At 35.9% G+C, this 59,094-nt stretch overlaps 2 protein-coding genes across 2 annotated transcripts; one reads left to right on the forward strand and one right to left on the reverse strand.

Moving 5' to 3' along the window:
- The first annotated feature begins 2,862 nt into the window (after nucleotides 1-2,862).
- On the forward strand, nucleotides 2,863-5,728 carry LOC123546117 (uncharacterized). The gene is made up of 2 exons (XM_053534362.1): nucleotides 2,863-3,133; nucleotides 4,773-5,728. Exons 1-2 carry the CDS (start codon nucleotides 2,863-2,865, stop codon nucleotides 5,726-5,728), a joined length of 1,227 nt encoding a protein of 408 aa, XP_053390337.1.
- Nucleotides 5,729-9,329: 3,601 nt separating this feature from the next.
- On the reverse strand, nucleotides 9,330-28,195 carry LOC128553236 (uncharacterized). Its single transcript, XM_053534361.1, has 7 exons — nucleotides 27,651-28,195; nucleotides 23,726-23,775; nucleotides 21,722-21,874; nucleotides 13,649-13,857; nucleotides 12,123-12,391; nucleotides 11,061-11,317; nucleotides 9,330-10,338 (listed from the first exon to the last, which is right to left on the reverse strand). The coding sequence occupies exons 1-7, from the start codon at nucleotides 28,053-28,055 to the stop codon at nucleotides 10,101-10,103; spliced, it is 1,581 nt and encodes a 526-aa protein (XP_053390336.1). The 5' UTR covers nucleotides 28,056-28,195; the 3' UTR covers nucleotides 9,330-10,100.
- Nucleotides 28,196-59,094: the final 30,899 nt, after the last annotated feature.

Raw genomic sequence — 59,094 nt, forward strand, 5'->3', positions numbered from 1 at the left:
AATCAAAAAAAAATTGAATATTATTTGAAGAAGGTCACACAAGGACCATTTGTGTGAAATTGTTTTAAAATTGTACTAAGTTACTGTCAGTTTAATACAAGAAGATTTTCTAAATTTCTACTTTATACATATAGGGAAAAGTGACCACGCCTCCTGGCTGCCATGTTTTTTGACAATTCGGAAGAATCTGAACAATCTTGGTAAAGCACACACAAGGACCATTTGTGTAAAATTATTTTAAAATCAGGCCAGCAGTTTCACACAAGAAGATTTTTAATGTTTCCACTATATACAATTATAGGAAAAAGTAACCACACCCACTGACGGACATGTTTTTTGACGAATCAAAATATTTTGAACAATCTTGGTAGAGCGTCACACAAGGACCATTGTGTAAATTTTTTTTACAAGAGGGTCATGATGACCCTAGATCGCTCACCTGAGTAATATAAGCTACATGTTTCAAATGTCAAACTGATAATAAAATATCAAGAAAGTCAGTAGGTCACATTCATAGTCAATGAAATTCAGTTTTATGATTTGTGTGCAAAACTGTGTTTGTCATCAAAATTTCAAGGCTGTATCTTAAAAAACAAGAAAGTAGGTCTGTAGGTCAAGGTCACAGTCTAGTGACCCCAGGGTGGGGCCTCTTTTAACCCCAGGGGCATAATTTGAACAATTTTGGTAGAGGACTACTAGACATGGCATCATACCAAATATCAAAAGCCTAGGTCGTATGGTTTCAGACAAGAAGATTTTTAAAGCTTTTTTCTATATAAGTCTATATAAAACTTGGGACCCCCAGGGCAGGGCATCTTTTCACCCATGGGGTACAATTTGAACAATTTTGGTTGAGGACCATAAGACAATGCTACAAACCAAATATCAAAATTGTAAGTGTTGTGGTTTCAGACAAGAAGATTTTTAAACTTTTTTTCCTATATAAGTCTATGTCTATATCAAAGCCCTAGGCCATGTGGTTTTGTACATGAAGATTTTCAAAGTTTTCCCTATATAAGTCTTTATAAACCATGTGACCCCCGGGGCATGGCAATATTTGACCCTAGGGGGATAATTTGAATAATTTTGGTAGAGGACCACTAGATGATGCTACACACCAGATATCAAAGCCCTAGGCCCTGTGGTTTTGGACAAGATTTTTAAAGTTTTTCCTTTCGGTTGCCATGGCAACCAGAGTTCTGCATGGAATTCAATTCTTTGAACAATTTTGAAAGGAGGCCACCTAAGGATCATTCCTGTAAAGTTTGGTGTAATTCTGCCCAGTGGTTTTCAAGAAGAAGATTTTTTTAGAAATTGTTGACGCACTACGCATGACGGACGACGCACTACGCATGACGGACATCAATAGCTCACCTTGTCACTTCGTGACAGGTGAGCTAAAAATTGGGCCAGCAGTTTCACACGAGAAGATTTTTTAAAATTTCCACAATATACATATAGGGAAAAGTGACCACGTCCCCTGGCAGCCATGTTTTTTGATGAATCAAAAAATTTTGAACACTCTTGGTAGAGGGTCACACAAGGACCATTTGTATTAAATTATTTTAAAATCGGGCCACCAGTTTCACACAAGAAGATTTTTAAAATTTCCACTATATATATATATATATATATATATATAGGGCGAAGTGTCCATGCCCTTTTGTGGCCATGTTTCTTGACCAATCAAAATAATCTGAACAGCCTTGGTAGAGGGTCACACAAGGACCATATGTGAAAAATTATTTTAAAATTGGGCAAGCAGTAACTGTTTTACACAAGAAGATTTTTTTAATTTCCACTATATACATATAGGGAAAAGTGACCACGCCCTCTGGCAGCCATGTTTTTCTGACAAATCAAAATAATTTTAACAATCTTGGTAGAGGGTCATACAAAGACCATTTGTGTTAAATTATTTTTAAGTCGGGCTAGCAGTTTCACACAGGAAGATTTTTAAAGTTTCCACTATATACATAAAAGAAAAGTGTCCAAGCCCCTGGTGGCCATGTCTTTCCACGAATCAGTATAATTTGAACAATCTTGGTAGAGGGTGACATAAGGACCATTTGTGTGAAATTATTTCACAATCGGACCATCGGTTAAGGAGAAGATTTCATTTGAAGTTTTTTTCTATTTTTAGCTCTGGCAGCCCGTATGTGCAACCAAACAGAACCATTTGAACAACTTTGATAAGAGGACCACCCAAGGAACATCATGGCCAAGTTTCATCAAAATCCATTCAGCGGTTTTGGAGGAGATGTTGTTTAAACACAACTGTTGACGACGGACGGACAACTTGACAGACGGAAAAAACAGACGCACGATGGACACAGCGTGATCACAATAGCTCACCATGAGCACTTTGTGCTCAGGTGAGCTAAAAAAAGTGTTTGACGAGTTAGCCAGACTGCAACTATACGCACCACCAGCCCCTTGCCTCCCACCACCCCTACTCCCAACCCCCAATATTTTGGGGGGGCATGAAATAAATTTACAGCACAACTTGTGTTAAATTTTAAAATTAGGAAACAAATTGATATTAACTAGTGGAAATTATTTTAGAATTAAAATAATTTGATTTATTTTTTCTCAAGCTCTCATTTGTTAAATTGTCGTCTGCTATTATATCATGTCAAATTGTCGTCTGCAATCTATAGATAAAGTACCGTCGATATTGTTACACTTGGTTGCTCATGACTGGTTCCTATTCATGCTAAATTGGTACCCAGCTCAACATACTATATAAACAAAAATCTCGTGCAGTTCTCTCACATTTGACTAGCTACACCGTCGTACTAACGTCAGAATTATTTAGAATTATTTGGCAAAACATTCCTACACGTCTGCAATTTACTTGCAATGCCACGTGGTCGAAGGCGGGAACCGATGCGTCGGAGGGCTCTTCGTAACAGAGATGCCCAACGTAATGAAGGGCAAGACAATGGCAACCAGCAGGAACAGGCAGGAGAGAGGGTGTTACGACCGAGACAGGCTCAGAGAGGCGTAGCTGAGCAGATTGATGACCGGCATGACGGCGACCCCGCAGCAGACCGAGGGGGAGGTCAGAAACGTGGTGCAGACGCCCTGGAAGAGAACGTGGTAGACGATAGAGTCCAACAATCTTGTGCCGGTAGGTCAAATAACAGTACTATTGATTTTGAGCAGATAATTAGGGATTCAAATATAGTTCCTCAAAATGGGGACTGTAATAGTTTTTTAGGGTATACCGACAATTTTCGAATGGGGTGTGGCGACGCGAATACACTAGCTACGCACGCGCCAGCAAGTATTCTTTTTCATGATACTATTTCAGCGCACAATTCAGTAAATTCGCTAGGTGACATTTCTATACAAGCTTTGCGCTTGGCAGATGACGATTTGGCAGCCCACGTGCCAGCTTCTCTCAAACAAAAGATTTGCAAGGGCGAGTATGTAAATTTAGCATTGTTATTGAAAGGCGCAGTTGAATTGTCCGAATTTTGTAAGGGCTCCGTATTTAAATTGAACAGCGACGGACACATTGAGTCAGTACAAAAAGAGTGTAAAGATCAGATTAACTGTATTGAGAAATGGACTAACGCATTTATCATTTATGCTTCAATATATCTCGCAAACAATGCCAACAAAATCTATGAGATGTTACATTATATGTATAACATTAGAGATTGTGCAGCACGCCAAGGTGGGATGGCATGGAAAACGTATGACGAGCAATTTCGTTTACGTCAAGCTATCACCCCAGCCCCTTGGTCAAAAATAAATAATGATCTATGGTGGCGTTGCATGCAGGTAAAGCCAGTCTCCAATAATCAAACTAACCCTGTTAGATTCACGTGCAATGATTTCAATTCTGGTAATTGTAGGTGGCCCAACTGCAGATTTGCCCACATATGTGCAAGGTGTTATGCTCCTCATCCAGAGGTTGCTTGCACCAATATCAATACGTCAGTCAAGACTTTAGGTAGTCAAACGCCCTCATTTCGAGCTCCCTTCCGTGGTAGAGGGTCACAGTCACTCTTCAAGTCACGTGGTCGAGCCAAGGGCCAGTATAGGAAATGAATCGATAGCTTCATGTCAGCTTCAGAATAAAAATCTTTTCACTTTAGCAAAATCACCTGTGAAAATTTCAGCATTGAAACGCTACTTACATTTATACGATAAAAAAGAGGCAGATTTTCTATTAGACGGGTTTACTTATGGATTTCCCATTCAATATACGGGGCCATGAGAACCGCGCGACTCAAAAAATTTACGTTCCACAGAGTTCAACCCAGAATTAATTAGTACACAAATTAAAAAAGAAATTGATGCTGGCCGGGTTGCCGGTCCTTTCAAAGAACGACCACTACAAAATTTAATGGTTTCACCAATAGGTTTAGTACCCAAAAAGACTCCAGGTGAATATAGAATGATTCATCATTTATCTTACCCCTCTGGTAATTCGGTGAATGATTTTATTGATCCAGCCATTTGTACGGTTAAGTACACAAGTTTCGATGAAGCAGTTAAACTGATTCAACAATTAGGGCGCAATTGTAAGTTATTTAAAACAGATATCAAAAGTGCTTATCGTTTAATTCCGATCAGACCTTCAGATTTCGAATTACTGGGTTTTTGCTTTAAGGAAAAATTTTATTTTGACAAGGCGCTGCCATTTGGTGCTTCAATCAGTTGCATAACGTTTGAAAGATTTGCCAGGTTCTTGGAGTTTTGCATAAAATCAAAATTGAACACTTCTAAATTAATACACTACCTTTATGATTATTTAGGAGGAGACAAAACGACCGAGTCTTGTACCCATGCTTTAAAGATAGTTCAAGATACCATGTCTGAGTTGGGTGTTCCCTTGGCAATTGAAAAGACTGAAGGTCCAACGGAAGTTTTGGTGTTTTTAGGCCTAGAGTTAGATTCGAACCAGATGGTTGTAAGAATTCCTATTACGAAAATACTGGAGGTAGTTCAGAAAATTAAGGACATTTTAGCGCAGCCTAAATCAACTTTAAAGAAAGTACAGTCTTTGATTGGTTCTTTGAATTTCTGCTGTCGAGCCATTATAGCTGGTCGACCATTTATTCGCCGCCTGATAAACTCAATTTGTGGTCTGACAAAACCATATCATCATGTAAGAATTAAGGCAGAGATTCGTCTCGACTTAGCAATGTGGTTACTATTTTTACAGAATCATAATGGCATTTCAGTTTTTCACGACAGATTTTGGGTTTCAAATGAAGATGTACAGTTATTTTCTGATAGCGCCGGGGGCACAAATTTAGGTTTTGGTATTTATTTCCAACGTCATTGGTGCCAAGCGAAATGGCCCGATTCATGGCATAAGCGTGGTTTTACGGCAGACATTACACTGCTGGAATTGTTTCCAATTTTAGTAGCAGTATTCATTTGGGGATCAGAGTTAGTTAACAAAAAAATAAGGTTCAACTGCGACAATATGGCAGTTGTAAGTATTTTGAATAAGTTGTCATCGAAATCTGAATCAGTCATGCGTCTCGTTAGGCTCTTAACTCTTCACTGTATGAAGCTGAATATCCTTATTAAGGCTGAACATGTTCCAGGTCGCCACAATGACATTTGTGACGCATTATCTCGATTTCAGTCAGCCAGATTCAGAGAACTAGCTCCAGATGCAGATCCACAATCTCAACAGGTCCCGGAATTTCTGTGGAGCGTCTTCGATCTAGAGCTCGAAGTCTGTTACAGTCCGGAATAGCGCCTAATACGTCAGCTACGTATAATACTGCTATTAAAGTATTTGAAAAATTCCGATTCACTTACCATTTACCTTTACAATGGCCGATACCAATCCAACACATCATTTTGTTTATTGCATGTTGTTTTGAGAAGGGTCAATCTTCTAAGACGATTTCAACTTATATTGCAGGCTTAAATTATTTTCACAAATTGCACGGGTTTTTTGACTTACACAAGGTTTTCATCATAAATAAACTGTTAGAAGGTTGTCGAAGAAAGTGTGTTACACGAGACAATCGGACCAAATCATTGTTAAAGATTATATGCGGTTGCTTACCTCGTACATGCTACAATGATTATGAGGCAAAACTATTTTGTAGTTTGTTTACTGTAGCATACTTCGGTTTGTTTCGGGTAAGCGAATTAGTAGCCCCTTCGACTTCACAAATTCAGAGAGTTGTTCAAGTCTCAGACATGTCCATTATAGATAACAAATACGTACTTATCGAACTTCATTATTTCAAAACTAATCAGGCGGGAAATCAGGTTACATTAAAAATTCCTAGGGACGAGGATATGATTTGTCCAGTCCGTGCATTATCTCAATATATAGCGAAAAGACCAAAAGTTCAGGGCCCTTTATTTATTCATCATAATGGGACACCAGTGACAAGATCTCAGTTTTCTGCGGTTTTAGTCGAATGTTTGAATAACGCTCGAATACTCAATAACACCAGTTATAAAACCCATAGCTTTCGAATTGGTAGAGCCACAGATTTAGCAATGCAAGGCCTATCGTCAGAAGCAATAATGAAACTGGGTAGATGGTCGTCTGGTTGTTTCAAATTATATATCCGTAACTAATACTGTTGTGACTTTAGGCTTATATGCTTGGTGAGACCCAAGTCATATGTCAGTATTCAACAGACAAATTAAGATGTAATCACTTATACATTCTCGTATAATTTTTATTTAGACATATGGGTCCTTGGAGACTCGATCCCATATTGGGCTGGAGTGCGGGCGGAAGAAACGAACAAAGCGAATCTACGCTTGCCGGATTTGTCCATTGACTGGCTGGGGGTGCGAGGCTTGCACTGGCGGAATTTCAGACAGCAATTTGAGGCTAAGGTGCTTTTTTCTTCCCATCCATCAATTATATTTTTACACCTAGGTGGGAACAATTTAACAGACTCCACAGTTGTTCAAATTAAAAGAACAATGGAAACTGAAATAGAATATTTGCGTGACGCCTTTCCCGATTCTATTCTTGTCTGGATAGACATTCTTCAGAGGCAAGTCTGGAGAGGGGCCTTAAAGGGGTATGAAGTAATTGAACAAAAGCGCATTCGTATAAACAGGGCAGGCCGCAAATTGGTTCGATCTAGTGGTAGATATGATATTATTCAGCCCGATATTGATGCCGAAACTCCATTTTTTCGGCCAGATGGTGTTCATCTGAATGAAGTAGGACTAGAGTTTTACTTGGACTATATTAGGGATTCAATTTTAAAGAATATCTCTGAAAATCGCTAGAATTTTGGCGGATAAATTATAAATTTATTGTGGCGGTAAAATTCTGTCGGCCGTGGGGTGAACGGATGCGGTGTCTGTGTGTTTGCGTTCAAGTTATGTATCTTGGGTGTCACATGTTTACCAGTTTGTGTTAACTGGTTAGTAAAAGGTTTTGCCCTAGTACTTGGCGATTCCTACCTAGTATTGCGTGTGTTGCGTTGTTTGGCCTGGCTTTCAGGGGTGTCAATTTGCCTTGCCTTGCCTTGCCTTACATTGACTCGTGTTGCGATTTCGCTCATTATACGGTGATACCCCAAATGAGTGGAATATGTGGCTCGAGGTTCAATGGACATTGTTGCATATTTGCGTTTGAGTGACACCCGTTGCAAAAGTACAAAGTGTCTTGAGTTGTCTTACCATGCGTGCTGTTATATTGCATTGCCTCGCTCTACATTGGCTCGGGTTGTGCATTTGACCCACATTCCGGTGAGACCCGGGCTGGGTTGGATTCACAATTCGAGATTCGATGGATTGTGTGGTTGCGTGGTTACAGTTAGTGATGTTTGCAAGCCTTGGGTTGGTGCGTCTGTTCTCCTCTCGGTCGATGGAAATTTTATCGCACTTAGACTCTACACGGTGAGACCCTTGTTGAGTCACGAGCGGCCGATCAACTTCCATTATTATTAACAGACTTTAATCCAAGTTGATTACATGATTATATATGAATGTTAAACTTTTATTATAAGTATCAGTATATATTGATGTTAATAAAAAGAGTACTGTACGAGATAGTTGGTTTTATTTTGAGTAATAAAATAATGGAAATTATTTTAGAATTAAAATAATTTGATTTATTTTTTCTCAAGCTCTCATTTGTTAAATTGTCGTCTGCTATTATATCATGTCAAATTGTTGTCTGCAATCTATAGATAAAGTACCGTCGATATTGTTACACTTGGTTGCTCATGACTGGTTCCTATTCATGCTAAATTGGTACCCAGCTCAACATACTATATAAACAAAAATCTCGTGCAGTTCTCTCACATTTGACTAGCTACACCGTCGTACTAACGTCAGAATTATTTACCCGCCCGCCACACCCCATATTAATAACTGAGTTGTGAAATTTTATAGTTGTTTACATGTACAATGTCGTCCTAGTATTAAAGTTAATGATCTACTAGTATATACTATTTATTATTTTAACAATCATAACGGTAAATTAGCAATCAGCCTGTTGGTGTTGACTGTGTATCATTTGTCCAATGTTTTTTATGAAATATAGGTTCAATATTATATAAGAAAGTTAGCCTTAAAGTCTATTTTCAAGTCATGTTCTTTTAACCAGCGACTCAGTTGTTTAGAGATACTGCCGTCCTATTACTTACAATTACAGGTGTGAATCGTGCCTTAATGATTAGATAATGATTACACCAGAGAGCGATTATGATACTGGAGTTAAAATGCTGAGCCATCATCTATATACACGACGAACAATATCTACTGTTGGGAGATGCTACGCTACTTATTGGATCAAAGACGTTTCCAACGTAAGACGATTCACATGTGATAAGGAAGTAAGAATTGTGATTGACTGTTAAAAGTGTATATTATTAGTGCTAGTATTCAAGGAAGTGGTTCAGTATGGACGTATTTATGTATTCGTATAGGACTCTCCAGTTTTAAGTTAATATAGCTCTCTGATAGAAATACATGACAAACTGTTATAGTGATTTATATCTTTCTAAGTGAAATACATCATTTAAATGTACATGAAGACAAAGTGAATTAAGTATCGTTTTAGTAGCACACTATCGGAACAGTGTTACAATCTTAGTTTAATATATTATAACGAAAATCTATAATGGCATAAAAATGTTATATGAATTAGTGACTGTTACATTTATCATATTGCGTGACTTTTAAAACCTTAAAAGGACACTGCTAGTTTTATTTATTCATTCATCATTATTTGTTACAGTAGTTAGGTGTCAAATCATCGTCTTAACTTAGTCATTTAACATGCTTCTAATGTCAACTGGGTCTATAAGTATAAAAATGTGTTTAATTACAAATTGACACTGTCGCTCGCTTTAGCGGTAAAATTCTGTCGGCCGTGGGGTGAACGGATGCGGTGTCTGTGTGTTTGCGTTCAAGTTATGTATCTTGGGTGTCACATGTTTACCAGTTTGTGTTAACTGGTTAGTAAAAGGTTTTGCCCTAGTACTTGGCGATTCCTACCTAGTATTGCGTGTGCTGCGTTGTTTGGCCTGGCTTTCAGGGGTGGCAATTTGCCTTGCCTTGCCTTGCCTTACATTGACTCGTGTTGCGATTTCGCTCATTATACGGTGATACCCCAAATGAGTGGAATATGTGGCTCGAGGTTCAATGGACATTGTTGCATATTTGCGTTTGAGTGACACCCGTTGCAAAAGTACAAAGTGTACAAAGTGTCTTGCGTTGTCTTACCATGCGTGCTGTTGTATTGCATTGCCTCGCTCTACATTGGCTCGGGTTGTGCATTTGACCCACATTCCGGTGAGACCCGGGCTGGGTTGGATTCACAATTCGAGATTCGATGGATTGTGTGGTTGCGTGGTTACAGTTAGTGATGTTTGCAAGCCTTGGGTTGGTGCGTCTGTTCTCCTCTCGGTCGATGGAAATTTTATCGCACTTAGACTCTACACGGTGAGACCCTTGTTGAGTCACGAGCGGCCGATCAACTTCCATTATTATTAACAGACTTTAATCCAAGTTGATTACATGATTATATATGAATGTTAAACTTTTATTATAAGTATCAGTATATATTGATGTTAATAAAAAGAGTACTGTACGAGATAGTTGGTTTTATTTTGAGTAATAAAATAATTATCTTACATTGACCATTTCTCTGATTTCCCTTTGAAATAATCTAAATCCCTCTCTATTTCTGCCACACCCCACCACACTGGTTTGTACTCGTCATGTTTTACATCTACAGGAGGAATTTCAAATGGCACACACTGTCCAGACAAGAAATGAACCCATGGCATCACAGACAGCCAGCACGGATCTTTTGACGCCCCAGCAATTTTCCTCACAAATGATGTCATTGCTTCCAATAATGCCTCTCTAAAATTTAAGATAATTGTTACTAAACATGACTGCCAAAACAGCCTTAAGTCACTCACTTGACACTGATCACTTAAAATCAATTTTAACCAAATTTATTGAATATACATCAAATGGTTCATGAGAAGAAGTTGGTGACGATAGCTCTGGTGACCCCTTAGTGAAGTCATTTGATCAATTTCAGAAAGATTAATATAAGGATACTTCTGACCAAGTCTGGGAAACAGGCAGCTGAAAGGGATGACTTTTTACATCTATGGGTCTCTTTGTACAAATTTAATGTATATATCAAAATAAAGTACAACTCCTGCCCCTGACTCCATACTGGTCCAGCTATTGTATGAGGCAGTAAAAACTAAAGTTATCACAGGTTTTTATTGTAAGTCTAAGTCTTAAAGCAAGGGTCTCATTAGAAGAAGTCATTAAAAGAAATTTCTATTAATAGCGGTTTCATTGGAACAAACCTGAGAAAGATCCCTTTGAGAATGTTATAAAGTTTTGTGAACATCCATTGGTTTTAAGTGTTTTCCATTTTCAGCTTTGTGTTTTTGTGTTTTTAGTTTTTAAATGCAATCAACAAATTTGGAAGAGGTCCATACCAATTACATGCATACCAGCTGTGGTGCAATTGTGACAAAAAGCTTTAAAGGAAAACAAATTGTTAAAGTAAATTTGTTGATGTGCTGAATCAAATCAAATGAAATAAAAGAACTTTGCAATACCTTTTGCCAGTGAAATGTCTATCAACTAACTGAAGATCTGGGCATTCTTTTTTCTCTGTATCCACTGAAACTAACAGTGCCTTTGAAAGAGTACGCACACCTTTTTTGTCAGGCATACCCAGGTCCAAAGTTTTTATAACATACAAGAAATACAAGGCAGACACTGTGGCTCGCTCCCTTTTCTCTCTTATATCTGAGGTTTGTAGCTCTTCGAGGTTACATTGTTTCATAAAAGCTGCTGTAATATAGCTTCCCATCTATAAAATAACAAATTGAGCCGTGCCATGAGAAAACCAACATAGTGGCTTTGCGACCAGCATGGATCCAGACCAGCCTGCGCATCCGCGCAGTCTGGTCAGGATCCATGTTGTTTGCTAACAGTTTCTCTAATTACAATAGGCTTTGAAATCGAACAGCATGGATCCTGACCAGACTGCGCAGATGCGCAGGCTGGTCTGGATCCATGCTGGTTACAAAGCCACTATGTTGGTTTTCTCATGGCACGGCTCAATTATTTTTTTCATTATTGTAAATTTCATCACTATAACTTTATTCACTACTAGGATACTCCAAAGTTTCTTAACAGTACTTTTATATAAATTTTGTTCTCTGCTTATTAATGATTTCCAAAATTGAAACATACGTAAAGTGTAAATGGATTTACTCTAGTGAGCTAAACATGGGCATAGTTTTGACACAATGTTAGCTAGAATTATGTTACCTACATGTATTCTGTTAGGTCATCTCATAATGCAGAAGACTTTATTCACAACTCAAAAGGTAATTTCAATATCGAATGAATGTGTAATTTATATTTGGAATCATCCAAAAAGAAACTGAGATTTAGAATGTGTCCTTAAGCAAAAGTATATACATGTATCTTCATTGACTTGATCATGACAGTAATCTGACTTAAAATTTCATCACAATGGAAACACTTTTCAATCAGTTAGAATAAAACAAATAATGCAAGTATCTAAACAGCATAATGTGCAACAAAATATTTATAGTGGTTGTCCAGTCTCAAACCAGTTAACTCTTACAGTTTTAACAGGTACTTACATTTTTTAGAAATTCTTTCATGTCACTCCAGCACTTTCCATCTAAATAATATATTTTCTTCATGCTCTCTGATAGCATCTTAAGTTGAAGAACAATATCGTCAATTGAAAGTTGGCTTTTTTCATTTTCTGTCAGGTCAGGACAGAATGCATGTGCTGCTTTCTCTGCGTGCTTGATAAGGTCTTTCTTCCAAAGAAAGTAATCAAAGAATTTGTCCTTGAGTGACCGTGGTTCATGCTCCATAAAACAGTCAAACTGGTGCCAGACATCTAAAGTCGTAAAATCAATAATAAAATTAAGTATAATAATAAGAGCATGTAATATGCCTGCCAGCCATGTAAAATAAAATCTGAACTAGACGTCCCTATCTAATGTCACTGTGCATTCTTATGTTCCTTATCGACAAGGGATAACTACATAAACTTTATACTACATTGGTTTAGGATTACCAGTTACGATAGGGGTGATGGATTATACAAAATGTCACTACTCTCCAGAGTCAGGAACACTTGTGTGAGACCAAAGATTTACAGGTATTGCTTTGTTTCCTGTCTTTGTTTCTGAAACAGATACACACATTGTGTTTTTCACAAATACACTTTATATACAGTGTATGACAAATCACAGGCCATAACTCCACTGAAAATCAATGAACTGAAACATGGCAATGATGTGCACAATGAGGCATTGCACTGAACAATCTTTGGTTTGGTGGAAATCTGCCTTACACTATAAGAGAAAAACATCTTTAAATTTGATGCATCAAGGGCCATAACTCCACTGACAATCACTGAACTAGAACAAGCCAAAGATAGCACAACTAGACTTGTCAATGATCACTTTTATGAAGTTTGGTGTAACTCCTCCAAGTGGTGTCAGAGCAACTGCGCAGACAAAGTAAACTACAACAAATCTAGGACCATTACACCACTGAAAATATGCACACCTACACTTGACACTTATCATTCCTGAAAAGTTTGGAGGAAATCAGCTCATTAACATACAGGAAAAGAACAAAACATCAAAAATGAAGAATCAAGGGTCATAACTCCACTGATATTCACCATACCAAAACAATATGCACAACTAGGCTTGGCAATGATCAGTTTTGAAAAGTTTGGTGTAAATCTGCCCTATGGTGTCAGAGGAGTTGGGTGGACAAACTCAGTAACAGACTGACTGACTCAATAGTGTCTCGCCTACTACAAGTGGCAGAAATAAATATGTAGTGAATAATGGTAACAACAGTACCACATATGGGTGGCATCACTTGTCTGCAAGTGCTGGACAATATGTAAGAAAAGAATTATATTTCAGATTTATAACTCAAATTTTCTAAGTACAAAAAAAGCCATAATGCTAACAAAATGCAGGGTCTTGAAATACATTGTCCCCTAATGATGATAAACAAGTGAGCAAAGTTTTGAAGCTGTAGCTCTTACAGTGTTTGAGATAAAAACAATCAAGTGACGACAATAAAGCGTAGATTTTTTTTTTGAAAATCAGACAAGCTAAAAATAGCTTACCTATGCTTTTCAACTTCAAAGACACTGTAAGATCCCTGTCATAGCCTTCTCCTGTTTTGTAATTTTTCATATAATGATCCCAGTATTCCTTCTCTGGTTTATCTTGTTTGATTATTACGTATTTGTACGGTATTGAAGAGCCTCCTGCTACAAGGCGTGTTGGAATCATTTCTTCATAGACCATCTCATAGATAAATCCCTCAATTTTCCTGCAAAAGTATTATAAGATTTTATTATAATATATATAATAAATTATATATACTGCACAGATAAAACTTGGTACATTGACACTCAGGGGACCCAGATTGTTACTTTTAAATAACCAAAATTTCACTAAAAATTACACTACACATGTTTTTGGAATGAGTCTTCAAATTTTATTCAAGACAGCAGGAATTTTAAGATTAGAAAAGAGAGTCATGATGGCCCTATATCACTCACCTGCATGAGTATCATTGCTTTAACCAAAAACAAAAACAAAAAATTCTTACAAGGTACAGATATGTCAAAATACACCTAAAAATTGGAGGTACCATCCATGTTGTACCACAAACAAGTGGTCTTGGTTTTTCCCTACAGCCAATAATAAAGAAGATATTAAATATGTTATTTATAGTAACATAAAATGGAAGTAATTAAAAAAAATTATTGTAAGCAAACAAAAGAAGGATCTGCCAAAAAAAACAAGAGCACTGCAATGCAACGCAAATGCAAAGCAATACACACGAAACAAAGTCATAAGAACTTTGACCCCAAAGTGTGACCTTGACCTTGAAGTGAGCTATCCGAAACATGCTCTCTGAACATTGTTTTGATGAGGTGAACATTTGTGTCAGAAATTGAAATCCTTCAAGGGGTTCAAGAGTTACAGAGCAGAAGGGAAATTGCTAACCAACAAACAGACAGACGGAAACCGGGGCAAGAAATAATAAGTTGGGCGTATAGAAAGGAATAGAGATCTTATGGTGATACAAGTTGTGTGCAAGTTTGGTAAAAACTAAATCATAAATGAAGCTGCTATTGCGCAGACAAGGTCAAAATAACTCTGGAACCCAATATGGAATCTGGCCAGTTCAAGAAAGGAACCGAGATCTTATGTTGATACAAATTGTGTGCAAGTTTGGTTAAAATAAAATTACAAATGAAACCACTATCGTGCAGACAAGAAATTGTTGACGGACACATGCATGCACTGACGTGAGCATGAACTGACAACAGACAAAGGGTGATTACAAAAGCTCACCTTGTCATTTTGTGACAAGTGAGCTAAAAATATGAGATACCGAGTTTCAACCTTTTTTCATCAACACAAATTCTTGATAATTTATATGAAATTCAACCACTATATTTATTGTCAATAATAAAGATTAATTTTTCATATTAATCTCATTTAATATTATGGATTAATTGATCTGGTCAGGTATTTATTATTAAGGTTGTCCTAATTTGTTGTCTGCTGTCCATAAACCTTGGTGATGCATGCAAGTCATGTGACATATAGGTAAAAATGTAAGCAACACCGTCTTCGAAGCCCACCCACCGCACCCAATTGTTAATGGAAATGGAAATTCAATTTTTCTGCCATTGAGATTTTGTATATTTCAGTTTGTTTCTTCAAAATGTATGGCAATGTATGGCAAACCCGGCATCTCTTGGCACTATCATTGGTATACAAGAAGGATGAGTTTATTTTGCTGGATCTCACTAAAAACAATCTGCATACCGAAGCCGACCATAGTTGAGCAGTAAGACTGGTGGAATAAATACAGAAGTGTTCAAGTAAAATAAAAAACTTTAATATATTTATTACTTAACAGTTGTTTAGTTCAGAGTTTGGAGGAATGGAGGCAACGAGACATTGGTATCTCATTGTTATTCTAGGAAAGTAGGTCTAACATTAAATTTTGCTGAACTGAAGCAGAAAGATTTTATAAGTTGTTTCCACGTGTTTATGACAGCGGAGTGACTTTAATATTCATAAGGTTCCATTTACGAGATGATGACTAAAACCGAAGCTTAAAACTAGTTTATGCTGGAGAGTGACCTTTATATTCAAAAGGTTTCATTTACGACGAGATGATGACTAAAACCGAAGCTTAAAACTAGTTTATGCTGGAGAGTGACCTTTATATTCAAAAGGTTTCATTTACGACGAGATGATGACTAAAACCGAAGCTTAAAACTAGTTTATGCTGGAGAGTGACCTTTATATTCAAAAGGTTTCATTTACGAGGAGATGATGACTAAAAACAAAGCTTAAAAGAAGTTTATGCTGGAGAGTGACTTTTATATTCATAAGGTTTCATTTACGAGATGATGACTAAAACCGAAGCTTGAAAGCGTTTATGCTGGAGAGTGACTTTTATATTCAAAAGGTTTCATTTACGAGGAGATGATGACTAAAAACAAAGCTTAAAAGAAGTTTATGCTGGAGAGTGACTTTTATATTCATAAGGTTTCATTTACGAGATGATGACTAAAAACAAAGCTTAAAAGAAGTTTATGCTGGAGAGTGACTTTTATATTTATAAGGTTTCATTTACGAGATGATGACTAAAACCGAAGCTTGAAAGCGTTTATGCTGGAGAGTGACTTTTATATTCAAAAGGTTTCATTTACGAGGAGATGATGACTAAAAACAAAGCTTAAAAGAAGTTTATGCTGGAGAGTGACTTTTATATTCAAAAGGTTTCATTTACGAGGAGATGATGACTAAAAACAAAGCTTAAAAGAAGTTTATGCTGGAGAGTGACTTTTATATTCAAAAGGTTTCATTTACGAGGAGATGATGACTAAAAACAAAGCTTAAAAGAAGTTTATGCTGGAGAGTGACTTTTATATTCATAAGGTTTCATTTACGAGATGATGACTAAAACCGAAGCTTGAAAGCGTTTATGCTGGAGAGTGACTTTTATATTCAAAAGGTTTCATTTACGAGGAGATGATGACTAAAAACAAAGCTTAAAAGAAGTTTATGCTGGAGAGTGACTTTTATATTCATAAGGTTTCATTTACGAGATGATGACTAAAACCGAAGCTTGAAAGCGTTTATGCTGGAGAGTGACTTTTATATTCAAAAGGTTTCATTTACGAGGAGATGATGACTAAAAACAAAGCTTAAAAGAAGTTTATGCTGGAGAGTGACTTTTATATTCATAAGGTTCCATTTACGAGATGATGACTAAAACCGAAGCTTGAAAGCGTTTATGCCGGAGAGTGACTTTTATATTCAAAAGGTTTCATTTACCAGGAGATGATGACTAAAAACAAAGCTTAAAAGAAGTTTATGCTGGAGAGTGACTTTTATATTCATAAGGTTTCATTTACGAGATGATGACTAAAACCGAAGCTTGAAAGCGTTTATGCTGGAGAGTGACTTTTATATTCAAAAGGTTTCATTTACGAGGAGATGATGACTAAAAACGAAGCTTGAAAGCAGTTTATGCTGGAGAGTGACTTTTATATTCAAAAGGTTTCATTTACGAGGAGATGATGACTAAAAACAAAGCTTGAAAGCAGTTTATGCTGGAGAGTGACTTTCATAAGGTTTCATTTACAAGGAGATGGTGATTAGAAACGAAGCTTGAAAGCAGTTTATGCTGGAGAGTGACTTTTATATTAATAAGGTATCATTTACGAAGAGATGATGACTAAAAACGAAGCTTGAAAGCAGTGAATGCTGGGACATTTACAAATAAACGTTAATTTGTATTCTAACGCATACTATATACAATATCGTTATTTTTAAGCTGTAAGAGTATATTGCTAATGATTCATGTTTCATTCAGATGTCTATATATTTTATAAACACGCAATTATCATAGATATACATTATATAAAATATATAAAAATAAGTTCTAAACCAAATTTATAGACACATCTGACAGTTTCCATTATGTACATGTATATAGGAAAACATTTTTTCCAACTGACAGAATTTCTTTTAAACTTTGTGTACTGATTAAGAATCAAGTTTAAAACCCTAAAGCACTCACCTGTGTACAAGGCTTCATTTATAATAGTGTGTTTGTAGAGAGTTAGGTTTCTTCTATAATAGCCTTTATTATATACATGTCAAAAATCCTTTTCAACCTAGAGCAATACTTGGAACAATTATGGTAGACATTACAAATGTTATATCACATGCCAAATATCAAGGCTCTAGCTATTATTGATTCAGAGAAGAAAAGTGACCCCACTCCCTGGCAGCCATGTTTTTTGACAAATAAGAAAAATTTTAACAATCTTGGTAGAGGGTCACACAAGGACCATTTGTGCAAAATTATTTTAAAAGCCGACCAGCAGTTTCACACACAAAAAAAAAGATTTTTAAAATTTCCACAATATACATATAGGGAAAAGTGACCACACCCTCTGGCAGCCATGTATTTTGATGAATAAAACTAATTTGAACAATCTTGGTAGAGGGTCACACAAGGACCATTTGTGTAAAATTATACTAAAATCGGACAGGCAGTTTCATACAAGAAGATTGTTTAAGTTTCCTCTATATACATATACGGAACAGTGACCATGCCTTCTGGTGACCATGTTTTTTTTGATGAATCAATATAATTTGCAAAATCTTGGTAGAGAATAGCATAAGGACCATTTGTGTGAAATTATTTCAAAATCGGACCATCGGTTAAGGAGATGTTGTTTCAAGTTTTTCCTATTTTTAGCTCAGGCAGCCTGTATGTCCAACAAGCGGAACCGTTTGAACAACTTTGACAGAAGACCATCCAAGGAACATCAGGGCCAAGTTTCATCAAAATCCATTCAGTGGTTTTGGAAATGTCGTTTAAACACAAATGTTGACCACCGATGACTTGACGCACGCATGCATGCACGGACAGACGGACAACAGACACAACATGATCACAATACCGCACCATGAGCACTTCCTGCTCAGGTGAGCTAAAAATCATATGTATCTGTGCTTGATCTAAAATTATTTGACCTTGAAAATAGATTTTTCAGTATTTTCCGACCTACAAAACAAACAACTGTTGAGTGCAAACAATTCATGATCAAAGCTGGGTACCTATAATCTGCTTTATTTCATGCTGGCCTAAAAGAAATTTTGTTTCCGTTTACATGCTAAATAAAAATTGGGTAGGTAAGATTTATTTTTTATTAAGGGAGACTTTTCGGAAATTATTTTATGTCAAACAAGAGCTGTCAGTTGACAGCGCGCTTGACTATTCTCAATGCTTGATAGTATAATATAAGCTATAAGTAAAACTTTAACATTACAATAAGCATATTCTAAGTCGGAAAGGGGCCAAAATTCAGTCATAATGCTTGATAGAGTTGTCTGCTCCTGTTTACAGACTGGGGTCATGATGGTAAACAAGTTAAGTATGCAAAATATGAAAGCAATATCTCAATGGACTTTGAAAATATTTGGGGTGGTACGCAAACTTTAACATTTGTGTGACGCTCAAGCTAACGCTAACGCCAGCACCGGGGCGAGTAGGTAGCTCCCCTGTTCTTTGAATAGTTGAGCTAAAATGAATACAAATCAGGGGATTAAGCATTTAGAGCATCACAAAGTTGATTTCTAACATCACTGACCATATTTAAAGAATAACAAGAGGACCATGATGGTCCTGAATCGCTCACCTGTTCCCACATGACCCAGTTTTTAGTATGACATCGTTTTTTCTATTATTTGACATAGTGACCTAGTTTTTGAGCTCATTTGACCCAGTTTTACAAGTGACCTAGATATCATCAAAATAAAAATTCTGACCAATTTTCATGAAGATCTATTGAAAAATATGGCCTCTAGAGAAGTCACAAGGTTTTTCTATTATTTGACCTATTGACCTAGTTTTCAAAGGTACGTGACCCTGTTTTGAACTTGACCTAGATATTATCAAGGTGAACATTCTCACTAATTTTCATTAAGATCTCATGAAAAATATGGCCTCTAGAGGGTCACAAAGTTTTTCTATTCTTATACCTACTAACCTAGTTTTTGACCGCACGTGCCCCAGTTTCAGAACTGACCTAGATATCATCAAGGTGACATTCAGACCAATTTTCATGAAGATCCATTGAAAAATATGGCCTCTAGAGAGGTCAAAAGATTTTTATAATTTTAGACCTACTGACCTAGTTTTTGACCGCAGTTGACCCAGTTTCGAACTTGACCTAGATATCATCAAGATGAACATTCAGACCATCTTTCATACAGATCCCATGAAAAGTATGGCCTCTAGAGAGGTCACAAGAGTTTTTTATTATTTGACCTACTGACCTAGTTTTTGATGGCATGTGACCCAGTTTCAAATCAGACCTAGATATCATCAAGGTGAACATTCTGACTAATTTTCATGAAGATTCATTCAATGGTATGGCCTCTAGAGAGGTCACAAGGTTTTTCTATTTTAAGACCTACTGACCTAGTTTTTGATCGCAGTTGACCCAGTTTCAAAGCTGACCTATATATCATCAAGATAAACATTCAAACCAACTTTCATACAGATCCCGTGATAAATATGGCCTCTAGAGAGGTCACAAGGTTTTTCTATTATTTGACCTACTGACCTAGTTTTTGATGGCACGTGACCCACTTTTGAACTTGACCTAGATATCATCAAGATGAACATTTTGACCAATTTTTATGAAGATCCATTCACAAGTATGGCCTCTAGAAAGGTCAAAAGGTTTTTCTATTTTTAGACCTACTGACCTAGTTTTTGACTGCACATGACCCAGTTTCGAATTTGATCTAGATATCATCAAGATGAACATTCAGACCAACTTTCATACAGATCCCATCAAAAATATGGCCTTTAGAGAGGTCACAAGGTTCTTCTATTATTTGACCAGCTGACCTAGTTTTTGATGGCACGTGACCCACTTTGGAATCTGACCTAGATATCACCAAGGTAAACATTCTGACCAATTTTCATACAGATCCCAAGAAAAATATGGCCTCTAGAGATGTCAGAAGGTTTTTCTATTTTTAGACCTACTGACCTAGTTTTTGATTGCACATGACCCAGTTTCGAACTTGACCTAGATATCATCAAGATGAACATTCAGACCAAAATTCATACAGATCCCATGAAAAATATGGCCTTTAGAGAGGTCACAAGGTTTTTCTATTTTTTGACCTACTGACCTAGTTTTTGAAGGCACGTGACCCACATTCAAACTTGACCTAGATATCATCAAGGTGAACATTCTGACCAATTTTCATGAAGATCTTTTGAAATATATGGCCTCTAGACAGGTCACAAGGTTTTTCTATTTTTAGACCTACTGACCTAGTTTTTGACCGCACGTGACCCAGTTTCAAACTTGACCTAGATATCATCAAGGTGAAAATTCTGACCAATTTTCAGAAATACCCCATGAAAAATGTGACCTCTAGAGTGGTCACAAGCAAAAGTTTACGCACGGACGACGGACGCTGCGCGATCACAAAAGCTCACCTTGTCACTTTGTGACAGGTGAGCTAAAAATTGCAGTTTTGCAATTTTTTGTTAAAAAATTTAAAAAAATATTCTCCAAGGCCATAAAAACATTTAGGGTCGAGCCAGAAATTTAGGATAGGTTTTGATAATGGAATCAAACAATTTGTTGTTTTTTTTACGCCTTTCTGTTTTTTATTGGATTCTCAGTCAGTAAACACAGTTTAAAGAAGAAATTCTATCACTAAGAAAATTTTGCCCCATTTCAATATTTACACTGTTGAACTATTGTCCTTGACTATGAACATGACAAAATGATATCTCAAAGTCCTGTCTTTCCCATGGATCGAATTCCTTTAAACTTTGTACCGGTATACTCAATACAAGTGCTGAGTAAAACAGAAATATAAATTAAAATACAGTTTCTTTGCCTTAATCTTGAATTATCTGCCATTGAAAATTGGATTTTTTTGTATTTTCAGACTTTCAAGGGCATGTAATTCAAGATCAAGAAATATTTCTGTTTCAAGCTCGATTATCAGTCAGGACACATACTCTATTTGGCCATAGAATTCTTTGCTCATAGACATATAGGAAACTGTCCGATGTGTCTTTAAATGAAAACAAACAGCTCTTTATGCTTTACCTTTTTTCTTTCATTAAGCGATCCTTTTTTTTCCAGCCTCCCATTTCCTTGTTGCCCATTACCAATATACATTTGTCTTTTGAAGGTTCAAACCTGAACTCTTCACTTGTCAAAACATGAAACTGAATTTTTATACACTTCTCATTAAATTTCCTGAAAACAAGTAAAACAAACTATATAGGGCAATATACCCTAAAAACAATAGAAATCAAACGGAAGCTTTAATAAGAGAATCATATGCTAAGGAATATGGGGCCTATAAATATAAAATCCTCTTCTTTCTGTTTCAACTCTTTTAAAGCTTTATGACACTAAACTTAAGCATGCTGAATAAAATTGTTCCATATTGTTATTTGTTGCAAGAAAACAGAAACTGTACAGTTCACTTGCAGCCTACTTTGTCAATTATAGGCAAGCAAAAATAACAAGGCAGTCTGAAAGACAGCTAAATCCCTGCCACTGTTATGGATAGTGAAAGGATTGATGGTATTTTGTGGAAGCATTGACATTGTAAAGTATATTTTATAGTCAATGTATGTCAACATCAATGAATTTGAATATCCTTCAAGGGGTTTAGATGATACAAAGCGGACACAAAATCGAAGGCTCAAACCTTTGACCTGACCTTGAGTCGACATGACTGACTCATGAGTTCTGCACATAGCCTTGATGAGGTGATAATCTGATCCAAGTTTCATGAAAATCCTTCAAGGGTTTTAGGAGATACAGAGCAGACATAAAATGGAAGGCTCAAACCTTTGACCAGAGTTGTGACCTTGACCTCGAGTCAACATGGCTGACTCATGAGTTTTGCACATTATCTTGATGAGGTGATCATGTGACCCAAGTTTCAAGAAACTCCCTCAAGGGGTTTAGAAGACCAGAGCGGAAACACAAAATGTTATGGATGAACAGGACAGAAGGATGAAAGGAGACCATTCCTATAATCCCCCAACCACTTACGGCGGGGTATTAATAAACTTTATATAACAGGTCTAAATTGCTCACCTTAAAAGGACTGCAACCTTTAGAGATAGCTTCTGAGCAACTTTGGTGATTATTAACTCAGAGCAATTCATCAAGTCTAATTATGAATTTACAGGATTTTCTTTCTTACATCATGGCAGCCCCTAAATAGAACCAAGTACCACCATTTGAAAAAAAAATAGGGAGGGGACTTTATTATGATGCTACAGATAAAATTTGATGAAGATCCATCACATGACTCATTGGAAGTTTTTTAAAGAATAATTCCGTTCTAAGATCTAGTGGCCCCTAAATGGGACCAGTATCCACTTTAGAAAATTTTTTTGAGAAGAATGCTACAGACAAAGTTTGATGAAGATCCATCAATCGGTTCCTGAGAATAAGTTGTTTAAAATTATTCCTATTTTAGCTATCATAAAGGAATCCAACAAGGGACCAAGTGCCTCCACTAAGAGAGGCTACAGACAAACTTTGATGAAGATCCATCAAGCTGTTCATGAAAAGAATTTTTACTGGTTTTTCTACTTACACCTCTAATGGTCCCTAAAAGCAGTCAAGTGTCCCTATTTGAACAAATTTTAAGGAAATCTTACAATGATGCTACAGACCAAGTTTTATGAAGAGTTGTTGAAAGGTATTACTATTTTCAACTCTAGTGACCTCATAAAGGGTTTAACATCTCCCAGTTGAAAGAATTTGGAATCAGACCTAAAAGTGATGCTACAGACCAAGTTTGATGAAGATCTGTTGAGTGATTCATGTAGTTTCAAGGAATTTCTCTTTCTAGCTCTGGCACAGCCCCTAAAAGGGGCTAAGCTCAACTGTTTGTAAAACCTTTACAGTGGTCTATGCACGGATGTGATGTAATTCTGACCAGCAGTTTCAGAAGATGTTTAAGTAAAAATGTTGACGCAGGACGATGGATGCTTGAACATTTACCTATACAAAGTGCAGATGAGCTAAAAAAAAAAAAACAATACCTTAACGCAACACAATTTTCTGATACTGTGTACTTACCGTTCAGCAGCTTTAAGTTGTTTATCCTCTGTTTTTGATGGCTTCTTGGACTAGAAAACAAAACATCAAACTAGAGCTATCACTGAAGGTGATGAATGTACCCCCACCCCACCCCCACAAGCACTGACACAGTGCATTGCATTTTGGTGCACACAGGACTGCATAACTATGTGGACTGTATGTATAAAGACTCTATGTATATACATGTAGTATATTAACAAAAAACAAGGTCCAAAAACTCTGCAGAATATTTATCTAAAAGAACATAACATGCACCATGCACAAGTAGTGTTGGTACTAATCACTTCTGTAAAATTTCATTAAATTGTGTGCAAGGGTTCAGGAGGCTATAAAGCACACACAAGATTGCATTTACAGACTGTATGAATACAGTACATTTAATTTAACAAAAAGCAAAGCCCCATAACTGTGCAGAATATTTTTCTGAAAGAACCTAACATGCACCATGCACAACTAGGGTTACTATTGATCACTTGTGTTAAGTTTTCATTAAGTTGTGTGCATGGGTTCTGTAGATGAGGCACACACAAGATTACATATGCAGACTGTGTGTACATGTATATAGTATAGTAACAAAAATTAAAGTCCTGTAACTCTGCATTTTTTCCCCAAAAGAAACTTACATGCATCATGCACAACTACAGTTGTTACTGAACACTTGTGTGAAGTTTCATTACACTGTGTCAAGGGGATGAGGAGAGTTGGTGCACACAAGATTGTGTCTACCAACAGACACACAGACAGACGGACAGACAGACAACCTGAAACCAGTATACCCCCCTTACAACTTTGTTGTCAGTGGGGTGGGGGGGGGTTACAATGTACAATAAACAAGTGTTGATAACACAGACACTCAATGTTTCATGAAGATCAGGTAGGTAGAGAGTGCAATCTACAGAGAGTTAATAAACTATCACTGTGACCTTAGATGACCCAGTTTCAATTTCTACCTAGATTTCATAAAGACAAATCTTCTAACCATACTTCAAGAAGAACAAATACAAAATGTGGCCTATAAGTGTAAATTAGGCTTTTCTATTATTAAACCTAGTGACCAACATTAATACTCAAGATGACCAAGTGAGAAAATTAACTTGAAAGGAAGACAGTCTGATCAGGTTTTATGAAGATGTTAAAAATATAGCCTCTATGTTAATAAGATTTTCCTGTGATTTGACATAGTGATCTAGTTATTGACCCTAGATTACCCAGCTTCAACTGTTATCTAGATGTAATGAATCATGTAAATCAGGTACAAAATAATGACATCGGTGTTAAGATTTTTCTAACACATTACTTTGTTTCTTTACCTCAGATCACCCAGCATCAATGTATTAAGGCAAACATTCTGACAAAGTTTCATAAAAATTTAGACAAAATTGTGACCTCTACTAAGACAATTAACTGTAAAACTATTGAAGAAAAGATGACAAAAGACAAGCACACAGTGGTATAACTATAGCTTGCCTTGAGCATGAAGTGTTATTGTAAGCTAAAGATCAAGCAAAGAATCAAGACTATATTTTATTGGCTGAATTTTAGTTTTATGATGTTTTAAAGAATAACAATTAAATTAAATTCCACTTTCATTTTAATATGCATTATACTATCTATATAGGGGAAAGTGACTAAGCCACCTGGTGGCCATGATTTCGACAAATTAGAATGATTTGAACAGTCTTGGTAGAGGGTCACATAAGGGCTTTCAAATTTTGTGTGAAATCAATTTAAATCTGGTCAGTTGTTTCATACAAGAATTTTTTTTTAAGTTTTCAATATAAACATATTGGGAAGTGACCACGCGCCCTGGCAGCCATTTTTTTTTTTTTTTCATGAATCAGAATAATTTAAAGAATCTTGGTAGAGGATCATTTGTGCGAAATTATTTTAAAATCGGGCCAGCAGTTTCATACAAGAAGACTTTTGAGTTTTCACTATGCACATTTAGGGAAAAGTGACCAAGCCCTCTGGCAGCCATGTTTTTTTAGAAATTGGAATAAACTGATCAAACTTGGTAGAAGGTCACACAAGGATTATCAGTGCAAAATTATCTTAAAATTGGGCTTCAGTTTCATACAAGAAAATATTTAAAGTTCCCACTTTATACTTATAGGAAAGGTGACCATGCTCTCTGGCAGCCATACTCTTTGACAAATAATGTGATCACAAGCTCATCATGACAACTTTGTGCTCAGGTGAGCTAAAATATGTTTCTTTCTGTAACAACTGATACAGGTTGTTTCCTGAAGAAATACTGCTCAATATTCATTTGACTGTAGAGCAGGTGACACAGTTATCGACAGTCTATAGTTATCGACAGTTCTGTTGATCTTAATCGATTTTTAAGTAAAAATAATGTCATGGAAACCCAATAATATCAAAATGTACCAGAAAAATATTTTATGTGTTCGTTTCATCGTTTTTGAAAGCTGTGCGCCATATTTTTGACTGACCAGAGACAATTTCGTCAGGCACTGTTTGGTGTCATTTCTAAAAATAGAAGTGCTTACGTCATGCGGTAAGAGTACCGGTGTCCTAAATCTTGCTTCTGGAAATTTTCGCTGTAGTTTTGGCGGGTTATTAATGTTAATTTGACCTAATGACGTATATTTGTAGGTTGCATACCACAAAATATTACATGCATCTATTGCGGGTGTCAAATTGGGGGTGTCGATAACTATCTCCGAATTTCAGTGATGTCTACAGTTATCAACATGGTCCCTAATAATATTTAAAAATGTTACAATATGAATATTTGAGTCGTCAAACCTCTTTTCTTATTTAAACTGAGTATAGCAAAATGGTTCATATATAGCATTTAGATGCTTACAAACCATCTTTTCCCTGAATTTAAATGTTTTCTCAACATAACAGAAGGTTTAAATATTCTCCCTCATAAATGAGCACTGCAACCAACATATTGAGGGATGGCTTCGCTGCCTTTGCTTTGGCGAAGTTGTATGCTGTGCCCTGCACAACTTTACAAATAAAATGGCAGGCCGGGTACCAGAAGAGCCGAAACGACATGGACAACCATCATTCTTGACACCCGCGGAGGAAAATCTGCTGTTCCGATACGCAGACTTAATGGTGAAAATTGGTACATAGACAAATTCATCTACATGAATAAAAGCTATGTTTCCTTTTACGAGTTTTTAAGGAAATGATTACGTCATAATTGGTAATTTTCCATTCCAAGACGCGCAACCTAATTCACTTATGGAAAAACACCATATAGACCTTACACTGATATTATTTCTGTGTAATACTCTCGGCAATCCGATATCATTTATTTCTTTAGTGTCATTAATTGAATCAATTAAACAATTAGTGGCCAATTAATTTGCGTATGTTGATGTCGTAACCATGTGATTTGAAGGAGAGGCTAGCTAGCGTGTCGTCTGCACATTTTTTTTATTAAGTAAACAGTTTTACGTGAATAAGTTGAACTTTACTATATTTATTTATAAAATGCTGCATAAAATTTCCAGAAAATTAAATGTCAAATATAGCTGTCGATAACTGTATTCAGATGTCGATAACTATGTCAACAAGGGAAATCGATTTTTTGATCGTCATAACATGGACATATCACAGTAACCGGGAAATACCTTTCCAAAGGGCCAATCAAAAACTGTTTTACATAATAGGATAGATATTGCAACAAGTAAATAAGGAACGTAATTTGTGTATTTATATTTAGATTAAACTGTCGATAACTGTGTCACCTGCTCTACCCTTCATTTTAATTTTGGGTAGTTCAATTCATTTTTTTTAAATATACATATTACTTTCTTATTTATAAATATCAAAGTATCATTATTACTCTCTCTTTTATAAAATTGTAAAAACTTTTATAAAGCTATGAATTTCATAGTATACTTTTCAATTATAATAAGTATACCTGCTGCTTATTTGCTTTATTCTCTTCAGCAACTTTTGCCTTTGCTTTACTTCTTGTTTCCATCCCTGCAGGTTTATCAACGTCAGTTCCTTCCTTATCTGTTTGTCCATTACTCTCTGTAAAGTCATTTGAGTAAATTAACATATCTTCAGCAGCCATGTCATTATCTGGAGGTGACAATGCCTCATTATTGTTTACATTATCATCTTCTCTGACTTGTTTGTCATCCAAACCGTCACCTGTGCTTGGTTTGTTGCTTAATGTAAACAGGTTAATTCTATATGGTGTTTTCACTTCATAGTTTCCTCCCATCTCATTCATGCCAAATGATCTTCCAGAACCAAATACCATTCCTGATTGCTCAGGAATGGTAATTTCAGTTCCACTACTGTTTTTGCTGTCCATCTTTTCTCTTGCATTTGTATCTTTATTTTTATTCTCACATTCTCATTCTTGTCTGTTGCTTTAGACTTATCATTTGAATCTTCTGCAACAGATTCATTGCTTGCAGTTAGTTCTGGTCCTTCGCTTATTTCTTCGGCATTTACTTCCTGATCTTTGTCAAGTCTGGTTTCTTCAGTCTCTTGTTTTCTTTTCTTCTCATTCTCTTTCTGGCTCTTACTTCGTTTTACCTGGCCATTTCCATAACTCTGTACTTCCATAGTGTCATCTTCATCTTCTCCAACTTTGGCCTCAGCACTAGTTGTTCTCATGTCTTTCTTCTTATTCTCGTCATTGCTGTCAGTTTTTGTACTATCTACAATGTTTAGATTTCCTGGCTTATCTTTGCCAATATGGACTTCTTCCAGTTGTTCAGACAAGTCAGTCTTTGAGTTTTCATGAATTATGCTAATGTTTCCAGTATCATTCTTTGAAATTTCAGCTTGTTCTTTTCCATTTTCAGTAGAAATATCACTCTCATTGACTGCCATTCCAGCATCATCCTCCAGTTTTGAATATGACTTATTTTCTGTTGCCTGAGCTGCTTCAGTGTTCACTGAAGCAGCATTGGAGATGTGAGTCATTTCTGAATGTGATTTATCAGAGTTCTCTGATCCACTACTGTCAGGTTTAATATTATTATCCTCATTTTCTTCTCTCTTTTCAGAATGGCCACCACTTTCATCTGTCAAACTTCTATTTTCTTCCCTTTCTGCATCTATATTTTTTTCTCCCTTCATGATATTATCACCATCTCCATCTTTGGAACCTGCTGAAAGGACTGCATCATTTTTCACTACTAAATTGTTTTCTTTTCTCTCCGCCAGTGATTCCATGCCAGTTTTATCAACTCTTCCAGAAGATTCCACTTCTTTCATAACAGATGAATGTTGACCTGGAAGAAAAATCTTTAAATATGAGCTGTCAAACAGAAAACACTCTTCAAGCTACTTTCCACAGAACACAGAAGAAAATAAATTATTCTTCCATTTTGTGGTCAAATAATTTTGTTTTCAATATTAAAGCAGTGAATATTATTAAAATCATCTTATCACATGTTTGACGTCGCGGGAGTGTAATAAAGCCATTACATAACAAGAGCTGTCTGTAAAACAGCCAATGCTCGAGTATTCCAAATATTGTCCCAGAAGCAGGAAAATATTACCCAAAATTTTGAAATATCAAAAGAGTTTTCAGTTCAAAAGGGGACATAATTTGACCAAAATGCATGTCAGAGTTATTGGACTTGATGCTATCAACTAGTTTTATAACCCAAAAGGTACATGTGAAGTTTCAACTTTATATCTGCATTTGTTCTGCAGATAGTAACTTGCATGCAAAACTTTAACCAGAATTTTCTAAGTCCAAAAGGGGGCATAATTTGCCCAAAACACATGTCAGAGTTATGGGACTTGATCCAGTGAGGTTGGTAATTGATCTCATATACAGAGACTCTAGCATGTACCTTATTTTAAATTAGATTTATCTGTCACAGTTTTGATACCAGCAGTTGTCAATGTAAATCAATGACAAGGAATCAGTAAAACCTTATGATTGCTCCCCGTTGCATGTGTTGTCCCAATATATGGAGAATAACGTATTGGAAACAAAATAAATGGAGATAATAAAAAGAAGAAAATTGAATAAAGGGAGAAATTTAAGCATGGGGCATATCATTAAGAGTAATTTTTGCCTAATAGTATATCATTTTGTGAAGTTTCAATAAAATGCCAGACAAAAGTGTGACTGACAGATGGATGGACCGACGGACGTTACTACGGATGAACCTTTATTGGGTATTTTTTTTGTTATAAATTGCCCAACAAGCGACAATAAGAGGGTCATAAAGACCCTGGATCACTCACCACCTGAGTAATACGAGCTACATTTTTCAAATGTCAAACTGATGCTAAATACTGGAAAGTCAGTAGGTCACATTCATGGTCAATGAAATTCAGTTTTACGGTCTGTGTGCAAAACTGTGTATGTCATCCAAATTTCAAGGCTGTATCTTAAAGAACAAGAAAGTAGGTCAGTAGGTCAAGGTCACAGTCAAGTAACATCATATTACTTGGGGTCATCAGCTAATAATAATTAAACAGTCTTGGAAATAGGATCAGATAATTTTTAAGTATTTTTTCCTATATTAATATATAATTTCCTATTTGACCCTAACGGGATAATTTGAACGATCTTGGTAGACATCACCACTAGATGATGCTACATACCAGATAGCAAAGCCCTAGGCCCTGTGGTTTTGGACAAGAAGATTTTAAAAGTTTTTTTTCCTTTCGGTTGCCATGGCAACCAGAGTTCTGCATGAAATTCAATTCTATGAAAAGTTTTGAAAGGGGGCCACCCAAGGATCATTCCTGTGAAGTTTGGTGTAATTCTGCCGAGCGGTTTTCAAGAAGAAGATTTTTTTAGAAAATGTTGACGGACACACGACACGAGACGGACATTGAGCAGTCACAAAAGCTCACCATGAGCCTTTGTGGCGCAGGTGAGCTAAAAGGTATCCAATATGCACTATGGAATGAACAGAATTTACTGTTACCTATTGTTCTCAGTACCTAACGAATGTTCAGAGAAAGCTGCAACTGTATGGTTGCTCTTCAAGGATCATAAAAATACAGTAAATAGTAAATAAAGGCAATTAACTAAATTAAAATACAGTATAATCAATTGTAACTGAAGACTTCCTATAATTTCAAGGAAGGTCTACTGTTCTCCTGCACAAAGTCAATTTGTGAACTTAATTTTCCGAAAATATCTAATCTATTGAAACCATGAGAGAAAATACTTAAGTCATGCTGTATATTAAGAAAATACCTATTTTCCAAAAATTAGATTCGATTAACTAAAAAAAAAGGGGAAACTAAAGTTCCATTAGGCTTTAAAGACAGATGAAATAACTGTCCAATTAGATGTTGTGCAGAATTACATGGTTAGAAAAGCTGCATGAACATTTACAGTTCAAGCCTTAAATGGAGTTAATCAAGAACAGTACATTCAAAAAAACATTCTAGTGTGTTCATCAATATTCAAACCTTTGATAAATATTAGGGAAAACAATTATCAGAGAGAGGAGTTAACAAGAAATTAGTATATTTTGTTCATCATGGAAAAATAAATGTGGAAGCCACATTTTAAATAAAGGCATTTTGTGTTATTAATAATTATGTCACTCCACTTTCTACTTGAAATCAGACAGAACAGGGGCTCAGTGTTGATAAATTGCATGTTGAGGTACACTTATTAAGGGTTTAGCATGTTTAGTGGCATGCTCCCCTTTCAAATTTTAGTTTTTACAAGGTAGACAACACAATTACACTTAAAAGTGTTGTATATTTATATCTGCTTATCTGTCACAATTTTATCATACCATTTTTTCCAATGAGATTATTATTATTGATATGGACAGAGAGGGAGAGATCACACTACACTCCACCCAGTTCTACTCTACCCAATTAACCTTCAATCAAACTACTTTACCCAATTAATTTTCAATTACACCACTCTACCCAATTAACAATCAATCACACTACATTCTACCCAATTAACTTTCAATTACACTACTCTACCCAATTAACCTTCAATCACACTACACTCTCCCCGATTAATTTTCAATTACACTACTCTACCCAATTAACCTTCAATCACACTACACTCTACTAAATTAATTTTCAATTACACTACCCAACCCAATTAACCTTCAATCATACTACACTCTACCCAATTAATCTTCAATCACACTACTTTAACTAAGTAAAACTCTAATCACACTACTCTACCCAGCTGACCTCCAATCACATTACACTCTACCTAGCTGACCTCAAATCACACTAACAGCCAACCAAGCTGACCTCCAATATTCATCACACCACACTCTACCCATATGACTTCTAATAACACTGCACTCTACCCAGCTGACCTCCAATTACAAATCACACTTCACTCTTCCAAACTGACCTCCACTCACACTACACTCTACCCAGCTGACCTCTAATCACACTACACTCTACACAACTGACCTTCAATCACACTGCTGTCTACCAAGCTGACCTCCAATCACACTACAGTCTACCAAGCTGACCTCCAATCACACTACAGTCTACCAAGCTGACCTCCAATCACACTACAGTCTACCAAGCTGACCTCCAATCACACTACAGTCTACCAAGCTGACCTCCAATCACACTACAGTCTACCAAGCTGACCTCCAATCACACTACAGTCTACCAAGCTGACCTCCAATCACATTACAGTCTACCAAGCTGACCTCCAATCACACTACAGTCTACCAAGCTGACCTCCAATCACATTACACTTTAGACAATGGCCTCCAATAATACTACACTCTACCAAGCTCATCTCCGATCACACTACACTCTACCAATCTGACCTCCAATCACACTACACTCTGTCCATCTGACCTCTTATCACACTACACTTTACACAACCAACCTCCAATCACACAACACTCTACAAAGCTGACCCCCAATCACATTACACTCTGTCCATCTGACCTCCAATCACAAGCAACAATATCTGACATGCCCCTTGACCCCTCAGTGTGACCTTGACCACTGAGATAGGGTTTTTATCCTGTGGCAATAATCTGTTTCACTGGCCCAGGGGTAATTATCTCTTCCAAATAATAACAAATTGCTCAATTTAGGTATGGCCTAAACAACATTTTTCGACCCCTCAGTGTGACCTTGGCCTTAGAGATAGGGGCCAGGAGTTTGCACCAACACTCCTTCTCTTTGTGGCAAACATTTTAATATGAAAAACTAGAAATGTGTCCATGGGACAAAGATGCCCCCATTACATGACAAAGGACACAGATCAACTTTGGGAAAACAATATGTTGCTATTAAAAACAAGAGGACTATGATGGTCCTGAATCGCTCACCTGTCCCCACATGACCCAGTTTTGAACAGAGTATGACAGCGTTTTTTCTATTATTTGACATAGTGACCTAGTTTTTGAGCTCATATGAACCAGTTTTGAACTTGACCTAGATATCATCAAGATAAAAATTCTGACCAATTTTCATGAAGATCCATTGAAAAATATGGCCTCTAGAGAAGTCACAAGGTTTTTCTATGATTTGACCTAATGACCTAGTTTTTTGAAGGCACATTACCCAGTTTTGAATCTGACCTAGATATCATCAAGATGAACATTGTCACCAATTTTCATGAAGATCTCATGAAAAATATGGCCTCTAGAGAGGTGACAAGGTTTTTCTATTTTTATACCTACTGACCTAGTTTTTGACCGCACGTGACCCAATTTCAAATTTTACCTAGATATCATCAAGATGAACATTCAGACCAATTTTCATGAAGATCCATTGAAAAATATGGCCTCTAGAGAGGTCAAAAGGTTTTTCCATTTTCAGACCTACTAACCTAGTTTTTGACCGCAGTTGACACAGTTTCGAACTTGACCTAGATATCATCAAGATGAAAATTCAGACCAACTTTCATACAGATCCCATGAAAAACATGGTCTCTAGAGAGGTCACAAGGTTTTTTATTATTTGACCTACTGACCTAGTTATTGACGGCACGTAACCCAGTTTCAAATTTTACCTAGATATCATCAAGGTAAACATTCTAACTAACTTTCATGAAGATCCATTGAAAAGTATGGCCTCTAGAGAGGTCACAAGGTTTTTCTATTTTTAGACCTACTGACCTAGTTTTGGACCGCACGTGACCCAGTTTCGAACTTGACCTAGATATTATCAAGATGAACATTCTGACCAATTTTCATAAAGATCCCATGAAAAATGTGACCTCTAGAGTGATCACAAGCGAAAGTTTACGGACGCACGCACGCACGGACGACGGACGCTGTGCGATCACAAAAGCTCACCTTGTCACTTTGTGACATGTGAGCTAAAAAAAATTGTTCACCGCATTTTAATGTTGCTTGAACTCGACAATGACTATGCTGTGGTCTGAGAAGACCAACATTCCTGTAAACTTTGGTGACTCTAGGTCAAATACTTTTGGAGCTACGTTCGACACAACATTAAAATGACCAATTTTTAACTAAGTCAGGGGCCATAACTCCTACACGACTGAATGAATCCGTACACGAAACACCAGGTGCACAACTGCATATGCTGACCAACATTCCTGTAAACTTTGGTGACTCTAGATCAAATACTTTTGGAGCTATGCATGACACAATATTAAAACAAGAGGGCCATGATGGCCCTATATCGCTCACCTGAGTAGAGTTGCTTGCTTGAACAAATTTCTTAGCTAAAGCTTTAAGATCTAGGCCTTTGACCAATTTGACCATGGGGTATCAAGATTTGAACAAATTTTGTAGAGGTCCACTAGGCAATGCTACATGTCAAATATCTAAGCTCTAGGCCTTCTGGGCTTTTTTTTTAGAAAATTTTGAAGATTTTTCTATGTACAATCAAGTAACCCCATGGGGCGGAGCCAATTTGACCCCGGGGGTCATGATTTGAACAAATTTTGTAGAAGTCTACTAGGCAATGCTACAAGTCAAATATCTAAGATCTAGGCCTTCTGGTTTATTTTTCGAAAAAATTTGAAGATTTTCATATGTAAAATCAAGTGACCCCTGGGGCGGGGTCAATTTTGACCCCGGGGTCATGATTTGAACAATTTTAGTAGAGGTCCACTAGGCAATGCTACATGTCAAATATCTAAGCTCCAGGGCTTATGCTTTTTGAGAAGAAGATTTTTTTAAGATTTTCATATGTAAAATCAAGTGACCCCGGCAGCGGGGCCAATTTTGATCCCGAGGGTCATGATTTAAACAAATTTTGTAGAGGTCCACTAGGCAATGCTACATGTGAAAACATGTGAAGCTCTAGCCCTTCTGGTTTATTTTTAGAAATTTTTTGAAGATTTTCATATGCAAAATCAAGTGACCCCTAGGGCGGGGTCAATTTTGATCCTGGGGTCATGATTTGAACAAATTTGGTAGAGGTCCACTAGGCAATGCTTTACACCATATATCTAAGCTCTAGGGCTTCTGGTTTTTGAGAAGAAGATTTTTTAAGATTTTCCTATGTAAAATCAAGTGACCCCTGGGGCGAGTCAATTTTGACCCCGGGGGTCATGATTTAAACACATTTTGTAGAGGTCCACTAGGCAATGCTACAGGTCAAACATCTAAGCTCTAGGCCTTCTGGTTTATTTTTAGAAGATTTTCATATGTAAAATCAAGTGACCCCTGGGGCGGGGTCAATTTTGACCTGGAGGTCATGATTTGAACAACTTTAGTAGAGGTCAACTAGGCAATGCTACATGTCAAATATCTAAGCTCTAGGGCTTCTGCTTTTTGAGAAGAAGATTTTTTAAGATTTTCCTATGTAAAATCAAGTGACCCCTGGGGCGGGGTCAATTTTGACCCCGGGGTCATGATTTGAACAATGCTTCACACCAAATATCTAAGCTCTAGGGCTTCTGGTTTTTGAGAAGAAGATTTTTGAAGTTTTTCCTTTCGGTTGCCATGGCAACCAGAGTTCTCCATGGAATTCATTTCTTTGAACAATTTTGAAAGGGGGCCACCCAAGGATCATTCCTGTGAAGTTTGGTGTAATTCTGCACAGTGGTTTTCAAGAAGAAGATTTTTTTACAAAGTGTTGACGCACGACGGACGACAGACGACGCATGACGAACGACGCACGACAGACATCAAGCGGTCACAATAGCTCACCTTGTCAGTTCGTGACAGGTGAGCTAATGACCAATCTTTTACTAAGTCAGGGGCCGTAACTCCTACACAACTGAATGAATCCAGACGCAAAACCCCAGGTGCATAACTACACATGCTGACCAACATTCCTGTAAAGTTTTGTGACTCTAAGTCAAATACTTTTGGAGTTAGGCACGACACAACACTAAAATGACCAATTTTTACAAAGTCAGGGGCCATAACTCCTACAAGACTGAATGAATCCGGACGCGAAACCCCAGGTGCACAACTACACATGCTGACCAACATTCCTGTAAAGTTTTGTGACTCTATGTCAAATACTTTTAGAGCTAGGCGCAACACAACATTCTCGGAAGGACAGACTGACGGAGGGACGGACGGACAGAGGTAAATCTAGTATATGCCCCCGCAAAGTGGGGGCATAAAAAAGTAAGACTGCTTCATGCATGTATATGAGATCAGGTAGTTTTCCAAGCCTGCCTTATCTCAAAACTGTAGTTCTACACTAATTATTAACCTGTTTATTATCATCTAACCTGATGATACCTTGCATTCTTACTGGAACTGCGGCGGCTACATCAAGTTGCTAATCTTGTCGTGGTTAAAAAAATAAATTATAAAGGAAAGTGATAATTATTCAATTTTTACATTTTTTATAATGAAGTTATTAATATCATTTACCTTAACTATGAAAACATGTTTATAATTCAAAGTTTTGTTGATCAACTATAGATATATGCATACGCCTCAGTCACAATCAAATGCATTTTTTTGTTTCACTTGGGGTCAAAAATAAAAGTTTGTAAAACTCTTTTATTTTGAAATGTTAATTTACCATATACCTTGGTTCTACAAAAACAATGGTAGTTGTCACTGTCTGATAGTTCGGCAATATTTTTTTTTCGATATAAAGATGAATCTTCAGGGAAAAAATAAAACAGACATGACCATTTTTAAAGGACTGTTTTATTCAAATAACTCTTTGCGACCCAACAAAATTGTTACCACATGATAAGGTACATAAAAGTAATGTAGAAAACCCAAAAAACTAATAAATTACACAAAGATTTGTAGTTATTATCTTCTTTTGAAGTTCAAAATTCTAGAACTTTTTGTTTTCTACTTGCTTTCAGTTTTTGCATACCTTTTGAAATGCATTTATTCAACTCAAATATGTTATTTTCTAAAAATTCAGTCATTTCTCTTTAAATAATGGTCTCATTTTTGTGATTACGACTATGTTTGGCAGAGATATCGCAATTTTAAAATGAAAGCCGAAATTTACCCAAAAAGTCTACGGACAAGACATCATCGCCAAGTGCTTTCTACATAGGTTTTAGAAGACAGTCTTTTAGTTCTGTTGAACTTTTTACGTTTAAAATTATCAAGAACAAGTAAATAACAAACAAATTTAAGAAAAGAAGTATGATTGACGGTCTTTGGAATGTGTCTTCGAATAATTGAAGGATTTGAACAACTGTGACTAAATCAAAATGTCATTATGTGACAAGTTCTGTACTATTGCTTACATAAATTAGGACTAATTGTTTTCATATTTCACTATTATACTAAAAATAATGATACTTGGAAGGATCCTCACTGAACTAGGCTGTTAAAAATCTCCTTCAACCTTGTGTCTACGGACAAGACATTTGACCATAATTTCTGTCTAAAAGACTTATAGAGTAATAATGTTTCTGATCAATGCTCATGCATTTAATGGGCTTAAAAAACTGACCTTGCAGCCTGTTATGTACACCATTTAGACTATGTTTATTTATCTGTAATAACTTTTAACCTCAACTAAACAAAATAAAACCAAACTTTCCTGAAATTGAATGGTGGAAGAAACCACCTGACTAGACTTTGTTGAGGCAAATATATTTACATGCTGTTATCAACCATATCAATCAAGAAATGGTAAAAAAGTATAAACACAAAGTTTAACATGAAGAACTCTATGAGTTCATCTAAACATGTTCATTAAAGTAGAAACATTAAAAAAGTATGAAGAACTTGTTAAACTTATAGCTGAGAACAACATCTTAAAAAGATTACAACTGTGTCTTAAATGAAAAACTAATGAAACAAACTCCCTTGCTGACTGCTTAAATAGCTGTATGTTGTAAAATACTCATATGACATTTATTCTGTGAGATCCATAACTCATACTAATATTTTAAGTAGTCCTGCAAAATAAAATTCCTGTGAAATTTAACCTGTTTACAGAATAATTAAATGTTCACTGTGATAAGTTTTTATCATTTAGTTTTGAGTCAGCTGTTGACTTACATTTTATGCTTTTTTCTTAAAATTCCCAAGATACATTCTCTTTTTCTAGCCAGTAATATTTTTGATTAATATTGACCTTTTTCCATTATATAAGATAGTATGACCGGAGACAAAGTTTTTTAATTATCTTTTTATCACATTTACTTCTTTTTTTCATGTTATCACCTATATTAATATTATTTTCTTGGAAAAATACTGGAACAAATGTTAGTAACTCCAATCGTAAATCAAACTGTGATTTCAAAATTCTAGACCTCTGCCTCTGATGCATGTGGGGAAGTTGGCAGTTACTTGCAGAGAACATGTTTGTACAGTACAGAATCAATTAACAATTGTTAAGTTACATAACTGAAATTCTGTTGAAAAAGGGCATTAAACCCCCCAAAAACAAACAAATCTAAATAGCTCTCATTTTTGAAAGGGAGAAAGCTGCAAGGAGACTACGGTAATCACGTAGTAAATTGCTTGTAAACTGCTTCAATTTTATGTGATTTCAGTCAGTTACAGAATAAAAGTTGATAGGCAAATGAATAGAATGAAATCTTGAAAACCAATCACCATTATATCTTGGCCCTGAAGAGCACAGAAATATGCCATCTTGAGTGGATTATAACAAAATGTTTAAGTTGAAAGTGGACAGCCCACACCATGTCTAACCATAGATCCATACTCCACTAGAATATGACCAAATGTCAAATGATTTTGCTTCTATCTTCTCATTCTTTCTGTTTTACTACTAACTTGTAAAAGATTGTTGTTTTTTTTTGCATTTCAGAGTCTCTTGATTTATTTCAAAGAACTCTTGATATATTTCTAAGGTCCAGTGCTGGTTTTTATTGAAAACAGAAAATATATTGAATAGTATTTGCATAATGTCTTGTCCGTAGACACCCTCATTGCATGCCTTGTTTTAGCCATAACAAAGGGAGGGTTAGAAAGAAATGTATTATTCCTTTTTTGATAGCTTTTAACATTTATATAAGTCATGTATAAGATTAAAACATATTCTATATCCACTGTACTTCTCAGATTCAGATTGTATACACAAGAATAAATGGGTAACATTTTGCATTTGGAAGAAGTAAGTTTTATTAGAAATATATTTATTCTATATTTTGTATAAACATTAAGTGTGGTGTATCATTGAAACTTGATAAATAGCTCCAGTATGATTTTATAAATGATATTTGTCAAAAAACCTTCGTTTCTTTAGTGTCTACGGACAAGACATGTGTCTACGGACAAGACATTTTGCAATTCAACAACTATTTATATCTATATAACCCAGTTTAATTCCGTCTAATGTTTATCAACTTAGACACTATCCTAGCAGCTTTCATACCAACAGTGATTAGACTCTAATATTGCATCCTTCACAAAGAAAATAGGTGTCTACGGACAGGACAAAAAAATTGGCGCATTTATCATTGTCTGTTCAGAGTCAAATTTGAGGAGATAAGAAACTTCCACCTGAAAGAATGCTATTATTTTCAGAAGAAGGTAGACTGAAGTTCACACAGAGACAAATAAGACAGTAAAAAAAGAATTATTTCATATTGAAATCACATATCTGATATGAGGAAGAGCAGAAAGGCAAAAAATATAACAAAACGGTCATGTCAGTCTTCAGTACATATCTTCTGTTGTGGGTGACATAGACAGTTGAAATAACTTGCAGCTGAAAGAAGACGAATTTTCCTGTAAACCAAACAGCACAAAAAGGTCTTGCTGGTTCAGGTTTTAATTAAAATGAAAAGACAAAAAGCACATTTTTTAAGGTGAAACAATATAACGCTGAATTGTGGCCTTTTTTCTGTTATTGGACAGCATGGCGTTCGTTTTATATGTACATCAGATACCTGAAAGTAGTTCTACCTGCAACTGGGTAGTGATATGTAACTCCTGAAGTGCTGAAGACAGAATATATAAACATGCACTTTTAAATTTGGGTGTATAACATGGAGCACCTAAAAAGTATGCATTTGATTGTGACTGAGGCGATAGGTTACAGATCATTTACCTTATAATGAAATGAAGTTTAGCAGCAAAAGAGCAGTGTTGTAATTGGTGTAGTTATAAAACCGGAGGATCATTTTAGTCATGTTTTTTCCAAACTATGTAAACTAAACATTCTGCCTCCTGAAAAGTACTAAAATCATAGTTCTCCAGGGATGATAAAATATTTAGAACGTTCAAACTATAGATCTGCTACTTACCTCCTACTGGCTTTTTCAGTCTATGTCCACACTCCATACAAAACTTCGCTTCCTGCTCAAGAACTTTACCACAATTAGGACATGTGTCTTGCAAACTTGAAAACAGTGACTGATCAACTTTGACCCCACAGTTTTTACAGAACTTCTGACTCGGCTCCAGCTCTGCTCCACATGGTGAGTCATCTTCAAGTTTACCACTACAAATAACAACAGTGTCCATCCTCTCATCAACCATCTTGGCTCCACATTCGTCACAGAATTTACCATCACCCTCTTTACCACAGCCGGTGCGTGAGCACCTCATCTTTCAGTTTTTTGTATCTCTGGAATGGAAAGAAGGATAAAAGAACATCACAATGAGTCAATGCAAGTTTAAAAGAAAATTCTCTAAAAGTAAATCTATACTAATGATGTCCTTCAGAAACATTTTAAGTATCAAATTTACTTGTCCAAATAATAGGATGTTTCAAACCTTTGGGACAGCGTGATAACATTTGTCTGTCCCTGTCTCTCGTTACCATTATATGGCTGTGCAAAATTGCTTTCGTCAAATAATCTAGAATGTGTCTGTAGGACACAGAGTGTGCCCTCCTCTGGTACATTTGTCACAAATAAGCAGAAATAATTCAAATGTTTCCAGTCTTAATAGGGTATAGCCTCAACAAACATTTTATGAAAAGGATTCATTATTCTTGGCCATATACTTTTTGCCCTATGTCACTCACAAACAACTTTACAACTTCAGGGGCAATAACTTTAAAAATAGGGGATGGAGTCAGCCAGAAAATAAGAGGTGTGCAAGTTTATATCATGATAAAGACTCATGAAATTTTTATTCAAATATATATTATACTTTTCATATAATAGGTGCGTCACAAGGTGAAAATGTGCATTTTGACAATATAAGGGGCCATAACTCTGAAAATAGGGGCGGAGGCAGTCAAAAAATAGGAGGTGCGCAAGTTCATATTATGATCAAGACTTATGCAAGGTTTGATCAATTTATATGTAATTCTTTTTGAGTTAGATGCATCACAAGTTAATGTGCATTTTTGACTATTTCAGGCCTGGTCATAACTACTGAAAATAGGGGCGGAGGCAGTCAAAAAAAAGAAGGTGCGCAAATTCATATCATGATAAAAACTCACGGAAGGTTTCATCAATTTGTATCAATTACTTTTGGAGCAACAAACTTCGACGGATGGACGCATGGACAAGACCAAATCTATATGCCCCCACCACTCATGGGGTGGGGGGGGCACAAAAAGTTCAATGCAGATTGTTTGCTGGATGTGCTAATGAAAACTTGAACATATTGCATGTTTTCATTGATAAATTCGTTTTAGGCACAAGAATTTACACTTTGCACATATATATCAGCCCAAGTAGTACCTTAATGTGTCTTGATATATCATCCACAATAGAATATAAAGTCAGAGATATTTTTCTGTCAATAATAAATCCGGAAGTGTCTTTTCTTATGACATAAACCACATTATCACATGTTTGATATCGCGGGAGTGTAATAAAGCCATTAAATAAAAATGATAATACACTAATGTAATAAAGCTTTGACGTCGACGTCAGTCAAATTGTCTTGTTTATATAGTAAAAGAAAGTCGATATTTTATGTTTCGACAAGAAAGGCTTACATGGAATAAAAAGATTATTACATTTGTGACTTTCCACATTGAATTTATTAAACTCATTGAGTAAAATTGAGAGCCTCGCATTTTATCATTTTATTCAACTCGTTTAATAAATTCAATATGAAAAGACACTCATGTAATATCCTCTATTTTTCAATCAGTTTTTTAAGCATATAATGATAACTTTCTCCAGATTATGGTTTAACCTTGACCCTGCTGAATTTCTAAAAAAGACTGGTCCATCATTCAATTTGGGCAGTACCAATTGTTATTCAGTTGGATGCTTGCTGAAGATTTACTTACTGAATAGCGAACAGTGCAGACCAGCCATGCAGGCTGATCTTGGTCTGCACTGGTCGCAAACTATTAAGGCAGAATCATTTGCCACCAGCAGGCTAAAGGTTAATGTAGTTGTATGAGTTCCCTGGGGTGTTGGGTAAGGATTTATGACTTAACTCATAAGGGGGAGGATGTAATTTGAAAATTCCTGTTCCAATTTATCTAAGCTAATGTTAAACAGAGGGTTATAATGGTACCCTAGCATTGTGTCCATTGGACATGAATGCTCCCACATACTGCGACATCCTCAAAATAACAAAGTTTTGAGTACAGACCATCTTCACATGAAGGCTGGCAAACTAAAAGTTTGAAGTAAAAGTGTAGGAGAAATTGAACACACCAAATTTCTTCACTATTGCCTATATTGTGAATTTAAGAATGGGCCGAAATTCCAGAAAAATAGCCACAGAAAAAAAAAGTCCATTATTAATGGTAATCTTCATATCAAGGTCCTTCATCTGAGAAACATTCAAGCATGTCATAACTACTATATAGCAAAACTATCAAAGGGCCACAACTGCAGTAAAAATAGACACAGCAAAAGATCCTTCCCGAAAGGTCTTCTGGGCATCAAGCTTGATCATCTGTGAAAGTTAGAACCAAATCAGGCTAACAGTGTAGAAAGAGTTAGACACACAAGATTTCCAGATGTACATACAGATGGACAGACATACAGACAGCAATGCTATATGACTTCTACACAAATGTGGGGACATAAAAACACAAGATGTGGACATATCATGATATCTGATGAAACAAGAACACTAAGAATGTTGATGCCCAAGGTAACAATGCCAAGCCCATTACCAGTATTTCTTGACACACTACCTTTATGACACAAATATTTCAGAATCTGTCAATTAAACTTATTTAAGTCAAAAGATATAGGACTTACAAAATCTGGCATTATAATGACCTTTGAACTCTCCTCTTAGTATGACCCTGACATTTGAGATAGAGATATGTGTGCTGTATCAAAACTCTATTTCAATAAGGAAATAATTTCTGTGGAATAAAAAAGCAAGAGGGCCAGGATGGCCCTCAGTCGCTCACCTGAGAAACACACCATAACAGTGTAAACATGTTTGACATAGTGATTTCATTAAAACAAATATTCTGACCAATTTTCATTAAGATTGGACCAAAAATGTGGTCTCTTTAAGTGTAAACAAGTATTTTCTTCAATTTGACATAATGACCTAGTTTTTGAGCCAAGATGACCTACATTCGAACTTGACATAGATTTGATCAAAGCAATCATTCTGCCCACATTTCATGAACCTCAATTGAAAAATACAGCCTCTATCACATACAAAACTTCTTTCTTTGATTTGTCCTAGTGACCTAGTTTTTGACCCCAGATGACCCATATTCAAACTTGACTTTAATTTCATCAAGGCTATCAGTCTGACCAAATTTCATGAAGATCAATTGAAAAATACAGTCTCTATTGCATGTACAAGGTTTCTCTTTGATTTGACCTTGTGACTAAGTTGCTGACAACAGATGATCCATAATCTAACTTGACCTAGATTTCATCAAAGGCAATAATTCTGACTAAATTTAATGAACACCAAGAGAAAAATGCAGCCCCTATTGTGTACACAAGGTTTTTCTTTAATTCGAGCGTGTGACCTTTTAAATAAGGCCTGGAACTTACATGCAACCCCCTGTCTTATTGTGGCAAACATTTATGACACACAGTAGTAAGGTTGCACCATGCCATTCAAAAGTGCCAAGACAAGCTCTAAAATAACATTTTGACCATTATTAGAATTATACATCGTGCATGGTTTATAGACCTGAATAATCTGTCAGTTAGGTCTTTCTTAAACAAGAGCTGTCTGCCAGACAGCACAATCGAGTTTTCTCAGTGCTTGACTCTGAATTATAGAGCTAAAATGCCAGTAAAGTTTTACAAAACTTTAACCAAAAAAATCTAAGTTAAAAAGGGGTATAACTCTGTCAAAATTCTAATCAGAGTTATGGGAATTGTTTCTCCTGGTTTAAACTTTGATAGTAAATAACAATTTCAAGTTTCAATGGGAACAAAGATATCTGACTTTATCAAAAACTTTAACCAGTTCTGAAGCCGATGCCGGGGTGAGTGCAATAGCTCAACTTTTTTTCGAAATGTCAAGGTAAAAATCAAATAGTTTATAGTATTATTCCTGAAAACATTAATGTTTAATTTACATACCTTAACATCTGGATTTTGTAAAGCCAAACTTCACAAAAATCTGTGTTCAAACCTTATACATATCATTATGAATGATGTTTCTTAATAAACAAATCTTACACTCAATGAATTTATTGATCTAACTCAGTTTTGTTAATAGTTCAATCCATTGATTATTATAAAGCAAACTAATAATAGTTGTACATACATGTGTCATTTTCGAAAAAAAAATCTTCAATCGTTTTATTTTCTGAAAATTTGATGTTCTAGTTTTGAATTAGGACTTCTTACACACTTTCCGAACAATGATGTAGATACAAACATACTGTATATTATTTAGAAGTGTGACCTAAGTATGTTGCTATAATGTCAGCTCTTTATAGTAACAAGAGCTGTCAGTTGACAGTGCGCTCGACTATTCTCAGTGCTTGATAGTATAATAGAGTTGCCTCCTCCTTTTTACAGACTGGGGTCATGATGGTAAACAAGTATGCAAAATATCAAAGCAATATCTCAATGGACTTTGAAAATATTTGGGGTGGTACGCAAACTTTAACATTAAAATAAGCATATTCTAAGTCGAAAAGGGGCCATCATTCAGTCAAAATGCCTGATAGAGTTGCCTCCTTTTTACGGACTGGGCTCATGATGGTAAACAAGTATGCAAAATATCATATCTCCATGGACTTTGAAAATATTTGAGGTGGTAGGCAAATTTTTGGCACCTGCATGATGGAAACTTAGTAAACTTTTTCTTTTGATTCATGCTGACACTGAAGAATTCATGGCTAGTGCAATATACATTTAATTCTTTGGGTTTTCGTGATTTAACCATTAGTGCACTTGGAGCTTGATTTCCTTTTTTCTGATTTCAAATGTACTTTTCATAATTACTGGTACTTGGTTTTCTTGGTTTGGACTCTGATTAAGCAAGATAATTTGGATTACAACTGATTCAAATTAGATTATGATAAGATAATAGATTCATATAATTGTTTTAGTGAATTTGTTTATTTACTTTTAATCAATAGACATAAACAAAGATAGGAAATTATATAAAATAGTTATCAGTATATTTATTTCCTCTTTGTGACTGCATGTTGTAGCTAAAATCTCTCCACTTCTTAAAATCTCTCCCCTCTCAACTACTTTATCTGTCACTAAAATCTAAGCCTAGCTTAACATCTGGGTAAACAATGTTCTTTTATAAACAAAAACTGATTTAATTTATAGAATATACATAACTTGATAAGCCAAATGAATAATATGAGCCATGCCATGGGAAAACTAACATGATAGTGGCTTTGCGACCAGCATGGATCCAGAGCAGCCTGCACATCAGCACAGTCTGGTCAGGATCCATGCTGTTCAGTTTCTCTAATTCCAATAGGCTTTGAAAGCGGATCCATGCTAGTCGCAAAGCCATTATGTTGGTTTTATCATGGCACGGCTCATTATTAATTATTTATCTCTAAACGTCCATTCTACAAATAGAGAAGCAACACCAATTTAAACATGTCGGCACAGTTCAACATTTTATACTTTTTGGTATTATCATTATTTTCCTTTCAAAATGAAGGAGGCATGTTTTACACTGTGTAAAATTGCACTGAAATGTCCACTAGAGATAACTAATTTTCAAAATCAGACGTTTAACATATGCACATAAGATAAAAAATCTATGTCAGTGATCTAGGGTTAAATTTTAATTGCACGGTACTAAAATTTAAATATCGGGACAATTACTAAACTTTTATGCTTAAATGATTAGTTAATGCATCTTGAACAAAACACTGCCTTTTTCAATATGTGTCAGTCATTTGTATATTGACTGCGTACCTTTTGTGTCAGCAATTTGGACAACAGATACGTTACAACATATTTTCACTTCAAATACTCAGGTGTGTAATGCATGTTCCGGAACGACTATAATATAACTGACAATTTGAATGTTTAATGATATGATTATCAAAATAATATTTATTTATTAATGAAATAAACATATTGTAGAAAATGAAATATAATGATGTTCAACTAGCACCGTGTTTCAATTTGTTCTTAACAGATACGTTACGAGGTGTTCCATTCAGCATTATAACATTTACAAAATAATGTATATTGCATTTATCTCAAAATGTTACTGGACAGTGCAGTAGATCTAGAACACGTGTTTAACTTTGTAACCAAATTAAAGTATTTAACTTTTAGTCCAGATTTCATATTTTTCACTTAAGAAAACATATTAAAAACAGATACGTTACAAACAACAGATACGTTATACGACTGTGCTATAAAAGTGTAAAAATGTTTGAATTGTTTGAACAATCATCACCTTAACTTAAAGTTTTAGAAAAAAATTGGTAACGGTTTTATTACTGATATCTGAAGTTAATAAGACCTCATAAATATTGAATAAAACAGATACGTTACAATTTCTATTTTTTATGTTAGATGTTCAAATTCATGTTTTTATATACAAAACATAAACATTTTGTGTTATATTTCTTTATTTTCAAATAGAATCATATCAAAATGTATGAAATATAATTTAGCAAATGTAACGCCAATTGATCAATTTAAAAATTCCACAGATAGTTTATACGAAATGGGTAGACAATTTTCACCAAAATGACTGTATTTTCAGATATATCTTAGAACAAACAGCTATATTGTTCATACAGTATTTTTTCCTCATCAATTCAAGTACATTAATCTACACGATGATAAAGATCTTAGTTCATAATCCAGTATGAAGTGTGTTTTATGACAACTGAAATTGGTGTAAATTACGTTATTTTTTCCATACAATCTGATTTATTTTATCAATCATAATATATAAATAACTTCATTTATTTTATGTTTCCAGTGAATTATAGAGTTCTCTCAGTGAAATAAAAGCGATAATCCACAGTTTTAAAACAGTAGATTATCATTTTTCTTTTCACTGTTTTTGCCTAATTAGTTCCGGTCCTCCGCTTTCTGCTGACCTTTCCCGTGATTTTCGACATTTTATAAATTACGCAACAAAAGTAGAGTTTTACACATGAAATAAAAAGAAAATTTTTTGTGTCAGTGAAATATCAATTTTATTTCAATCGCGAGCACCAAAAAAAGTCATTTTCACGTGAAAATATCAGTTTTTGATGCTCACTTGAGAAATAAAATTGATATTTCACTGAAATAAACAAATATCCTCTATTTCTTATTAAACTATAAAGAGTATTTAGTCTGAACAGGTAAATAATGGACAGAAATGTTGATATGTGTTATGTTTAAATAGTTTTTAATGAAAATTCACAGTGTAACATATCTGTTGCTGATTTACAGCTATCTTGGCAAAATCAATGAAATAACTAAAAATTGTTGATAGTTAACTAAAATATATAATTTGTGTACTCCAAAGGCATGAAACCACTAAATAAAAACAAATCTGATTACATTTGGGAACATCAGATGTGGGTACATTTTTACGTCCAAGTTGCTCCTCTATCTGTAGAACGGACGTAAATATTTGTGGTCAATGATTCACTATTCTATTTTCAACAAGATCGATCGAGTGCCAGAATGTCATAATTTATGCCTGTCACAGCAAATTTCTTTACACTAGCACTTGTATTTGAAAATGGAATTTTAATTTTGTGGTTCTTTAGTAATTACTTTACTTTTTTGTTTTTCTAAATCCACAAAAAAACTCCTTACCAGGTACAGATACCTTAAAATACACCTAAAATCTGAAAGTAACAACTATATTCAATGTTGTACCACAGAAAAATGGTCTTGGTTTTTCCCTACAGTCAATTATAAAAAAAGTTACAATATCAGTTATTTTTAGTTAACAACTAAGGAAAGTTAATCTTTTATATAAAAAAATAATAAAAATAAAAGTCAATACAAAATCCTTACCAGGTATAGATAGATCAAAATACATCTCAAAATTGGATGTAACATGCATGTTGTACTACAGAAAAGAGGTCTTGATTTTTCCCTACAACTAGTAATGAAAAAGTTAAAATACAAGCTATTTATAGCAACAACAAGGGAAGTAATTCTAAATAAGGGACTTGCGCATGTCACTCCGTCTCATGATGGTGAACAATTGTGCTAAATTACATCAAAATCCCTCCATGCATGAAAAAGAAATACTCCAGACAAAGTCATTCTTGTATCTGACCTTTGGCCTCTAAGTGTGACCTGAGACCTAGGGACCTGGTTCTTGAGCATGACACTTCCTCTTGTGGTGAACACTTTGCCAAGTTATATCAAAATCCCTCCATGCATGCTGAAGGAATGCTCCAGACAAAATTTTCGTTCTTGTATCCTTTGACCTCTAAGTGTGACCTTGATCTTAGACCTAGGGACCTGGTTCTTGCACATGACACTCTGTCTCATAATGGTGAACAACTGTGCCAAGTTACATGAAAATCCATCCATGCATAAAGTAGAAATGCTCCAGACAAACTCATTCTTGTATCCTTTGGCCTCTAAGTGTGACCTTGACCTTAGACCTAGGGACCTGGTTCTTGCGCATGACACTCTGTCTCATGGTGGTGAACACTTCTGCCAAGCTGTCAAAATCCCTCCATGCATGTTGAAGAAATGCTCCAGACAAGGTTTTCATTCTTGTATCTTTTGACCTGTAAGTGTGACCTTGACCTTGACCTTAGATCTAGGGACCTGGTTCTTGCACATGACACTCTGTCTCATAATGGAGAACAATTGTGACAAGTTACATCAAAATCCCTCCATGTATGAAGAAGATATGCTCCGGACAAAGTCATTCTTGAGTTTGACATTTAACCTCAAAGTGTGACCTTAGACCTAGGGACCTAGTTCTTGCACAGGAAACTCCGCCTCATAATGGTAAACAATTGTGCCAAGTTTCATTAAAATCCTTCCAAGCATGAAGAAAATATGATCCAGACAAAATATGCTCCACCCGCCCAGGACGTTCCCATAATATGTCCCATTTTTCAAACGGGCATATAAAAATCTCAAAGTTTGTACTCATGCTTTTGTGTTATATTTTCTCTGATTAATAAAACAAGTTGTTCAAAACATGCTTAAACTTTTACTGCCAAATAGATAAATATACATACAAAGATGCCACATTATCAAGACAGTTCGAAAGACAGCTATATCCCCGCCACTGTTATGGAAAGTGAAAGGGTTGATGGTACTGGATGGAACCATTAAACATTCACTTTATGACCTTGACTTTAAGCTGGCAGGGGTGAATTTTGAATTGAGCACACTGTCTTGATAAGGGAAATATTATAGCCAAGACATTAAAATCTTTCATGGGGTTTAGGCATAAAATGGACGGCTGAAACCTTTGACCTCGAGTTGTGACCTTGACCTTGAGCCAACATGGCTGTCTCATGAGTTCTGCACATCTTGATGAGGTGGTCAATTGACCCAAGTTCCATAAAAATCCTTCACAAGGTTTAGGAGATACAGAGCGGACACCAAATGAAAGGCTCAAACCTTTGACCTTGGTTTGTTACATAGACCTTAAGCCAATATGGCTGACTCATAAGTTCTGCACATTGAAGATCATTTGACCAAAGTTTCATGAATATCCTTCAAGGGGTTTAGGAGATACAGAGTAGACATGAAAGTGAAGACTTAATCCTTTTACATTGGGCTGTGACCTTAACCTTGAGCCAACATGCCTGATTCATTCTGCACATCGTCTTGGTAAGGTGAACATTTGACTGAAGATTCATGATTATCCTTCAAGGGGTTTAGGAGATATAGAGCGGACATGAAATGGCAGGCTCAACCTAGAGTTGTGACCTTGACCTTGAGCCAACATGGCTGACCAATGGGTTTTGCACATCATCTTGATGAGGTGATCACTTGACCCAAGTTTCATGAAAATTCTTAAAGGGTTTTAGGAGATACAGAGCGGACACGAAATGTTACGGACAGACAGATGGAAGGGTGGACAGAAGGATTGATGGAGACCATCCCTATAACTCCCACTACTGGTGGCAGGGGATTAACAAATAGTAGTCTGTATATTAATTATGATCTCATCTCATAACAAGAGCTGTTACAGTAGACTGTAGACAACGCACTTGAACATCCGTATTCCTAGAATCAGAGGCTAGGATTACGGTACCATAATCCTAGCCACTGCCATGGTGTGCAAGTTATTGTCCTTTTGTCTTCTGTTGGTGATGATATAGTACTATACATCTATTTAAAGTTTGAATTAAATCTGTTTGGTTAAAATAGAGATAAATCTAACATCAGCAATTAGACATCGTGAATATGATGTTGTATTTAGGCCGCTGATGTTGTGTCCAAAATCCTACCAAGATCCAACAATGTAACAACATGGTGTTTGCTGGGCTAGACCTAGGGTCTGCTGCACCTATGACGTCACTAGCCACTGCCTACTAAGGATACTCACTGGCAAAACTTTGGTGATAAAAAATTGTGCAATACCTAAAGAGAACCTTAGGTCATAAACTCTAGCGCCAGTAAAAATCATGCTAACCAAAACATCATATGTAATCAGTAATTTTATTTTCTATGTTTTCCATTGTTTTTCTTTTCATTTTTTCTTTCAAAAACGAAAGTGCGTTTCGAAATTTTGGAAAAAGTTTCTCAAATTTGATGTGTGACACACTGACACAGCTCAAGCTGCAGAAGGACATAAAACTTTACATTATAACAAATAGTTCAGATCAGTGAATTGTTTCAAAACAGCAACATTACCTTTTATTTATTTTTTTCCGTTCCCAATCCCAGAAAAAAAAGCAAAACCGAAAGTAGAGACTGTTTCCGGTTTAACACAACCTAATTGAAGAAAGGGCCTTTTCCACGGAAAGGATTTCATATGAACGGAACTCGCTGGTCATACGTTTATGCAATTGCAAATTATTTTTAAATCATTTCTTCATATTTCCATTAGAAATTCAGAAAACAAATAAATTACGTTAAATATTTTCATTTTTCTGATTTCTAGACAAATTATATAGAGGATATTTGTTTGTTTCAGTGAAATATCGATTTTATTTCACAAGGGAGCATCAAAAACTGATATTTTCAGGAGTGGCGTAGCCACGAGTGAAAATGACTTTTTTTGGTGCTCACGAGTGAAATAAAATTGATATTTCACTGACACAAACAAATGTTCTTTTTATTTCATGTGTAAAACTCTACTTTTGTTGTGTAATTTATAAAATGTCGAAAATCGCGGGAAAGGTCGATCAGCAGAAAGCATAACAAAAAATGACGTCATTTTAACGACGTCATCGTCATTAAGGTCCCCGGTATTCATTACGCTCGGTATACAATTTGACTTCGATCGCGAGGGAGGACCGGAACTAGTTCGGCGAAAACAGTGAAAAATAAAAATGATAATCTACTGTTTCAAAACTGTGGATTATCACTTTTATTTCACTGAGAAAACTCTATAATTCACTGGTCCAGGAACACATAAAATAATTGACATTAATCAGTTCGTACATGTGTAGCGTGCACGGTCTAGCTCAGTTTACTAAATATAATATAATTTTTCTATTGGCATTGCCGACTGATTGGATAACAAATGATTTTTGAAATGATTGGTAATGTGTAAAATAATTAATGTGAATCAATCTATCTCAATTTAACTGATGACGAGCACTCAAAATTCGTGGATGGGATCTTGTTGTATGGTGATTTATAACAAACAGTGCCTGATGTGAACTATACATAAGATTTACCAAACTACAATTAGTTATCAAGTTCCTATTGTCGTGACCCTTAAACGAAACGCAATGTTTTGAGTAAGGACTCTGATTGTGATAGGAGGTCAAGAACCTAATAGTATTTGGTAATATTTTCTTAGTTGTCTTATTTGCTATCCCTAGTCGGCGGGGCAGATACTTTTATATATTTACTTTGACGTTGTTGACTCCTCGGTAGCCAGACAGTTTTTTCCTCTTCGTGGCACTGGCCTCGTATTCATAAGCTTTTACCCAACTGTAATTAATGAGCGCCCAATGATTATGACGAAATAGATAGATAGATTTATTGACAGATTTATTGCTGCAAACAATACCACAGTCATATTTACATAATATTATAAAACATTACTATAAAATACTGACACTGGCCAAACATTGCACTATTAAGTAAGTTAAGTTAAAATTATCACAATCAAGTTATCACAGATACATCAATCCAGTCCTATTACATTTTCCACAGATTTATGCTAATTTTTTTATTTATTGTTATGCAAAGGATAGCCCATGAAGTCATAAGACTTATTTCGAATGGGGTCCTTGTGCAAAAAGTACAAAAAAATACAATAAAACTGGTCAAAGGACAAGGTCAAGTATGGCGGCACATTTAGAAAATTTACAAAGTGAAGAATGAGTTTAGGACTGCATTGATAAAACTATAAAACAAACTCCTTAGTACAATGATCATTGAAGTGCGTAATTTGTCTTTAACTTGTGTATTTCCATAATAGGAGCCAATATTGAATTTGGATTTGTTGTTGGGGATTCCATATAGGCATTCTATTCTTCGACTCTGTGGACATCGACTAGAGAGGGTTAAAACTGCACATGGCAGAGTGAGGAACGCGCCTTCAACGCCTTAAAATAGCTTATGCCAAACGTATATTTGCACAGTTTATTCTTCACCTAAGCAGAGTCCGGAAAGCGACTGGACGGAAAACTTGAACGCGTCCAGGCTCGGCGCAGATACACAGCGGTGGGTAGAGCATTCAAAACTGGTATGGTGCGTGGGAAAAAGGAATATTATTGGTATACATTCACTCGGCAGTGAGGCTGCAAGAACCCATGGTCATTACTTTGTCTAGTGGTTTGAATAATTGCTTTCGTAGGTAAAAATGAAGCAGGCACTGCAATAAGTCCATGGACCACAAGGTATAGAAGAATGTCGTCAAAGCGCTGACGGCGTTGTTATAGAGATAACCGATGAAGGTCTGTGATGATTGAAGAGGAACTATCTCGTTTCGGGGAAATAAATGGCTTGTTGGCAACAAATCTCGCTGCGTTACGTAGTACTTGTTCAATCTGTTTTATCTGGGTTTGTTGTTGGGGATTCCATATAGGAGATGAATATTTCAATTTCGGTCGTTCGAGGGCATGAAAAACTCTTTCTTTAACGAATGATGGACCTGTTTTGAGATGCCTCTTGATAAATCCAAGCGTTTGGGATGCTTTACCTGTTATCTGATCTATGTGTGTATTATACATGAGGTTATCACTCAATTCTACCCCCAGATATGGATGATGTTTTACGTTTTCAAGTTGTTCATTATTCATAGTATATAATTAAATGTTTGATTGTTAAGAGAGTTAGAAAAGTTCATGATAGCACACTGTTTAACGTTAAACTCCATTTGCCATGAGTCGCTCTACTGTACCAAACGGTTCAGGTCGTCTTGCAGTGAATGATGATCTCCATGTGTTGGGATTGGACGATATAGGACACAATCATCCGCGAAAAATCGGATTTCTGAGGATATGTCGTCTGCTATGTCATTGATGTATAGAAGAAATAAACAGGATCCCAGGACAGCCCCCTGGGGTGACCCGGACGTGACTTGTGATGAAGAAGATGTCGCACACTCGACCTAACTTTCTGGCTTTTAACTGTTAGGAATGAATCAATCAACTGTCCGGTGTTGTTTCGGATGCCGTAGAAGTATAATTTTGAAGATTTTTTTAGACGTTGATGGGAGACCTTATCGAAAGCATAGGAAAAATCCAAGATAGCCATATCACCTTGGTGTCCGGCATTAATATGTTTGGACATACCATCTGTGGTCAACAATAGCTGCGACTCACATGAGCGCTTTTGACGGATACCGTGTTGATTTTCGTAATGTATTTTGGGAGTCTAGGTGATAAAATAACATTTGAAACGATGATGTGTTAGAGCATTTTGGATGCGACTGCAGTCAAAGAAACTGGACGGTAATTAGCTGGTGTAGAACGATCCCCTTTCTTAGAAATAGAAACAACATTAACAGTTCCCCTGTCTGTAGAAACAACGCCAGTATATATATTTTTATTCCGAATATTCCCAGCGTGACTTTGATCGCACCCAAAGGCTTAAATGGAGATGTACCCTTGTCTGAAATGTTTAATATAATTTCTTTAGTAAAGACGGAAGTGAACTGATCATTCAACATGTCAGCTTTCGTCTGGGCTGTGTCAACTATAATACCGTTCGATTTCAAGGTACTTACACCGACAGAGTCCTGTATCCTACTCCTGATATATTTCCAAAATCTTTGGAGTTTTTATCATTCTAAAGATCGAGCGTGTCGTTCAAGTATTATTTCTTTTTCATGCTGTGATATGATTCGTTCAAAATAGTTGAAACTGATGTACGTAGTCTAGTAATTAATATACTTCTTTTCTTTATGAGCTTTCTTTTTTCTGATGATATCCTTGGTAGATCCGCTTTTTATGAAGTGACTTTGTTTGGATATTTTTGGATATGGTAGAATGTTGAAATCCTCTTTTATGGATTCAACATTAGAATATCGGTTCGGTGATTAATAATATCTATCATGTGTTTACGAATCGCATTTCGGCATCGGCGAGCCTCATTACCGCCCATGCGCAGGTGGCCTCGGAACGGAAATTTCCATCCGCTTCGTAAACACATGACTGATATTTTTCTTGCATATCGTATAAATGTTAGCATCTTATTCTGGCAGATTATTTTTCTTGCATACCTTATTTTACAAATAACAGGTAAAAAAACTTTCTTTGTAGCACTCTTTCTTATAGTAGAGCGCCGGAACTTTAACATTCGTAAGCAGAAGTGACGTCATGATGTTTTGCGTTACGCACAATAACAAAGTTCCACTTTAGTTTTATCGTTTTTAGCGTAACGTTATGTTCTTACGGTAAACTAACGTATTTTGAATCGAGAAATATACTACTGGCTGGAGTCCTACAACCGGGCACTTTTGTCATATTTTTCACGATAACTCGGGAAATATATATATCTAATGGTTGAAATTTCACATGAACAAAGCTAGGTTCTCCTCTCAACTCTAGAGCTAATTTGTTTACTTCTAAAATTAGGTCAAGAATCTTTCGAGGCCCGAACGAGAGCCTACGAATCACGTTATTTTAAAGTCTAACAGTACTATGTTTCCAGACCATACATGGACAGCGAGTTATCACTTTAAAAAAATTAACTCTCTTGAATCGATTATGATCGTATCTCTCCCGACTGAATCCAAAATTTATAACAAGAGGGATGATTGTAAATTTTCCCCATTTGGATGGGGATGTACCCCAGGCTACATCTTATTGGGTATATATTTCTCAATTAATTCGGTTTGCCAGAGCGTGTAGTCATATCAAGCATTTCAACGAACGTAATCAATATATTACAAGTAAACTTCTTCAGCAAGGCTACCGTTATTACAAATTGCGTAAATATTTTGCTAAATTTTACTATCGTAATTCTGATTTAGTTTTAAAATTCAATAGTAATTTAAAGACACTTCGGCGAGAAGGTATTTCTAAGCCCGTTTTTTAAGGGGATGTGGTTTACAAACTTCATAGGATCTTGGGTCATGGTAATTTTCCAAATGTATTTGGTAAAATTATAAAACGTGTTATTAAAAGAGGTTACGACCCAACTGTTTTGAGACATACCGCATGTTTAGTGCTCAACCCGTTTACAGTTGGACACTACGCTTCCCTATTTGATTGTGTCTGACGGGAGAGGGGGAGGACTCTATGATAAGCAGTATTTAAATCCTACCAGGACTGAACTGTTTTGATATCTGTCTTCTGGCCCTTAAGGATGTTTCTCTTGTTGCTCTGTCTTCTGAAAAGGCATTGAGTACATACGTTTTTGGTTCTAAAGGTTTGCTTTTTATATATTTATATACGAGCATTTTTTGTGTTTTACATGCCATGCCTTTTTGTTTCCTTGAGGTGTGTTAGAGATTCACCTGGAGGGGATTAAATTTATTCACATTGTCCCGTGTCTTTGGAACATGGTGGGGGTAAGAGTGAGGTTGGGTGCGCATCATAAACCGGTTTAAGCTCCCCAGTAGTGTTTTTGCCACTGACAATTCCAAGGCGGTGCCCCACTGTGTTCCTTTGTTTGTTTGTTTGTTTTGTCCTAATGTGTTGGCTTTGTGTGTATGCGCGTGTATGTTTGTGGTGTGCGCGCCTGCGTGCTGTGGGTTTCGTTTTGGAGAGGCTGCGTTTTTGGTACGTGGCATTCCCTGTCTGATATTTGTCTTTGTTTTTTACACACCCAGAATACAATGGAGATGTAGTTTATAAAATTCGGAAAATTAAACATACCCTCATTTTAATCAAATTTTTGTCAAATTGGTTTAAACGTTTATCAAAAGAGGATACGATGCGAAAATCGTATCGTGAAGCACAGTGCATGTTTAGTGACTGACCCCTCTACAGTTAATTGCTACGCTTTCCTATTTGATGGTGCGATGACTAATAAAGTGTAGGACTCCATGATGCTTTTCTCCTAAATCCTACATACAACGGACGGAGGGAGTTGATTTTTGTCTTACAGTTTTCTTAGACGTGCCTATAAAAGTTAGGCTCTGACTTAAGACAAGTTGTTGAGTACATTGGTGTAATTGTACCTTAAATTTACCTTAATTTTATGTTTTGCATTATTTATCTGTTACTTTTGCACTAATGTTAGAGCCTTTCTCAGCGGGAAATTTATTTATATTGTGTAGTTTGATTTGTTGAAAATAGGGTAAGTGCGAGGTTGGCAAGCCCTAAACGCGTTTAAACGCCCAGTTTCCTTTATTTAGGTTACTGACCGTTCCAATGCGGTGCCCCTATTTTCAACTGGTTGTTTTGTCTGTCTTGTATTGTCTGTTGCGTATTTTTTCTTGTTTGCTGTAAGCGTTTTTCCTCCGCCCCACTCCCCCTACTGCCCTCTCCTATCCATTGCATTTACGCTACTTTTTTCATCCCCTCCCCCTCTACGTTTAGTAAGTTTTGTTTTGGCAGCCGAATCCCAAGACGGTACTTGATTGTTTTTTTTTTCTACTTCTGTGGGTGTGTTTGCATGCTTGTGAGTCTATAACGGTGTCCTACTGTTTTCTTATGTGTTGCTTGAGCCTTGGGTTACACCAGAGATCTTAAACTATATAAGGGACAGGGACAAGGCTTTTCATATGTATAAAAGCAACAAATCTGAAAATAATTACAACTGCTTCAAACTGTTGAGAAATAAAGCACAAAGTATGATTTATGATGCAAGAAGAATTACTTTACTACTAGTTTAGAAAATAACAAATCAGATTCTAAATTTCTGTGTAAGTCTTTAAAGCAACTTGGTTTTAATTACCTTCTAAGAAAAGTGTCTCATGAACAGACTCAATCAAACCGAGTCTGCAATTTTCACTGTTTGCCTTGTTCTCAATGCTTCCGAGGGATCTAATTTCCAGATTTCATTTATCATCATCCAGTAATATTGGTTTGAAAATTGATGGGGATATATGTTTTGACTTTTTAACAGTTGCAGAAAAGTTTAATTCTTTTTATACCACTGTGGCATCAATTTGGTAAAAAAATTGTAAAAAACTTTCATGCTGCCAAAGGTACACCTCCGCACTTTAAAAACGCACCACTTAATAAATACACAAATTACACTTTCTGAGTGGACCAATTTATTCATTCTTGTATTATATAGTAATCTCAATATCGCTTCCATAAGATGTGCAAAAATGAAAAAGATCTATAAATAAAAACTACTTATTTAAGATGTTTATATTTGGTACCCCTCAGTTTCAAAATTCACAAAATAGAATTTTGAGATTTTTTATTACTTATTTCACGCATAAAGTCTTCCAATATTAATTTAAATGATAACAAATGTCTTTTTCCAATACACTAGTCACTTGTCGCTTAATTAAAATTATATTTATTCAAAACCACTCACCCGTGACTTATTATGCACAGGTAAGACGTTTAGCACGTTTTGCATGTGCACTGTACATGTGAGTTGTCAAATAATATAAAATTGATAAATTCGTGATCTCTAATAAAATACTGGTCGTCTGTGAATTTTGACTTGGAGGGTGGTGTTGTTTAATAGGACGAAATTAACAGTTTTTGTTAACCGATTTTTGTTAAATTTTCCTTGTCTGTGTACCAGATAATGAATTTATGTAATCACGTAAAAATAATGGAATTGTCATATAAAATGAAATTTTATGACCCATTTTCTGAGTGGTGCGTTTTTAAAGTGCGGAGGTGTATTTTTCCTAATAGTTTTTCATTTAGTATTGTCTCAGAGAATACAATTCTGAAGCATTTAAATAAATTCAGTGCTAATAAGGCCACTGGATTAGATGGTATTCCCTGTAGGTTTATTAAGGATAGTGCTTCCATTATAGCCTGTCCCTTGACACACATTGTAAATCTGTCCATTATTCAGGGCATAGTCCCAGATGACCTGAAATCTGCAAGGGTTTTTCCTTTGTACAAGAAAAATGACAAAAGTGATGTTGGTAATTATAGGCCTGTGTCCATTTTATGCATTCTTTACATGTAATGATACAAGTATTAAAGCTACTAATTCAGTGAAGTATCTTGGTGCAGTCTTGGACCAG

The sequence above is a fragment of the Mercenaria mercenaria genome, unplaced genomic scaffold (genome assembly GCF_021730395.1).
Source record: "Mercenaria mercenaria strain notata unplaced genomic scaffold, MADL_Memer_1 contig_3617, whole genome shotgun sequence".
NCBI classification, from domain to species: Eukaryota; Metazoa; Mollusca; class Bivalvia; order Venerida; family Veneridae; genus Mercenaria; species Mercenaria mercenaria.

Coding starts and splice junctions, on each gene's coding strand:
- LOC123546117 (XM_053534362.1), top strand. CDS start 2,863: ATGCCACGTGGTCGAAGGCGGGAACCGATGCGTCGGAGGGCTCTTCGT. Junction 3,134..4,772: donor AGTCCAACAATCTTGTGCCG/GTAGGTCAAATA, acceptor ATGATTATTTAG/GAGGAGACAAAACGACCGAG.
- LOC128553236 (XM_053534361.1), bottom strand. CDS start 28,055: ATGGACAGCAAAAACAGTAGTGGAACTGAAATTACCATTCCTGAGCAA. Junction 23,776..27,650: donor ATAAAGCAAATAAGCAGCAG/GTATACTTATTA, acceptor TTTGTTTTCTAG/TCCAAGAAGCCATCAAAAAC. Junction 21,875..23,725: donor CAACTTAAAGCTGCTGAACG/GTAAGTACACAG, acceptor ACTTGTTTTCAG/GAAATTTAATGAGAAGTGTA.